Below are 72089 nucleotides of genomic sequence, written 5' to 3' on the forward strand. Positions count from 1 at the left end.
GGGAGTGGTATTTGTTTGAGAATCAATAAGAAAATACAAAAATCTCTAAGTCAGCCATAGGAATAGACATTTGTCAATAAAAACATAAATCAAATTAAGGGGTTGACACGATTGTCAAATAATAGGGAGTTTTGGTTTTAACTATTCACTAAAACAATAGATAATTACACAAAAATGACAATAGTGAGACAAGTTCTTAGAATTTTAACAAGACATCATCAAAAGATATAAATCATTACTAATTGTGTTTCCATCAACTGGATTAAATTATTTCGTCTTAACAAAGGTCCAAACTGAAGAATTCCAAAGACTCACTTTATATTTCTCAAAAATGGAAAAACTTCAATTCTTCCGAGTTAACGAAGACTTAGTCTCACTACTCATGGTTCAAACTATAAAATTACTCTAATGAATTTTAGAAAATGAAATTCCTTTTAATTATGTTGTTTGAATACATTTATAGTCTCCATAATTATGGTGAGAAGGGACATTCGGTGCACTATGTAAGAATCAACGATCGACTCGGGCGATCCGCCCTTTGAACCATTTCAACGCCTTCATGCTTTGGCCTTCAACCTTCTCAGGTTTTGTTACTTAAGGCAATCCAACAATGGATCATGGAACCACTCGGTGATACGGCAACTTCTCTTTTTTCTCGCCAACTTAATTTTCTAGTTCAGGGCTTGGCACACTGGAAATTTAGGTGAGATAATAGCCATTTGGCGACTCGCCTAATGGATTAATCGATCATCACGACCTTCTTTTCTTTGTTCTTTCAGCTGCCTTGTTCATTTTTGCCCATAGTGTCCATGCTTTGTTCCTCAATCCAATACCTGGAAATCGAGAGTTTGCATCAGTTTTTGGTACAAAACATGCATTTAAAGACACTAAATATATCCAAATAAATCCCTAAATGAGTCCAAATCGTGGACCCAACACTGGTCAACCATAAAAAGACTACTGGAAACCAACTTCTAGATCAAATTCCAATAACTAGGATCTATGACCCATTGTATGACCAATGACTTAGGTATCTACCGTGCAACTCATGATAAAAAATCCCTTAAGTCCATATGCCTTTATATGAGCCCTGGGACACCGACCACCGTAAGTTGTACGGTCTGTAGTCCTAATCGTATATCCAAGGATCATCAAATATGTTACCATTAGTTTAAGTCAACATATGTAACTATGAAAACATGATTACGTCCGTTCGATTCTTAGTAAGATTTTTCATCGGATTAGGGCGGAAAATTCTAGATTTGTGGATAGGTTTATAGAAAACTCTAGAAGCCCCTTGATATTTCAAGAAGACTCTAGAAGAACTTAGAAGCCTTTTTGGAAAGATTTGGAAAGTCCTAAAATGTATAAAGAGTTCTAGAAGAGGACTAGCTATTTCTAGGAAAGCCTTAGAATTCGCTAGTCTAGTAGATAATTCTAGAACATGGACCAAAGTGTAAATATTTAAGGACTTGTGTCGTAAATTTTATTTACACTATAGCCCCCTAGGAGGTAGTATAAATAGAGGGGTTCTCATTTGTAAAGCATCCAACAACTTGTAAGCAATATAAAGCCTTCTTCCAAATTTTTCCAAGTCTTTCCTTCCATTCTCTTAGCGATCTTAGTTTTAAAAACTTTCTTGAGATTACAACATCTTGAAAGATTAATGAGTACGTTTCCAAGTGTTGCACAGAACGTTAGTAAGACTCTAAGTTTGTGACAATGTAGTATAAGAGCAAAGTTTTTCCCTAAGGGAGTGGATAACGAAAGAGACATATATGCTGCTAGAACCACCAACGTCAGGTTAGAGGGTTGACAGAAGAACCACAATGGAAAGAAGCACCAACTATTAATGAGAAAATGTTTCTCTACCCAACAACAAATTAGGGGCTAACATCTTATCCGCATTCGACCGCCAAAGCGAGTGATAATGATCGTGGCGAGGAGCCCATTGATGTCAGACTTAGAGATGAGTGGATTGGAAGGGTTGAAACGGCGAAGAAGGTGGTGGAGATATTAGGCCGGTGTTTGATCGTGAACGATGGCAAGTTCAAGACTCTCGAGGAGTTCATCCTTCAGTAGACCGAAAACATCCACAAGGAGTTGGAGGGACGCTAGCGTGCTAAGTTTGAGATGAAGGAGGTTATCACTTCCTTGGAGTGTCAGCTCATGGAGGTGTTGAGCACGATTGAGACTATGAAGTCAGAGATAAAAGTACTCAAGGAAGCCATGGAAATTGGAGGATGATCGTCACTTGACCAAGATAGCGAGGCCAAGGTCGAGGCTCCAAAGCAACCTATATTCAAAGGCTCCCGTGACGCGCAAGAGGTGGAGAATTTCCTGTGGCACTTGGAGAATTACTTCAAGTATAACCGATTGAAGAGCGATGAAAACAAGATCAACACCGTCGTGTTGTATCTTTCAAAAATGGTCATGTTGTGGTTGAGATGTAAAGAGTCGTAAATAGGGAAGGGGCGTTGCACCATCAACACTTGGGAGAAATTCCAAGAGGAGTTCAAGAAGGCGTTCTTCCCTAATAACATCATCTATGAGGCTAAGCGCAAGTTAAAGGAGATGAAGAAAACAGGCAGTATATGTGCGTATGTGCAGGAGTTCACCACCCTCACGCTTCAAATTCCTAACCTCACAATAAAGATATGTTGTTCCAGTTCATGAATGGTTTGTAAAATTGGGTCAGGATGGAGTTGGAAAGCCGACAGGTCAGGACTATTCATGAAGTCATCATGCAAGCCAAAGCTTTGATAGACTTCAGGAATGAAAATCCCAACAAAGCCAGAGGAGACAAAGTGAGAGGTAGTCATGACCATGGTGGGGGAGATCGTGGCAAAGGCAAGGAGAAACAACCATATCCTAAAAAGAATTATACCTACAAGTCTGATGGCAAGAAGTTTACACACATGGAAACACGGAGAGAAAGACAGAGGTCGCCCAAAGATGTAGTTGCTACATATGTGGTAGGCCGCATGGCTATGAGAAGTTTCATGAACTGAAGAGTCGTGGTGCTATGTGAGTGAGAAAGGAGAACGATGTAGAGGATCAAGGACAAGGCATAAAGACGAAGCAGTTGGGCTTGATAGAGCGATGCATATCTATCGCCAAGCAACCAGAAAAGTTGAAAGAATATGGCGCAGAGTATGTCTACATCACAACAAATGAAAATTCGCTCGGGCTATGGTCTACAAAGACTTAGAAGACAACACAATGACCAAGACGACAACGACAAGGTTGAAGATATGTTACAGTCCAAGTAAAGGCCAACTCAGGATGGTCAATACATCACCAACTCCTGCGAGCGAGTCGCACATGGAGTAAGAACCACACTAGGCGAGTTGCAAGGTAAGACCAATTTCACTATCGCTCCTTTCGATCTCTTTGATATAATTCATGTTAAAAAGTTCTTCCAGCAGTGCCACGCTTTGAATGATACTTACCTACAACCATTTATGGTCATGGATCAAGGAGGAACATACATGATTCCCATGGTTATGGCACCGCAGACAAAATTCAGATTTTGTAACCACCATTACAAGTTTGAAATAAGACAATAGTGATATGAAGTCTTTGACACCGTGCACAAAGAAGGTTCAAAGAGGGAACAATGTTGTGATGCCAAAGAAGTAGTCGAGGCACTTGCCTCCTAGGAAGGAGGTAGATCGTTATGCCGAGTCAGAAGAGATAAAAAATCAATCGAATGAGTTGTGTGAGGGCATTGCTTGAGTTAATGGACTGTTGGTTGCATATATGTTAAGACAAGACTTATTTGCCAATGCAGCGATGATGTGATGTTGTCGTCGCATCAATAAGTAGGGGAGAGTGTCACCTCCCACCAATTCTTAGTAAGGTTTTGCATCCGGATAGGGGTGGAAGAATCTAGAGTTGTGGAGAGGTTTATAGAAAACTTTAGAAGCCCCTAGATATTTCAAGAAGTCTCTGGAAGAACTTAGAAGCTTTCTCAGAAAGCTTTAGAGAGTCCTAGAATGTATAAAGAGTTCTAGAAGAGAACTAAATGTTTTCTAGGAACTCCTTAGATTTATCTAGGCTAGTAGAGAATTCTAGAAAATGGACCAAAGTGTAAATATTTAGGACTGGTTTACTAATTTTTATTTACACTTTAGCCACCTAGGAAGTAGTATAAATAGAAGGTCTCTCATTTATAAGGCATCCAATAACTTGTAAGAAATCTTCCAAGCAATATAAATCCTTCTTACAAATCTTTTTGAGTCATTCCTTTTATTATCTTAGAAATCTTTGTTTCAAAGGCTTACTTGAGCTTATAAGATCTTGAAAGATTAGTGAGTAAGTTGTGAAGTGCCTCAGAGCTATAGTAAGACTCTAGTCACGGACTTAGAGTCTTACTAAAGTTTTGTGCGGCACTTGACAACTTACTCATGAATTTTTCACGATTTTGTAAGCTCAAGTTATCCCTTTGAAACTAATATTGCTAAGAGAATGTAAAGAAAGACTTGAGAAGTTTGAAGAAGGATTTTATATTACTTGGAAGACTGCTTACAACTTGATCGATGATTTAAAAATGAGTGTCCCATCTATTTGTACTACAACCTAGAGGCTGAAGTATAAATAATATTTACTTTATAAGTCCATCTAATAATTTCACTTTGGTCCCTCTGTTGAACTTTTTACATGTTCTAGGATATTCCAAAGCTTTCTAAGACATATTCTAAGCTATTGTAGAGTCTTCCAAGGAAAATCCTAAGGAATTCTAGAGTCTTCTTGGAATATCTAGGGGCTTCTAGAGTTTTCTATAAGCTTCTCCAAAACTCTAGACTACAATAAGTTTAATCCAACACATGTTATAGTGACAACATGATGAATATCTCCAAAAAAAACTAATAAAATGAATATCAAAACCTAAGAAGCAACTAAAAGTTAGCTCTTTTAAATTACCGAATCGCTAAAGCATAAGGTCAACGGATAAAGTGAGACCATACATACTCGCTAACAATACATTGTTTAAATTTAGTGTTAAATTCAAGAAATGGTATTACGAGAATGGAGAAATGTTTCTCCAGCAACAAAAAGAAATATCACGGAGCAGTAACCAATAATCACATAATGATGGAAAGAAAGCAAGAACATTTACTACAGTCTGATAAAGAATTAAATCATTTTAATTGACGAATACAAAATAGAAAGGAAAGAAAATATTCTTTGCACCAAAACAACACATAGTGATAGAGATAGATGTAGATTCACATATTACAATGAACCATACAGTGCTCGGTGTTATCACTCACACACACACACACACACACACAAACACACACACACACACGCACACGCACACGCACACGCACACACACACACACAATGTCATATGGACAAAAATACCATAAATGAAAAAAATGTAAGTGTTTTCTAAGGGATTCGAAATTGGGTTCCCTTTACCAAATTCCCTATAGATGCATAAGTCGTACGTGAATTAAATCTTCAAGAATAATATTGCCTACTTCGATCGTAATCGATATCTTGGCATACATACAAGATGCATAAGTCTAATAATCTTAGGAAGATATGAATAAGTTAAATGAACTACGAATGAAGCCTCATGGCTTATATGGATAGACCCACAAGTCTAGCATACGTTTAAAAAAGTGAACCTAAGATGTATGTAATGAAATAATGTAACCCTAGAAGGGTTAAGTACGAGTGTAAAACAAACTAAATGGCCAAGTGCATTGGCATACGATGAAGTGATTATTATGTAATGAAATGATGAAACCCTAGAAGGTTAAGTAAGAGTGTAAAAAAGACAAATGACCAAGTGCATTGGCATATGATGAAATGAACATTCACGTAAAAAGGGGTGAGTAATTATGAAGAGCAAATCTGCTAATGTTGATGAATTTGGTGACAACATGATATGAGGCTAATGTAAAAGATGAGATTAATCTCAAATGTGCCTAAGTAAATGTTACCAAAACGTACTCACCTATGAGAGTGTAAAGTTAATGAAGAGACCAATCTCTATGAACACTCTAATGAAAGTATTGAGATTAACACACTTAATACTAATGATGATATCAGAAATCATCTATTGAGCTATGATGTCCTCATACTAGAAGCCAACTTCCATGATGTATGAGTTGAATGTAATGGAACTTCATACTGAGCACCGATAGACTATCTATGAGCGGTGATGCCTTCTTCTGGGAAGGGCGGATGTTAACGTATATCTCATGAGATGAGATTGTCCGGTATGTTGGGTATGAGTCTCCTTATATCTTCTAATCTTTGAACCTATACTTCCAATATAGGGATCTGGCAAGGTTCAATTCCCATTTACGCTAGCATGTTTTGGGTCACTTTGTCCGGTATTCTACCTCTTTTCCATGTGGGATTTCATGACACTAGATTTCATGATGCTCACATGATCAATGTCAGTTAAAGTTAAAGTTTCCAATGAATGAATAAGGCCAGCCTCAAATGATGCACATAATGAAACAAATAATACCAAAGGTGTTAGGATAGGATAATAAAGAGGTGAGTTAGACTCAAGTGATGACATTAGGTCATTCTTGGTCATTGCACAATGAACCCAACAAATGTCTTAAACTATATCCTAGGTATAGCTGGTGTTTACACTGGCCCATGAATAAAATGAAATGAAGTATGTATGAATGAAAGAAGCAGACTCTGTGTTAGCTAAAGTAGACTCCCTAGATGAGGTCCCATATATTGAGCCCTCATTTTGGGAAGTCTTAATGTTAAGTCCATGATTCCAAGGTCTCATGACATATGAATAATTGATATAAACAACATTATGTGTTACATGAATTATGATATGTTCTGTGTGTACGTTGTTGTGTGTTGTGTGCAAAATGATTGGCATGATGATAAATGTTACTCTCATGGCATGACTTTCCTAATCCAAATTTGGGATGTTCACTCACTTTCTTAATCCAAATTTGGATAGCTCACTAACTTTCCTAATCCCAATTTGGCAAGTCCACTGACTTGACTTTCCATAATCATGTTTTTAGGAAAGAGTTGTTCTTAATCATGCATGTCCTTGGTGTGTGCTTTCATATACCCATACTTAGTACAAGTGTATAGTAACCCTATACAACTCTAAACTTTTAGGTTCAAGGACAGGTGGACGCTAGAGCTATAGGATCAACACTGCGGTTATCTGGACGTCGAGCATTCATCCAGACTTGGTAGGCCCTCATGCTTTTGAGGATGCTTGAATATTTACATTCTAGATTATTTGTAGGATTGAGCTAGTGGAGTATGTTCCACTAGCGTTTCTTTCCCATTTTTGTTCAGACATTGTATTGGTGTTATTTTGGCAAGTACATCATTATCGTTATAATAAAATGTTTCTTTTATTTTATGATCTTATTGTTAGATGGTTTATGGTGAAAAATTAAGTATTTAGTTTAATGTTTAGTAAGCATGTCACCAATAAAAAGTTTCAAATTTTCCACTAAAATTAACCTATATGAAGTAAGAATAACGTATGTAGGCTTGTCTGCAACCTCTGAGAGGTCGACGACACCGGTCTCATCTTGGGTCTAGATTCTGCTTGTGACAGCTTAGGTTCCTCGTATTATTTCCCAGGCTACCCTACTTATTTAATATCAGAACTTGTTTGTCGATTGTCCTAATCAATTGGTCGAGAATAGCAATAATGATGATCTGGAGATATTGACTTAGAGCTTAGGGTTTAGATCTTAAGAAACTGTAGTTTGTTATTTTTTTTATTGTCATGGTATGTTTGTTGGTTTGCTTTGTCTTGTTGTCATGGTATGTTTGTTGTTTTGTTTTGTTTTCATTTTATGTCTGTTGAAACATTTATCTTAAAATACATTGAAAGTATAAGACGTATTCTAGAGTCTAACATGGGTGTCAAAAGGTTAATACACTATTTTAAGGTCATATATAATGAATATAGATCATCTACGAAGTTTAGGAATCAAAACGTAAAGGAACGTCAATGATATCCGGGCACGACTCCCCAAGGATCAACCAAGGGCCCTTGAGGATGACCCTTGCATTTTGGGGTCAAAGGATACCCAAGGCAGTGTCCACAAACGGATTCAACCAACAATTCGTTGTCCAACCGATAGGGCGTGGACTGCTTCCGTTGATGGGTACTTAGCCAAATTCATGGGAGGCTTCATTTGACAAGTCTCTGAACTAAACGACGGACCACCAGGACGGTTGGTACCTTGGTCCGTCGATTGACACACGAGGCATCGACGTGGTCTCGTAGCTCTTGTTGAGCAGGTCTATGTACTTTTTTTATGGGTAAGGTTTTGACATCCTCCACCTTAACCCGCCGGTGGGTGGCATATGGAGTATTAAAGAAGATTCTTAAGACAGAACACATCCCCCCTTACTTAGTAGGGAGATATAATGCTCTGCGTGGAACACTAACCGAATCATGGGCCATGTCCATACCCGGCGATAGGGTAAAAGCCGAGCCATTTATTCCCACTTCTTGGGAGTGACAACCACTTGACTGTAATGAGAGGAGCTGTTTGTCTCTAAGACCACTTGTTTTGCTGCATGATTTAAGTTAGATAAGTCAAATAATTAATTGGTTTGTTAAATAATTAGGTGTTAAGGGTCGTCTAATTTAGTTAGTTGACAACCTATATAAATAACATAAGATAATTAACTAAACTAAGCCCTCATAATTCCCAAACCCAAATTCTCTTCCTTCTTTCTCTCTCCCAAGTTGAAGAACCATAGAAGGTCAATTCAAGGGGTTTATATGGATGAAATCACCAATGTTTCTTCATAAATCTTCATCAAACATTAAGGTATGGGATTCCTTTCACCTTTGGGACTTCTTCTTAGAGGGTTCCTTAAAATTGATCTCAAAAGATGAGTTTTCATGTGGGTCCTTTCCAATCTCGAAATTGATCTTTCAATTAGATTTGTTTATGATTTACTTTGTATAACATGAATAGGTTAACATGTATTCTAACTCAACTATGTTATTTCCTTATGGATTGGTCTAGTTTGTTGAAGATGACCTATTCCCCTTAACCCTAGGTTTTGATTGTGAATTGAACTATCTAGTGTTGATGCATTTGTTTTGGTCAATGTGTGAATTACTGTCCTATGATGTTATTGTGACAATTTATGAATAGATTGAGATGAATTGTAAGTCTTACCATGCCAGTTCTTGAGTAATTGATCTAGATTGTGAAGTGGGTTATGAACTTGACCTAAGTCTGTTATCTTAAGCTATAAACTAGTGATGGATTGTGATGTAGTGATTCAATTGTCTTTGTTATTATGTTGATTATTGTGGTGTGATTATATTACACCATTTTTGGGTTGAGTTGATGGTTAATATTAAGACCTTAATGATGGCATGGTGAAGGAAATTGAGTAAGTTTTATGCTCTCTATTACTTACTTCGATTATTGTTACTTGTGCTTAAGTAATGATGTTATATTGAAGTAGACATTATATTAAGATTCATAGGGTTGGTAGGATGTTTAATTGAAATGTATTGATTATGTGATTGTGAGATTATGCTTAAAATGTATTGATATAAGGTTGCTGATGAAGTACTTATGTTCCTTACTATGTTATTATGATGTTAATGTGCTAATCTCACATGTGAGGGGTGTAATGAAGGGTTTTCTCATGCAATTCTTATTGAGCTATGATGATGATGAATATATAAGGGATATAACTTATGACCTACATTATGTTATGATTAATAAAGGTATTAAAGACATTTCCAAAGGGACTATAGCTTAGCACCAAGTGAACTAGAGTGAGAAATGTCCCTTTCCACATAGGGAAGGTAGGATCACTAATATACTTTTGAGATTTGAGACTACAATGCATGTTGCATAAATAGGGTCCCAACAATATTTCCCAATTCTTGAACTATGTTGCACCCATAGGAATACTAGGTAGTGAATCCACGTAGGTTCTACGTTCATGTTTTTGTACACCCTTGGCAAGTAGTCTTCCTTCCTTCGGTGTAGGGTTCCATGACATCGGATTCCACATTATCTCATATGGTATATGTAGGTTAAGGCAATATGTTCCCAAAAGGTAAAATGGACTAAACGAATAAACTCTAACAAGGATGACTTACATTGTTTAACTTAGTCTAGGTAGGGGTATAGGACTCTACCTAAACATTGCACTAGTTATCCTTGAGAGAAGTCATAGAAGGATGTTCTTATATATGGATATGCTTATAATTGTGGATATGTATGTGATGATTTTTCACATTGATGATACCACATGAAGATTGGTTTCACTTATGAATATGTGTTTGATCTCTAATTCTAAACTATGATGATGTATACTCCTAAATGATATGCTATGTGAAGTTGGATATTGGTGATGGTTCTTGTTGTATTTACTTGATTGATTAAGGTTATGGGGCTTTTCTTGGCCATTGCACTAGTTGTCTTAATGAGGGTTCATGGGTAATTGTCTTGCTTTGGTTATATTGTAATGAACTCTTATTCATGCTTGTTGTTATTATAACCTGAAGATAGAGTTGCCTTGACTATGTGTTCAATTATGTGATATGTATGTGGACTTGACTAGGTTTAGTATTGTTGGTCTTGTAATGTACGTATTTTTGACTTAATAAATATGTCTTATTTATTTGTATGGTCTTCTTGAATGTGCATATGGTTTTTCCAAGTAAATTGCATACTTCAATAAATTTTCCTTTTTAGCATTATTTCATGTTATGTGTGGATATGGTCTCATACTTGGTACAAGTAGTGCACTAACCCCATTTTCTCCCTTTTTCCCAAACAATTTAGGTTTCGGTCGTTGAAGGGATTTTGAGAGGACTTTGAAGGAAGTCTTGGAATTCTCACTCATCTAAGTTGGGTAGGTCCTCACTTTTCGATGGCAATGCCACTATCAAGCTTATGATGTTGTTTTAGTTTTAAGACTTCTATGTTCTTTTCTTTTCATTTGAGTAATAAAGATTGCATAGCCTATATATGGCTCTTATTATATTAATGTATAGGCTATGCCCAAATTTGATATTCTCGTTTAGATTGTTATGAAATGAGACATCCGGTTATACACACACACACACACAAACACACACAGAATATATATATATATATATATATATATATATGTATTTATATATATATATAAATAATATGCAATAAAAGTAGAAGAATAAGTACTCCTTATATACTAAGGGTCTATGTATACTCGATATGTCTATATTGTGTTTATAGTACAGGTTGATGTAAAACTCATCATAGATATAATTTTTTTTAAAAACATTTCTGCATTTTAAACATATGAATGTAATGATGTAATCTAAGATGCTAGTCTTTGACTTCAAAAAGGACGACGATGCCAGTTACGTCTAGGGGGTGCTCCTCGAATGTGACAAACTTGGTATCAAAGCATGAGGTTGATTACATTTAGAGTTGATGTCTGACTTAACCACTTCTGTGTAGATTCTTATTCATAATTGTGAAGTGCGCCATATTTATGAATAGGAAACTATAAGATTCTTAGAAAACTCTCACTTTCTTTGAAATCCAATATCATGCCTTTTGAGTCTTGACTCCATGTGCTCTTACAATCTAATCCTTTACTGTGATTATTGATAATAAATAATCGAAGTAACAGGGCACAAAGACTTGAATAAGAGATTTCAAATGCGGGAGCTCCTCCCCGAGAAAATCAAGTCTCGCCTCTTGAAGAGGATGTTAATGATGACCAAGCTCCGGTCAATCCTCCTCCTTCATGAATGGTGACAAAAGGGCTTCCATTATCCAAATGGCACAAGCCATTACTAATCAAGATTAAATCATCACTAATCAAGATGAATCCCCTACCTTTTATGGGTCCAAGGTTGAAGAAGACCCCCACGAGTTCATTGATGAAATCGACAAGATCCTCTATTCTATGGGGTTAACTACTCATGAGAAGGTCGAGTTAGCCACTTATCAACTCAAAAGACATGGCTCAAACTTGGTACGCCCAATGGAGAGACAATAGTCCTTTAAGAGGTAGACCGGTGACTTGGGAGGTTTTCAAGAAGACTATTCTTGATAGATTCTTTCCTAGCGAGAAGAGGGAAGCAAAGTGGTGGAGTTCATCAACCTTCATCAAGGATGTACGAGTGTACTTGAATACTCTTTAAAATTCACTAAATTTTCAAAGTATGCTCCTTCTTTGGTTCATGATCCTAGAGATGAAATGAACTTCTTTGTGACGGGGGTGTTGGATGACATGCAAGAGGAATGTCACTTGGCTATGGTACATGACAATGTTAAAATTTCTTGTCTCATGGTTCATCTCAACAAGTGGAATAGACAAGGTCTAAGAGAAAGAGTAGCGATGCCAAGAGGGCAAAGTCTTTTGATGGCAGTTCTTCAAAGGGTACACTTGACATCCAAGATAGGTCTAGGTTCAAAAAGAGTTTTTATAGTCAAGTTACTTACATGTTACCTAAGGCTCATGATTATAAGGTGTCTAACCCTAAGCCTCAAAAGGGAAGGATTACTAGTTCACCAACCAAGAAACCAACTTGTGGAAAGTGTGGCAAGAAGCATTATGGTGATTGACTTAAGGGAAAGAATAATTGTCTTGGTTCTGGTAGAACTGGACACAAAGTTTGAGATTGCCCAAATGTGAAGGGCAAAGACAAGAAGAGTCTGCAAGCAAGTGATTCTAATGATGCTCCGAAGAAGAACCGCTTTTATGATCTGCGCTCTAGACGTGAGCAAGAGACTTCCCCGGCTGGTAACCGGTATGTTGAAAGTCTTTTCCATTGAAGTATATGCTTTACTTGATCCCGGTGCTACCTTAGCATTTTTTACTCCTCTAGTAGCTAAAAAATTTGACATTTTGTCCGATTTCTTTAAAGAACCTTTTATGATGTCTACTTCGATAGGTGAGTCGGTGGTTGCAAAAAGGGTGTATAGAAATTATCCTACAATGTTGTCCAATAGAGTTACTCATGTTGAACTAGTAGAACTTGATATGTTTTATTTTGATGTTATATTGGGTATGGATTTGTTGCATGCTTGCTTTGCCTCCATATATTGTAGATTAAGGGTAGTGAAGTTTAACTTTACAAATGAGCTTGTTTTAGAGTGGAATTCCTAAAAGTCGTATAATTTATTGTTTGAAAGATTGTAGGATGATCTCAAAAGGGTGTTTATACCATATACTAAGAGTCAAGATTTAGACTCCGAAATTCCTCCCATTGAGCCGATCCCCTTAGTGAAGGAATTTCCAAAGCTCTTTCCTAATGATCTCCCCGGTATTCCTCTAGAACAGGAAACTAATTTTGGTATCGACTTGTTATGGGATCCAAATCCCATTTCAATTCCTCCTTATCGCATGGATCCGACCGAATTGAAAGAGTTAAAGGCTCAAGTCAAATATTTACTAGACAAAAGATTCATTAGATCTAGTATTTCTCCATTGGGTGCTCCGATTTTGTTTGTGAAGAAGAAGGATGGGTCCCTTAGAATGAGCATTGATTATCGCCAACTCAATAAAGTCACTATTAAGAACAATTATCCTCTCCCTAGGAAGTGACTACTTGTTTGATAGACTCTAAGGGGCAAGCTACTTTTCTAAGATTGACTTGAGATTGGGATATCAGCAACTTAGGGTGAGAGGTGAGGATATACCAAAAATGGCTTTTCGGACTAGATATGGTCACTATGAGTACTTAGTAATATCATTTGGTATCACTAATTCCCTGGAGATATTTATGGATCTCATGAATAGAGTTTTTCAAAGTTACTTAAATTTATGTGCCATTGTCTTCATATCGATATCTTGGCATATTCGAAAAATGAGGGTGAACACATGGACCATTTAAGGGTGGCGTTACAGGTGTTTAAGGAGAACCAATTATTTTCCAAGTATAGCAAATGTGAGTTTTGGTTGAGGTCGGTGGAATTTCTTGGTCATATCATCTCTAGTGAGGGAGTTGAGGTTAATCCAAGGAAAATCGAGGCAGTCAAGAATTGGCCTAAACCGTTGACTCCAATATTAGTAGTTTCATAGGTCTAGCGGGCTATTATCAGATGTTTGTGGATGGTTTTGTGTCCATTGAATCTCCCTTGACTACTTTGACCCCGAAAAAGGATAAGAAATTTGAGTGGCCGTAGGCATGTGAGAGAATCTTCCAAATCTTAAAAGATATGCTTACTTCTGCTATAGTGTTGACTTTACCGAAGGGTACAAAGGTCTTCGTTGTGTATTGTGATGCATCCCGAGTGGGTTTAGGGTGTGTGCTTATGCAACATGGTAAAGTAATAGCCTACGCCTCTAGACAAGTTAAGGTGCGTTAGAGAAACTATCCAACTCATGATCTTGAATTAGCGGCCATTGCATTTGCCTTGAAAATATAGAGGCATTACTTGTATGGTGTTCATGTGGATGTGTATACCAACCACAAGAGTCTACAAAATGTGTTTACTCAAAAGGCGTTGAATCTCCGACAAAGAAGGTGGTTGAATTGTTGAAATATTACAACATGAGTGTTCTCTATCACCCCGACAAAGCCAATGTGGTTACGGATGCTCTAAGTCGTATGACCATGGTTAGTGTGTCTCATGTATAGGAAGCCAAGAAAGACCTAGTGAAAGATGTTCATAGGTTGGACTGATTGGGCATTAGATTAAGATTCTCCGAATGGTGGTTTTATGATCCATCATAACTCTGAGTCATCTTTTGTGGTTGAGGTGAATTCCATACAACACCTTGATCAATCATTGATGGAGTTGATGGAATTGATTCTTGGCAAGATTTTTAATGAGTTATTCTCCTTAGGGGGGATGGTGTCTTGCGGTATCTAGGAAGGTTGTGTGTTCCCAATGTAGATGGTTTGAGGAACCAGATTCTTGAGGATGCTCATGGGTCCATTCAATCCATTCATCCGGGTTCGACAAAGATATACCACGACCTTAGAAAACTATTTTGGTGGGAAGGCTTGAAGTAGGACATAGCAGAATTTGTTGGAATGTTTCCAAATTACCAACAAGTGAAAGTTGAACACCAAAAGCCTGGTGGGGTTTTCTTTAGGAAATCCAAATTTCTACTTGGAAGTGGGTTGATATCCATATGGATTTTGTGGTAAGTTTGCGTCGGACACAAAAGCAATATGACTCTATATGGGTGGTTGTGCAGAGGTTGACCAAATCCTCTCATTTTATTCCCGTCAAGTTTACTTACTTAGAGGAATATTATGCAAGGATCTTCATAGATGAGATTGTGTATCGCCATGGTATTCTGTTATCCATCATATTTGATAGGGGGGACACCATTCACATCTAGATTTTTGAGGTCATTCCAAGAAGGGTTGGGTATCAAGGTGAAGTTAAGCACCGCTTTTCATCCTCAAACTAATGGTCAAACGGAGCGTACTATTCAAACCCTTGAGGATATGCTTAGAGCTTGTATCACTCATTTAAGGGAAATTGAGTTAAGCACTTGCCTTTGGTTGAGTTTGCTTACAAAAATAGCTATCATTCATATACAGTTATGGCTTCCTATGAGGCCTTGTATGGTAGGAGATGAAGATCTCCAATTGAATGGTTTGAAGTAGGCGAGTCTTCACTTTTGGGTCCCAATTTTATTTTTAAGACTTTGGAGAAGGTTGATCTTATAAAGAATCACTTGTAAACAGCCTATAGACGGAAAAAGTCTTATGTCGATCATAGGAGAAGGGAGTTAGAGTTTGAAGTGGGTGATAAGGTGTATTTAAAAATTCGCCTATGAAAGGGGTGGTGAGATTTGGCAAGAAAGGGAAGTTGAGTCCTCGTTATGTGGGTCCCTATGAAATCTTTAAAAATATTTGCAAGGTGGCATATGATTTGAAATTTCCTAGAGAATTGGCTTCGGTTCATCCGATGTTCCATGTTTCAATGCTTAAGAAGCGTATTAGTGATCCCGGGTCTATTCTTTCTATTGAGGTTCTTGGTGTGAATGATAATCTCTCCTATGAGTAGGTTCTAGTTGAAATCCTTGATCGTCAAGTGAAGAGGTTGAGGAACAAAGAAGTGGCCTCCGTAAAAGTTTTATGAAGAAACTACCTAGTTGAGGGAGCTACATGGGACGCCAAGGGCGACATGAAGTTCCGTTGTCCTCATATCTTTTCTTATGAAGATAATTTATTTTTTCTAATAATGTAAACAATGACTAAATTTGAAATTTCTCTGATTTTTTGTAAAGTTTTGCAAAAATGTTCATTATATGGTGACATCATAGTGAAGTGTGCTTTTGACTTGAACATTTTGCAATTCTTCTTGTTTTGAGTTATGTTGTGAATTTTGATATGGTGAGTTATAAGAAATCATATTGATAATATTTGTAAGTTGATTTTTCACATAATTGAATCATATATGGTATGTTGAGCTCTTGTTGTTGTGAGAAAGAAATTCCTCATAATGTGATGTTGAGCCTTATTCGTGGAAATTGAAGTTTTGAATTGCTAGGTGTAAAAATACCATGATTTGATTTGTAACCCATGTTTTGATATGTTGTTGTTGGTTAATATTCTAGTCTTGCGTCTATTTCTTCCTTTCAAATGATTTTAGTGTCATTCGAGGACGAGAATTCCTAGGGGGGGGGGATAATGTAACACTTCGAAAGTCTAAGATGTATTCTAGAATCTAACATGGGTGTCAAAAGATTTAGATATTGTTTTAATGATAAATAATGAATATAGGTCATTTAGGAAGTTTTAGAATCAAAACGTCAAGGAACGCCTCATGACGTCCGGGCACGACTCCCTAAGAACCAACTATGGGCTCTTGAGGAGGACCCTTGCATTTTGGGGTCAAAGACTGCCCAAGGCAATGACCACCAACGGATGCAACAAACAATCCGTTTTCCAATCGTCGGGGCGTGGACTGCTTCCGTCAATGGATACTAAGACGTATCCATGGGATCCTCATTTTACAAGTCTTTGAACTAAACGAAGAACCAGCTAGACGGTTGGTCCCTTCGTGCTGTCGATTGACACACTAGGCGTCGACGTGGTCTCGCCTCTGAGACCACTGGTTTTGCTTCACTATTTAAGTTAGATAAGTTAATTAATTAAGTGGTTGGTCAATTAATTATGGGTTAAGGGTCGTCTAATTAAGTTAGTTGATTAAACTAACCTTAGCCCTCATAATTCCGATACCCAAATTCTCTTCCTTCTCCCTTCTTTCTCTCTCCAACGTCGAAGAACACTCTAGAAGGTCAAATTAAATGGGGTTATATGTCAGAAATCACCAAGGTTTATCCATCAATATTCATCAAACATTAAGGTATGGGATTCTTTTCACCTTTGGGACTTCTTTCCTCAAAGGGTTCTTTCAAATTCATCTCAAAAGATGAGTTTTCATGTGTGTCTTTTCCAATCTCGAAATTGATCTTTCAATTTAATTTGTTTATGATTTACTTTGGATAAAATGAACAGGTTAACATGTATTATAACTCAATTATGTTATTTCTTGATGGATTGGTCTACTTTATAGAACATCACCTATTCCCCTTAACCGTAGGTTATGATCTTGAATTAAACTATCTAGTAAGAATGTATTTGTTTTTTTTAATGTGTGAATTAATGTCGTATAATTTTATTGTGCAAATTTATGAATAGATCGTGATGAATTGTAAGTCCTACAACGCTAGTTCTTTAGTAATTGATCTAGATTGTGAAGTGGGTTATTAACTTGACCAAAGTCTGTAATCTTAAGCTATGAACTGGTGATGGATTGTGATGTAGAGATTCAATTGTCTTTGTTATTATGTTGATTATTGAGGTGTGATGATATTACACCTATTGCTGGGTTGAGTTAAGGGTTGATGGTAAGACCTTGATGATGGCATAGTGAAGGAGATTGAGTAAGATTTGTGATCTTTATTCTTTACTTCAATTATGGTTACTTGTGCTTAAGTAATGATGTTATATTAAAGTAGACGTTGTATTAAGATTGATAGGGTTGGTATGATGTTGAATTTAAATATCTTGATTATGTGATTGTGAAAAATGCATAAGATGTATTGATATAAGGTTGGTGATGAAGTTCCTGTGTATCTTACTATGATATAATGATGTTAATGTGCTAATCTCACATGTGAGGGTTGTAATGAAAGGTGTTCTCATGCGATTCTTTTTGGGATATGATGATGATGAATATATAATGGATAGACCCTATGATGTATATTAAGCTACGATGATTAATAAAGGTATTAAAAATTTTTCAAAAGGGACTCTAGCTTAGCACCGAGTGCACTAAATGAGGAGTGTCCCATACCACATAGGGAAGGTAGGATCACTAATGTACTCTTGAGATTGGAGACTACAATACATGTAACATAAAGAGGTTCCCAAATATATCTCCTAATTCTTGAACTATGTTACCCCCATATGAATACTAGCTAATGGATCCACATAATTTCTATGTTCATGTTTTGGTACTACCTTGGCAAGTAGTCCGCTTCCTTCGATGTAGGGTTCCATGACACCAGATTCCACATTAGCTCATGTGGTATATGTTGGTTAAGGCAAGATGTTCCCAAAGGTAAAATAAACTAAAGGAATAAACTCTAACTACTATGACCTAAGGAGTTTAGCTTAGTCTAAATAGGGGTATGGGACTCTACCTAAACATTGAACTAGTTACCATTGAGGGAAATTGTCATATCCGGGGATCCCCACCAAGACATAACCAGCGTCGTTGTCCTCTTTCAGGACTAAGACTAAGCTCTTAGCTTACATCATTACATTCATAGGTTAAAATGCAGAAATTTTATAAACTTTTCATTACTTATGCATTGAGGTTTTTACAGATCTCTACATACACAAAATATTTATATCGAGTATACATAGACTCTTCTTATAGGAAGATGACTTAGTCTTCTACTTTTATTGTGCACGCACACACACACACACACACACACACCCACACAAAAACACACACACAGATATATATAATACGAGTATAATAATTATGGGCCTAGACCATACATCAATTCAATAAGGCGTCATATAGGCTATACAATGTTTCTTATTCAAAGGAAAAGGAAAGAACATAAGATTCATAAAACTAAAGCAACTTCGTAAGCTTGATAGTCGCATTTCCCTAGGAAAGTGAGGACATACTCAACTTGGATGATTGAGAATTCCAAGTCTTTTTCAAAGTCGTCTCAAAAGCCCTTCAAAGACCAGAACCTAAAATATTGGGGAAAAGGAAGAAATGTGGTTAGTACACCACTTTTACTAAGTATGTGACCATATGCAGACATATCATAAAATCATGCTAAAAAGGGACATTTCATTAAAGTATGCAATTTCCTATGAAAAATATTTATGCACATATAAGAAAACCATACTAGTCAATAAGGCATATTTCTTAAGTCATAGGCATATATATCACAAGACGAACAATACAAAGTCTAGTCAAGTCAAAATGCATATCATAGAATTGAAACTCATAGCCAAGCAACTCTATCATCAAGTTATAAGCATGAAGAAGAGTACATTTCAACATAACCAAAGCAAGATCATTACTCATGACTCTCTTTTAAGTCCACTTGTGCAATGACTAAGCAAAGGCCCATAACCTTACTTAATCAAGTAAACCTAGCAAGAACAATAACGAATGCCCTACTTCACATAATATAACATTAAGGTTTCATAATATTATACTTTAGCAATAGAGATCAAGTACATGTTCATAAGAGTAATCAACATCACGTAGTATCATTAACATGTAAGATCATCATATACATATCATTTATATTTATAAGCATATACATACATAAGAACATCCTCCTAAGGTTTCCCTCAAGGCAAACTAGTGTAAGGCATAGGTAGAGTCCCATACCCCTACCTAAGCTAAGTCAAACCTCTCAAGTCACCCTAGTTAGTTTGTACCTAATTTACTTCATTTTAGTTTAGGAACACTTGCCTTAACCGACATAGACCACAAGAGCTAAGTGTGGAATCCGGTTTTATAAAAGCTTACACCGATTGAAAGTGGTATACCGGCGAAAGTAAGACCCAATATAAATGTAGCTTTCTAGGTGGATCCACTAGCTAGTCTCCCATGGGGGCAACATAGTTCAAGAACTAAGATTTATGTATGAACCCTCTATAATTGGAGCCTCAGCTTATGGGAATCCATAAAGTGAGTATCCCTCATACGGGTTTCAACACCTCATGTGGAACTATATGGTGAATCTTCCTCTATGCAAAGTCAACACCTGCCATTGTCAAGTTCACTCGGTGCTAAGGTAAGTCCCTTTAGAAATTCCTTTAATACCTTTATTAACTGTCATAGCTTAATGTACATCATAGGGTCTACCCCTTGTATAATCATTATCATCATAGCTCAATAAGAATTGCATAAATATAATCCTTTCATTACAATCCATATGAGTAAGGTTAGCACATTAACATATCACTTCACAATAAGGCACATTGGTAAATCATCTCCATCCTTATAACATTTATATCTTAGACAACACCTCACAATCCATTGTTAAGATAGTTCAATTCAACATTATACCAACCCTATCAATCCTAATACAAGGCATACTTCAATACAAGATCATCACTTAACCACAAGTAACCATAATTGAAGTAAAGATCAGGGATCACAAGACTTACCAAGTCTTCTTCATAATCCATCATCAAGGTATTACCATCAACCCTTAACTCAACCGAAAAATAGGTGTTATAACATCATTCAATAGTAATTAACTGAAGAACTAAATCCATTATATCATCATTATCCAAATTAACTTCAATTCATAACCTAGGGTTAAGGGAAAAGGGTTTATCATAGATTCTTACAAAATTAGGTCTAATCCCATCAATGCAGGTCCCTAGGCATCCAATAGGTTGAATAAGATGACTACAATAATCAACATATTCACAATTCCTCTTCAATTCACAAGTAAGAACCAAGACTTGGGGAAATTAGGGATAGGATATGATCCATGCAAATTTCCCACAATTAACATCAATTACTTTATAATCTATACTACATTAGTTATAGGAAATCATAATTCAACATAATCAATCATCAATTTTGACTTTAGAAGAAAATCCATTTGTAGAGAAACCCCTAAGAATTTGAGTAATTGGAATTCAAATGTGAGAGGATCTCTTGGGGAAAGGAATCTCAAGAGTGAAGAAACCATACCTTAATGAAGCTTTATCCCCAAAATTGGGGGAAATTTTGGGGACTTTGTCTTCTTCCTCAAACTTCTTGTTATTCAATGATGTATGAATAAAGAGAGAGAAAATAAAGAGAAGTGAGAGCAATTTGGGTTTCAATTTGAGTTCGTATTTGAAGTGGGAAAATTAATGAAAATTGACCTAAAGTCAATATATAGTCCACCCCCAAAATACCCAAACTACCCCTCATTAAAGTGGACTTCCAAAAGTGAAGTCCAACTTAAGTTCACTATGAGACCCCGTCCCACTTCATGGCTCGTGAAGGGCTTGATGGGTCATGGTGGGGGTCGTGAAGAGTGGAGGCAGTAGCTACTCCAAAGGGGCCTCCATTTCTCCCACCAAGGAAGGTCCACGAAGGACCTTGCTCCTTCCGTGAAGATGCACCACGACCCTTCAAATGGCTCGTGGTGCTCTTGGACAGTAGCCCCCCCCCTTCGCTGACCATCTCACCTCCTTTTTGCTAAGGCCTTATCACGGAAGCCCCTTTCCCTCCGTCAAGTTCACCACGAGCCATTCCATGGCTCGTGGTATCTTTGGAACTTTCCCCATGAGCAAGGCCTCCTCACGAGCTTCCCACCTTGGTCGTGGTTGAACCTCGAACTGTGATATTTCTATGAAGGGTGAGGCAATAGCCTCTCTTTTTGGGCAGCCTTGGACTGTTGGCTTTGTCTTGCCCTTGAAGGTTGGCACTCCCCACTTGCTTGCTTCCTCAAGCCTCTCTTTGACACCTAAGGTCTTGCTTATAATATCACTAAGATAAAACCATCAACTCTTCTTTCAAACCATCAAGGCACCACACTAGCCCATGTGACTAGTTCACTAGACATCATGTGCGTTCCTTGACATTTTGATTTCTAAATATTTCCTAAATGACGTATAATTTTTATTTATAACTTTTAAACGATGTTTAAACCTTTTGAGATTCAATTTAGGCTCTAAAACACGTCTTAGATATTCAAAGTATTACAGATGTCTTAGGAGGATGTTCTTATATATCTACATGCTTATAATTATACATGATATATATGTATATGATGACCTTGTACATTGATGATACTACACGATGATTGGTTTTACTTATAAATATTTCTTTGATCTCTATTTCTAAAGTATGATGATATGTACTCGTAAATGATATGCTATGTGAAGTTGGATATTGGTCATGGTTCTTGTTGGGATTACTTGATTGAGTAAGGTTATGGGGTTTTTATTGGTTATTGCACTAGTTAAATTCATAAGAGTTTATGTGTAATTCTCTTTCTTTGGTTATGTTGTAATGAACTTTTATTAATGATTGTTGCGATTATAACTTTATGATAGAGTTACCTTGACTATGTGTTCAATTATGTGACATGCATGTTGACTTGACTAGACTTAGTATTGTTGGTCTTGTAATGTACATTCATTTGACTTAATGAATATGTCTTATTGATTTGTATGGTCTTCTTGAATGTGCATAAGGCTTTTCAAAGTAAATTGCATACTTTAATGAATTGTCCCTTTTTAGCATGATTTGATGATATGTGTGCATATGGTCTCAACTTAGTACAAGTGTTGTACTAACCCCATTTTCTCCCTTTTTCCCAAACAATTTAGGTTACCTTCATTGAAGGGATTTTGAGACGACTTCGAAGGAAACCTTGGAATTCTCACTCATCCAAGTTTGGTAGGTCCTCACTTTCTGAGGACAATACCACTATCAAGCTAATGAAGTTGTTTTAGTTTTAAGACTTCTATGTTCTTTCCTTTTCATTTGAGTACTAAAGATTGTACAGCCTATAAATGGCTCTCATTGTATTGATGTATGGGATATGCCCAATTGTGATATTCTCGTTTAGATGGATATGAGATGAGATATCCGGTTTTATAACTATGTCATATCTTGTATATATGTGTGTGCAATAAAAGTAGAAGACTAAGTAATCTTCATATATGAAGGGTCTATGTATACTCAATATGATTATATTATGTGTATGGTGGAGGTCAATGTAAACCTCATGATAGATATAGAAAAAGTTTAACATTTTCCACATTTTAAACCTATGAATGTAATGATGTAAGCTAAGAGGCTAGTCTTAGTCCTCAAAGAGTACGACGACGCCCGTTACGTCTAGGGATGCTCCCTGGATGTGACATATTTTTTTAATTTAAATTTATGTTTTCATTTAATTTTAAGTTCTTGTGTTCTTAAAAGTAGTAAAATTTCACCTCAAGATAATGATTGAAGTAGATTCACTAATTACTAATAATCATAAAGGCTTAATTGGACTCATTGTTATCACCAAAAACTTACTGATAAATAAGGTAAGTAACTTGTTAGGATGATATCTTACTTGTCCATAGAAAGTAAAATGAAGAATTGATATTCAAATGACCATATATAGTCATCACAATAATCATAATCTACGAGTAGTGAAGACAACAAATTAATCACAGAGCATATAAAATGTGGTGATTATGTACAAGAGAAAGTTAAATATAATAGGGAGCAAAAGAGGTAAAAAAAATTAGAGTCGAAATAAATTTTTTTATCTAAAAAAAGATCAATCAATTAATAAAGAGATCTTTTGGTATCTATCAATAACCAGAGGAAGTCTAAGGAAACACACAAGTACACAACTTTCTATTAATTAAATAAATCTTTTGATAATTTCTCATATATCAAAAACACATATTTTGTTTCTTCTTTGATTATATACTAAACTCATCAGTTACCATCCTCATACTAATTACATGCCCTCAAGTAGGTCTTTCCCTTTCCAGACAATCAAATTAGTCATGAAAGGTAATTGTGATAATAAAAATTATGGTAAATGGTGAAATAAGACACACACATCAATATAGAGCAACGATTTAATTTTGCAACAATCTGACCATTTTCACACTCACTATTATGTGTTCTTGATATTTAGCTAAAAGTGGATATTTCTAGTGAATTATTACTTCATATATCTTCATTATAATTGTATTGTTAAATCGTTATCCCATATGTATATTTTGAGATTATTTTGAATTTATATGTATATGAAGTATGTCGGATGAACACAATGAAATATAGATAATATTAGTTTGATTTAAAGTAAAGGAATGATGATTGGAGCAAGTCCAAATTCACTCACTATCCTCGCCTCATGATACATCCAAGTGAATCTAGAAGCAAGAGATAATTTACACCTCACTTGTCATCCTCGTGAAGCGAGAGTTCAGATGACCAAGAAAATCATCCTAGCAAGATTGGATTATGTTATTTAATTCCTTATAAATCTAGGTCCTTTAAATACCCAAGCAAATGACTTCAAAATATCGTATCTCACGTATCCAAACTCTGAACTTAGCAAACTGGGTTGGGTTATAAAGATAATTTCAAAGACCTTTCTTGATATCTTATAGGATACCTTACTCATCATGTGCTAAAAGCCATGATCGTTTGAAGTTGACCTAAAACTTAGAAGAACTTAGGAATGACTTGAATGAAATTTCTTTAGTTCTTTTTTGAACACAAGGTGTTACAACTAGTGACCTTAGTGCTCAAGAAATTTAATTTTTTCGCTAAAATCCTACTCACGATGAGGGATGGTTCGAGTCTTAGTTTAAAAAAGTTTATAGGATGTTACATAATTAACAACAAGTCATATCAAATATAATGGTAGTCCACTTCGATGTGCTTAATGTTCACATGATGGACTAAATTTTGTTGTTATTTTGTATTGCACTGGTATTGTTAGCATGTGATATAGTGGAACCGTGAGATGTGAATTTTTTCACCAATCGACTTACCCACACAATTTCAGAGAAATTAATTGACATTATTTTGTATTCTACCTCCGTTGATGATTTTGAAATTTTTGGTTTCTTCTTGCACTTTCACGAGACAAGTGATGATTCGATTAGCATACACCATCTTGTCATATACTTTTGAGAGTGGTGTACATCCTGACTTATTTGTATATTCATACTTATCGAGATTTAATGATAATGGTAAATGAAATAATATGCATCGATTTATTGTACTCCAAACATTATATATATTTAATTTCCAAAACTAGACTTCCCCTTTCATGAAAATTTGTGGCTTTTATAAAAATGAATTGTGACTTTTATGGAAATTTGTGACTTTAATAAAGAGTTGCAACTTTTATGAAAATTTGTATCTTATGAAAAGTTGCGACATTAATGAAGAGTTGCGACTTTTATGAAAAGTTATAACATTTATGAAAGGTTTTGACCTTTCTGAAGAGTTGCAACTTTTACAAATAGTTGTAAACTTTCCGATAAGGCACAATAAATATTTGTTTACACTACCATTTGTTGTCTATAAATGGAGAGATTTTTTCTTATTTTAAAACAATGAAAATTCTTAACCTTTGTTCCTCGTCTTCTTTTTCTGGTTCTTCACAATTAATTATTTGTGTACTTTACTCCTGTTGAGTGATTTAGTGGCACCATTGCTTATACTACAGATCTTGGTATGTATTTTTATACTTACTACTTTATGCTTATGTTATTAAGGATAATTGATAAGATGCTATAATTTTCATTTTCCTTTACATTATAATCATTTATGTGGGATAATATAGTGTTTTAGTTTTAGTGACTCAAGGTTTTCACTATTAGTTTATATGTTTCGTGATATTAAATTTATGCTTGAAGCACGAATAATATTACTAGTGTCGAATAATTTTAGGAAGGGTAAAAAATGATGTCGGCTTGACTTGGTAAAAAATTGGCTCAAGACTTCGATGGAATAAGAGAAGTCAGGTCTTGTTATTGTCAAATAAATTAAACAACAAATGATCCTTCGGTACAATGTTAGTTCTGCAATAAGGTCTTCATCATCACTTTTATACTTCACTTTGATCTTTATGGGTGTGTGTGCTACTTTTTGGTCACTTAGACATGCTTGTGTGACATGTTTTGCCACATACTTATTTTATTTGATATAATACCATCCTGCAAATACTCATCCTCCAACACCAAAATTTTGTTAACATGCTATGGTCCTTTGTTTTAAAGGTCACATTAAGAAAATTATTGAGTTGTTCAATTTTATTCTTGTTATTATCGGTTATAATTATATCATCCATATATAGCAGTAAAATTATCGTATCAACATTGGAGTATCGAATGAATAATGAATAATTCAAAATCGATTGAAACAATCTAGCTTTTATAAAGGTAGATCAAAACTTCTCAAATCATTCACGTAGTGCCTGCTTGAGGTCATACAGAAATTTTTGAAGAAGACAAATCTTATCAGGTTAGGTTTGATTGTATCCTAGAAGAAGCGTCATTTATATAACCTCATGTATTTTACTATGCGGAATGCATTTTTTACATCCATTTGATGAAATTGTCACTATTTGACAAATAAAGTAGTGAGCAGCACATGAATTATCGTCATCTTTGCAATAGGGGCGAAAGTTTCCTCATAGTTCAACCCATATTTTTGTTATATCTTTGAGCTACTAGTCGAGTTTTGTTCGTTTCCAATGTGCCAATGAGACTTCATCTTTATTGCATAAATACATTTACTTTAAATAACAAAAGCTTCACATAGATTAGATATCAAACGTTTTTTCTCCATTTCCTTTTTTCAGTAGTCATGACTTGCTACATGTTGATAAGTAGTTGAGACAAAAATAGAATTCAACGTATCAAGAAAGTCATAACTTCAATTGCATATATCTGGAGAGTATTCATATCGATTTGGGACAGATATTTTACGTTCAGGTGATGAAAACAAGGAATAGAAAGATTTGTTTGGTCACTTGGAATAAATTCACCATAGAAATCATCATTTTTGTCAAATGTGAGTGAAAGAGATATTCAATGAATTAGTTGAGAAAGTACTATTACTTGAATTATCCATGATGAATATATTTAATTGATCAAGATCATGAATAGTATCATTAGGGTCGTCAAATTTTGTACATGCTAACTTTCAAACTTGAACAGAAAGGAGACGGAGTCAGATTTTGTTGAAGAGATAATTATAGTAAGAAAATAGATGCTTAAAGAAAATTACATGTTTGTAAGCTCGTACCTGTCGTCTAGAAGAATTATAACAAAGATAACCCATTTAAATACCACGATATTTTAGAAAGACTCATCTCACAACTTTTGCAAATAACTTATGATGTCCATGTCTATTTTAATGAACCAAGACATAAAAACACACAATAATAAACATTTAGATGAGAATTGAAACAGAGTTTACCAAAAAGAACAGAATATGGACTATCATATAATTTTTTAATAGTGATGATGTGTCTATTTATTAAATAGACAGAAGTTTAGATGGCTTCAACCAAAAATATTTTAAGAACATTTAATATATCAAGAAGAGATAGTGTGGTTTCTGGTACATGTCTATAGTTTTTTCTACAATTTCATTTTCCTCAGGCGTGTATAGACAAGAATGTTGCGAAGTGATACCTCTCTCTTTTAAAATATTTATGAGTTCACTTTTGTTTCTAAGAAAAGAACACTCATTGTATACCACAATACATTATCATTAAGCAAGATAAAAAAATAATATCCTAATCTATATAAAATTGATCCTCGACCTCATAAGTCACTACAAATTTAAAAAAATCAAAAGTAAAGTTATATGAAGTAGTACTACAAAAAGGCAACTTATGACTATTATATTCAACAAATTTTTCACAAGTATCAAAATTTATTTGAGTTAGTGATATCTTCTTTACTGTAGACAATTAACATGCATGGTGAGGTGTTTCAGACATAGACTGCTGAAACATTAACCCAATTTTATGAACCGTTGAAATTACCTTTCCAATATCTGATATCTAAATAACACAACCAAGCATGATAAAACAACAAGGAAATTTGGTTCCATCAATTGTCCAATCGAAATAAATTTCACTGTGAGTTTAGAGACAAAAAATATTATGAAGCATAGATGTATTTTCAAACTTAAAGGAAGGTATCTCTACATTGACTATGACAATAAGATGATTTTCAGGTGGAGTTTATAAAGAGACTAAATTATAGATATCTCCTATCATATAGTTAGAAGCAACAAAATATATATTTTAAACTTTTGAATTTTTTTTTTAATTTCTTATCATGATAGGCAATAGTGTGAGCACTAGAAATAGCCCCGGAAGAGCAGCTGCAACTGAATCTCATATCATCTTTTGAAATGATTTCGAATTTATGAAAGATGGTGGTGTGATCTCTGGTTAACACACATAAGCTTTAGATTCTTCAAAAGGTTTGTGCTTGGCTTAATGCGTATTTGGGCGTCAATTGCACTCCAAAATTATATGGCTAGACTTGTTAAAATGATTTCGTACGTTTTTTTCTTCCAACATGATGTAGTATGGATATCCATTTACACTCAAAGCATTTTGGTACAGAGTTTTGAGACGAACTCTGAGTGTAAGATTATGTGTATCTTTTAATGTATAAGTAGTTGTGTCACTTGTGAGGGAGAAATTCATGACTTCTAGAATAATGTTGTGTGTCTCCTCATAAATGAATTTTATAAAAACTATATCATTGTTTAAGGGTAGAATTTCTCTTTTAGGAATGTTAACACTAATAGGCTCAAATCCAGGCCTCAATTTTCATGAGAAATTGGACAATCTAAATCTTCTTCCTCTTCAACATAACTATTTGAAACTTTTTGAAGAAAGTTTTCCTCCAAAGTTATGGTCTTGTTCTAACAAGATTACCATAAGTCCCAAAAAGTAACTCTTTTTTTTACTCTTCCTTCTTCTATAGAAAAATATTATGTTTTAAATCAAAACAACAAGCATAACTACATCAAGAAATATACATTTTCAAGAAGATGTTGCATCTCTGCTTCAAAGTTAAATGGATGCAGACTAAGTGCAATATCTATATGTATAAAATTGAGGATCCACAAAATAACATGAGCACTGATAGTGTTTCTAACTTATTTTTCTTTGTCTTCATTTGGATCAATTATTGATGTAACATCTCGTAACAAGAATTGACTAAGAATTCACTAAGAATCCAAGAATAATCATTTTTGGAAATAAATAAGGAAATCTAGAAAATTTCAAGCTTTTAAAAGTTAGTTTTGGTCATTTTCAAATGGTCATAATTTCCACCTCAAGAGAATTTCGGGTGAGTTCTTTATAAGGTTTGAAATCCCTTGAGAATATCTTCCCAACGTCGCAGAGTTTAAACAAATATGATGTCGTATGAGGGAGAAAAGAAGAGGAAGACCAAGAATCATCAAAGAACGCCAAGATCGATGCGTGGATTTCGTCGAAGGTGATCCCTATCAAGGTATGTGAGATCATTCCGTGTTAGGTCCTTTAACCCACCCTCCAACTTGATTCAATACAGCAATTTAGAGTTGTTTGAATGATAATCTTGAGGTTCTTGATAAAATGTTGTAAGTTCTTGTTGATTAACTGTAGTTGATCTCTAGTAGTTTTGATTCATATTGCCGAACTGTTTTCGGGTCTAAGTTATTGAAAAGTGAGTTATTTAGTGATCCTAATTGTTTCGGGTAGGATACACGGTAGCTTGGGAGGTTTAGATAAAAACAAAGAAGAAAAGTCGAAGGTCCTGTCAGACACCCCTAAGGGAGCCGCTTCTGCCAGAGCGCCTCAAGGCAAGATATGTCTTACAAGCCCTGGCACAGCGCCAACTAGAGTTCCCCAGACCAGGGTCTGTCCGACAGGACCTGTCACTCCACGCCTCTAAGACCGCAAATAGCTCCTAGAGACCCTGTTCTTTCCCTATATTTTTGTACTAGTTCCTAAGTGATGTACCCTTCATTCCTAATTGAGTCCAACACTCTACAGTACATCTCAACATCATGAAATCATATATAAACATGAGATCATGATCTTTGAATCCATAATACAAATTCAAGGGAAGTTAGGATTAAAGTGAAGAAAGTAAAAAATTCATGTCTAAAACTATGAAGTGAGTAAGAGTAATGTTTTCAAAGTTCTTAGAGTATTCATTAAATGTTTTGAATTTGTTTTAAGGCTCAAGTTCGAGTTAAGGAAAAGATTAAACATTAAGTTCATTTCTCAAAAAGGTATAAGGAATTGAGTATTCCCTAAGAGTTAAAGTTTCAAGTTAAGTAAGAGCAAGAGTTGAGTTCATTGCTCCAAAGTTATGAAGGGGACTAAGTATTCCCTAAAAGTTTGTAATATTTTTACATTTAAGTTAAAATGAAATTAAGAAGTTTCAAAATATTTTTGAACTATAGAGGGGAACATTTTTTCCAAAAGAAGCTTTTTAAGCTAAAGGGTTCACCAAATTATCTCAACCCAAAGGAAGGAAGTTTTATTAAATGTATGAGCTAAAGTACATTATGGGAGTAGTATTGAGCATCGATGTGGGAATGAGAGTTCAAATAACTAAACTCCTCAAGTGAACGATGTATTCATCATGGGTATTTACATGTCATACTTTTTATATGATAATGTAAGGTTAGCCAGTGGATCCACTAAGTAGAGGATGTTCTATGCGACGACAAAGTATAGAATAGTTCTGGTTGCGTGAGCAAGACGTTGTATCACCACTTAGGCTCATAAGGGTGGTTGTTGGTTATAAAATCATTCACAGAAGCTATATTACTTTCATACATAAGTAAAGTTGGGTTTATTATTGTTATATCTTAAATGAACTAAGAGCTACACTATTTTAATCAGTTTTACACACACACACACACACACACACACACACACACATATATATATATATATATATTGCATATCTCCTTAATTCTTTAGATTGGGTTGTTATCTTATGAGTTGAGCAGAGCCAAGGTAAGTTCATCCTTACTCCATTTCAAGTTTTTAGTTTTACGTATCATTTAAAGTCGCATACTCGTACATTCAATATACTGATGTCAGTTGTCTTGAATCATTTTATTATGCAGACACAAGTAACCAGGATTACCACGTAGCGCTTCATTAATCCAAATTGAGTTCCAGAGTTTGTAGTGAGCCTCCTTACATTTCGTAGAACATTTTTTTTATTGTTTTACTAGTTTAACTTTTAGGATGTTGTGGGGTTTGTCCCAACATTAATCTCAATTAGTTTAGAGGCTTCATCGACATTTAATAGTTTAGTTGGAGTCCATTTTATTTGTTGAGACATAAGTGTCATTTTGGATAGATTATTATATGAAATACTTCCTTTAAATATGTTTTATTCTTTTTTATGTTGAGTTTAATCCTCCACTCTGTCTATTAAATTAGGACAAGGGTTCGCTTGGGGTCCCTAAATGATCTTCGAGTGTCGGCCACGTCCAGGGTGTAGGCTCCGGACGTGACAAACTTTCTATTAGAGCACAAAGTTCAAAAGTCCTTGGGAGTCTATGAAGTCGTGTCAGTAGAGTCTTAGTCATCGGTGTGAGCGCACCACATCTATGATTAGGAGGCTACAAAATTTTGGAATGTTTCCCTTATTTGATATTTTTTGTGCGAAGAGCTTATCTCTAAATTTTTCACTCTCTAATTCGTGCTTACGCGTATTTTTAGATCATCATGTATCCACAAAGAGCAGTCAGAGGACACTAGCTCGAAGAAATATTGAGGAACAAGAGGTTCCGAATGCACCAGATGTGCAACCCCAAGGAGAGGTTACCAATGCCAAATTCTGGGAAGCTATCCGCATGTTAAGTCAAGTTGTGACCAACCAGGTCTGGCAAATGAGAGGATCTCAAAAAGACGGGGAGGACACCTAAAGAGGTCACGAGTTTCTAATAATGAATCCTCCTAGTTTCACTGAATAAAGCACTACTGAGGATTCGAAAAACTTTTTGGAAGAGTTAAAGAAGGTATTTGAGGTGATGCATGTGCTAAATGCTGAGAGGGTCAAATTTTTTGCATATCAATTAAAGGGTGTGGTTAGAACTTGGTTTGATAATTGGAAGGATGGTAGAGTTGAGGGTTTACCATACCTGAGTTAGGCTTGTTTTGAAGAAACCTTCTTGGGGAGGTTCTTTCCTCGATAGATAAAGGAAGCAAGAATAAAGGAGTTCCTCACCTTGAAACAGGACACCATAAGTGTACATGAGTACGGGTTGAATTTCACCCAACTATCTTGCTATGCTTCGGAGATGGTGAAGGGCATGAGGAGAAGAATGAGTTTGTTTGTTGCCGGGTTAGGTCATGCTTCAAGTAAGGAAAGTAGGGCTGCCATGGTGATAGGTGACATGGACATATCAAGGCTGATGGTATTATGTGCAACAAGTAGAAGAGGAGAAATGGAAGGAATGAGAAGATTACTGAAACAAAAAATCAAAGACTAGAAAATGAGTCTGTCCAACAAAAAGGTGGTTAAAGTCTACCACAGTTCAAGAAACCAAAGGGGAATACATCATCATCTGCTAGTGCACTTGCACCAAAAAATTGAGGTGAGTATAGTGGCCATAATTTGCAGAACTTCAAGGCTAGAATGACTCAGTCTGAAGGTAGTGTGGCGCAAGGAGGAAGCAAGGCTCCTGTATGTACTAAGTCTGGTAGATACCACCCAGTAAATTGTCGTGATGGACAGAAAGGTTGTTACAAGTGTAGTCAAGAGGGTCACTTCATGAGAGAGTGCCCCAAGAATAAGCTAGGGGTGGAAATAGAGCTCAATCTTCATCAGTTGCTCCACCAAATTGGGCTGCACCCAGGGGAGCCACTTCTGGTACAGGCGGAGGGGTAAACCACCTCTATACAATGACTAGCCATCAAGAACAAGAGAACTCTCCAAATGTTGTCACGGGTATGATCAAACTCTTTACTTTTGATGTTTATACCTTATTAGACCCAGGAGCAAGTTTATCCTTTATAACTCCTTATGTTGCAAATCAGTTTGAAATTCTCGTTGAAAAGCTTTGTGAATCCTTCTGTGTTTCGCAACTATTGTGGAGTCTATTCTAGTGGAAAGAGTCTATCGTAATTGTCTCGTTTCCATCAATCACAAGAAAACAATGGATGATCTAGTAGAATTGGACATGGTAGATTTGGATGTCATTCTATGTATGGATTGACTCCATGCCTATTTTGCGTCAATAGATTGCAGATTTTGAGTTTTCAAGTTCCAAATTAAAAATAAGTAAGTCATAGAGTGTGTTAGTAGTTCAGCAGTGCCTAAGGGTCATTTCATTTCTTTCCTTAAGGGGAGGAAGTTAGTTTCTAAGGGATGTATCTATCACTTAGTCTGAGTTAATGACTCAAGTGTTGAGGTACCTTGACTTCAGTCAGTTCCTATTGTAAGTAAGTTTCCAGAAGTCTTTCCTGATGATCTACCCAAATTCCTTCCCGAAAGAGAGATGAGTTTTGACATAGATTTCATCCCAGATACTCGTCCTATCTCTATTCCTCCATATAAGAGCTAAAAGAGAAATTGAATGATCTCTTAGATAAAGGCTTAATTCGACCAAGTGTCTCACTTTGGGGCGCTCCGGTCATGTTTATTAGAAAGAAGGATGGGCCCCTTAAAATGTGTATGGACTATCGTCAGCTGAATAAGGTGACCATCAAGAATAAATATCCTCTTCCGAGGATAGATTGTAACGACCTGTTTAGTCGTTTTAAGCAGTAGAATTACTTTTGATAATAACTGACTGTGTCGACGGATCACACGATGGACTTTCATGGTCACGACGGACCGTCGAGTGTCTTCGTGCCAAAACACTTAAACTCTCAAAATTTGGGTACGGGGAATCAACTCTCTAAACTTCGCGATGAAATTGCAGCAGGGACCGTCGTAGATATGACGGGACGTCACAAACCTTTTTACTGAGGTTGAGTCTCTGAACTCTGTGACGACCCTGCAGGATGGACCGTCGTAGGCACGACGGGCCGTCACGAGCGGCGTAACCTCGACTGGGTCGGATTTCTGCTAAAAGTTTTTAGGGGTGTTTTGGACTATTTATGACAAACTGTATGAAATTAGTGGGTACGTTTAATAACTTATTTACTTGGGGGTTAAAGGAGATAACCTTAAAATAAACAATGGGTTACTTTTATCATAATGAATTATATGATAAATAGGGTAAAAAGATAAAGAGAAAGAAGAGAGGGAAGAACAAGCGAGAGAGGGAGAAGCGCAGAGGAAAGCAAAGACTTTGAGAAGTATCTTGCTTGATCACGATTCTTCGGTGGAGGTAGGTAATGGTTTATGCTATTTCATAGTAAACTCTAAATAGCGATTGATATGTATTGGGTGTTGTTGTAAAGTCTTCTATATGCTTAATTGTGTTGTTGCATGGTATGATTATGTAAATGGTGATGGATTATAATGATGATACTGTGGAATCTTAAAAACCTTAAATCCACTCTATTAATGATGATGCCTTGATATAAAAGAAGGCTTGATGAACTAACAGAATGAGGTTAATGGATCGGGTGTCACGAACCGGCACGTAGTATTAGGGGATCGGGTGTCACGAACTGACACGTAGTATTAGGGGATCGGGTGTCACGAACCGACACATAGTATTAGGGGATCGGGTTTCACGAATCGACACGTAGTATTAGGGGATCGGATTGTCACGTTCCGACACAAGAGGAATAAAGAGAATGAATCTTGAATTATGGTAATATTCTCAAACTTAAAGAACCTTTTTCCCAAATGAGTATGGTGTGGAGGCTTGAGTCCTCATGGGTGTGCTTGGTGTTGTTGTCAATGATTCTTGTACTTTTTGTTGTCACCAGTTAAGTGTTGTAGTGGATTTTATATTATTATTCAATATATATTGCTTTCTATTTTGAGTTGGACGATGATACCTACTCAGTACTTGTGCCTTGTACTAACCCCTACTTGTATTTTCTTCTCTTTGTTATTTGTGGAGTGAAGCAAACGTGCCATCGACTTCGACTCGTCCACAACTCTAGCCAGACTCCAGCATAGCAGAATTCAGGGTGAGCTAATGTTCCTAGCTCGTGCTAGATTCTCTCCTTCACATCTTGATGTCTTGAAGTTCGGATATGGACCATCTCTTTTACTTATTTTAGTTTCTTGAATACTCTTAGACTTAGAAATTTTAGGATAGATGTTCTTGGTGTGATGACTTCCAGATTATGGGGATGATAGTTGATAAACTTTTAGAAGATTGTTTATTGATTTCGTTAATGAGTTTTAAGTCTCCCGCATTATATTTTGTTTCATTATGGTTGAACTGTTGGGGTTTAGATTTGTTGGTTCGCTCACATAGGAGGATAAGTCTGGGTGCCACTCGCAGCTCATTTTGGGTCGTGACATAGATGATATTTTTGATCAACTTCAGGGTGTTTCTTGTTTTTCCAAGATTGACCTCAGATTAGGCTACCATCAGTTTTAAGTAAGGCAATGTGATATTCCAAAGACAACTTTTAGAATAAGGTATGAGCATTACGAATTTTTTGTTATGTCCTTTGGTTTGACAAAATGCACCAGCAGCATTCTTGGATCTTATGAACAGAGTCTTCAAACCTTATTTAGATTTGTTTGTCATTGTCTTCATTGATGACATGTTGATTTATTCAAGAAATGAAGAAGATCATGATAGTCACCTTAGGATTGTTCTTCAGACTTTTAGAGAAAATGAGTTGTATGCCAAGTTCTCCAAGTGTGAGTTTTCGCCTAAGTCTGTGGCATTCTGGGGCCACATATTTCGGGTGAAGGGATTAAAGTTGACACTTAGAAGATTGAAGCAGTTCAGAGTTGGCCTAGATCCACATCTCCAATAGGAGATTTGTTGAAGGGTTTTCGTCTATCTCTTCTTTTTTGACCAAGTTAACTCAGAAGACACTCAAGTTTCAATAGTCTGAAGCTTGTGAGAAAGCTTTCATGAGTTGAAAAAGAGATTGACTACCGCTCTGTTTTTTACCTTACCTGAGGTAAATCAAGGTTTTGTGATGTATTGCGATGCTTCAAGAGTTGGCTTGGGATGTGCGTTAATGTAGAATGACAAGGTTATAACTTATGCCTCCAGACATTTGAAGGTTTATGAGAAGAATTACCCAGCTCATGACTTAGAATAGGTTGCACTAGCATTTGATTTAAAAATATGACGTCACTATTTGTATGGTGTTCATGTGGATATATTCACTGACCATAAGAGCCTCCAATATGTGATCACTCAGAAAGAGCTCAACCTAAGATAGAGAAGGTTCTGAATTTTAACATGTGATCACTAACTATTTATATATGTATGTGTGTGTGTATATATATATATATATATATATATATATATTTCATTTTTAATATATGACTCCTCCATTTCAGGGTCTAGGCCAACTCTGAACTGCTTCAATCTTCTGAGTGTCAACTCTAATCATTTCACCAGAAACAATGTGGCCCAAGAATGCCACGAACTTAAGCCAAAACTCACACTTGGAGAACTTGGCATACAACTCCTTTTATCTAAAAGCCTGAAGAACAATCATAAGGTGACTATCATGATCTTCTTCATTCCTTGAATGAATAAGCATGTCATCAATTAAAACAATGACAAATAGATCTAAATAAGGTTTGAAGACTCTGTTCATATGATCCATGAATGCTGTTGGTGCATTTTGTCAAACCAAAGGACATAACCAAAAATTCGTAATGCTCATACCTTGTTCTAAAAAAAAGTCTTTGGAATATCACATTTCCTTACTTACAATTGATGGTAGCCTGATATGAGGTCAATCTTGGAAAAGCAAGAAACACCCTGAAGTTTATCGAAAATATCATCTATCCTTGGAAGTGGATATTTATTCTTGATGGTCACCTTATTCAGCTGACGATAGTCCATACAAATTCTAAGGGACCCATCCTTCTTTCTAACAAACAAGACTAAAGCGCCCCAATATATTAATTGATCTTTTTCTCTTTTCCGATTTGTGAGTTGACTAGCTTCTTACTTGTTTTTATATGACTCTTCATTATTTAAGGAAAAAATATATTACTCTCTCTTAATTTATTCTTACTTGCTTATATTTGATTAAAAATAATTTAAATATTTTCTGATTTTGGCTTCTCTTTATTTAAGGAAAATATATATTACACTTCCTAATTGTTCTTACTTGCTTATATTTTGTGATGATATTTTTAATTTGGCTGATTTGAATCTTCTTTTGAATTAGGAAAATATGATAATTAATTGATTTCCTTTAAATATTTCCTTATTTCTTCCTCCCTCTTCTACTATATAAAGAGAACTATTCATTTTTTTAATCAAAAAACACACATTCACATGTATTAGAAGAACACACATTCTTCCAACTCACACTAACTCTTGCTACAATTTCTCTTCTTCTCTCATTGCTTATACACACATTCATTCTGTCAACACATCACTCATTCTTATAATACAAGTTGATAATCTTTTCTGCAGAATTGGTTAGTCCTCTTTATTAATTTCCATTTGATTTTTTTGCATAATTATGATATTTGTGTGTTTAGAAACGAAACAACAAGGAAGCATCCAAGTTAGTTTCATTACATTTTTAAGTTTGATAATATAAATAAGGTTATTCTTTATCTCTTTTTGTGTGTTATTTACATATATATGACAGTAATTTGCTATTATAAGTCTACTATATTACAATTATTTCCTCATCGTATATGTGTTACATTAACTCTTCTTCCAGGTTTTGAACTTAAAGTTCAAGATGTTGAAGACTTTCTTAGAAGAAATTGTGGACGAAGCCTCGTTCATTTTTATTGTTATATATATATATGATTATCCATTTTTTATTTTTACTTGTAATATTTGTACAACTCTTTCACTCTCTCTATATAAAATAAGATATTTTTGGGGAGGGATCACCTAAGGAAAGGGGATTTACATGCTACTTGACGCTTTGTTTGTTAATGAGTTTTAAAATAACTAGATTCCAATAATTTTTGAATGTTAAAATCATCTTAATAATTTAGTAGGCTCATCGGTTAGATGTTAAAAACTATGTAATAATTTTTTTACCATTGTCTTGTAACATAGAAACCATGTGTAAGGATGAAAAATGTTCATATCATTTAGACTTACAAAATCATGCCTATATGTGTTACTCCGTTCTGAACACCTAGAAATCATGTTTATAGGTTTGTAAATAAACTTTTAGCATATCCATTATTAAAATAAAATTTTTTGTGCATATTTTTGTTCTTTTTCAATTAGCTAATATTATTAATTAGTAATCTTTTTTGTCCTCTTGACGATTTTCGCATTTATGATGCAATATGTTATTTTATAAAATAATAATAAAAAAAAAAAGTTTTGATGCATTTAACAAATTTCTTGACCTTTAAATATATTTCATATTAAAATCTTTGCATATAATTTATTGACTACATTAATGCTCTACTAGTTTTTTTTCTTTTCTATAAAAGATTTCCAACATGCTTTTCTAAGTCATTGTTCAATCCTCCTTTCAAACTATAGATTGATTATGACATTTTTCTGAAATATATATATATATATATATATATAGAAATCATAAGTACTGTCTCCTAACCTATCGTTAGTGGGAAAGTTGAAGGAATTACGAGGTCTAATTCCAATGTCTTTTTAAAATTAAGACGACGCATCCAAGGGAGTACCACCTACCCATGATTTTCAAAAGGAATTATGTGTATTTATATGTAAATATTTATGTGCCCATATGCAAACTGAATATCTTAAATCATTTTCAAAAATATAAACTATTGTTATTTTTCTAAGACCAACCTCAAATCAAAATTATTTCTATGGTGGAGGAGCGCGATTAACAATATCGTGGTATAACCCCTATAAAGAAACAAACTTTTTTTAAATAAAAATTTTTATTCAAAACTTGATCAATTTTTCAAAACCTTACTTTCGCACATATTATTCTTTTTTTGGTGTAGCATAATAAATTATATCGAGCTATTTTCTATATCTTTTGTGCATATTATGTCTTCTTATTTATCTCTTTATTAATTGCTTAATATTTGCAATATTTGTTTATCACATAGATCGTATGCTCAAATAATAAATAATTGAAGTAATTTTAATCATTTAGTAATATATTTCGGGTAGATTATAATTATGGGAAGGAACCAATTCATAGCATTATAAATTCCTTAAACGAAGGAAGTAAAGTCAGCCCATGAATTAAACAATACAAGATATCAATTTAAACAATAATTATTTAAGATAAGAAAATAATTCATCCTCCAAATCAGTTATCATAATATAAACAAGAGCTTTATTTATTTATTAAGGGGCAAATTTTGAGTAGAAACTAAATCATCCTGATAAAAGATAATTCTTTCGACATTAATCAAGGAAAAATGATTAAAATTAAGGATATTCATATCACTCCCGAACAATCAAAATAACCAAGAGTATACTAATAAGCAAAGAGATCTTCTGACAATTCAAATTAAACGATGATATTTTTCTAATACACATAATCAAGTAGAGAAAAAAAAATCAGAGAAGACATGATAAAAAAAAACAACTCACATAGATGAAGATTATAGCACTTGTTAATCTCCTTAACACATAGAAAAATAATAATTCATAGAAATCATGAGATGATCAAGGACCCCAATTAATCAATGCTAGGATATGAATAATAATAATCTGAAAAACGATATAGAATCAACCTGGAAAGATCTGTTGAGATCAATCATCCACATTTTCGAATGGTTTGAAGCTCTTGACCGAACCGTTGCCAGTTGCTGGAGTTCATGGACGATGGGAGTTGTCGGAGCTGCAAGTTCTTGTGGCTTAAGATGCACCTCATCTTGCAAAAAAAGAGAGAACGTGAAAAAAGGGGAAGAAGAGGGAAAGATGCAGCGCTAGGGATGCTGGTCGCAGCTGTTGCGAGAAGGGAGGAGGAGAAGAGATCGAAGAAGAGGGAGTCGGAGAGAGGGAGACGGGTAGAAGGACGGGAAGGGGGAGGAGGCGGAAGAGAGAGGGGAAAGGAGAAGAAGAGGGAAAGAGAGGAAGAGAGGAGATGGGGCGTCTACGGTCCATTGTTGATGCTGCCGGTCGGAGTTGTGTGGCAGCTCGTTGGAGTGTAGAAGAGGAAGAGAAGAGCGAAGGGGAGTCAAGGAGGACGAGTGAGAATGAGAGAAGGGGGAGATGGGAAAAGAGAGAAGGGTCGCTGCCATCGCTTGGTGGTGGAGATTCTCGCCGGAAAGAATGGATGGAGATAAAAGGGGGCGGTCTAGAGACTGGAGAGAGGGGTGAAGAGGAAGACGAGAGGGAAAAGAGGGGAGAAGAAGAGAGGGTGGAGGAAGCGACGGGAAGGGGATGAAGGGAGAGAGAAGAGCAGCTGCACTGCTTGGTATTCCCGCCCGGCTGTCTCCCTTGCCGGAAAAAATGGAGGAGAGGGAGAGGGAGCTGGAGAGGAAGGGGGAGAAGAAGATGGGTAGTCGGGGAGAGAGAAGGGAGAGGGAGGCGGCTGCCAAGGAGGGGGATGTAGAAGAATGAGTTAAATATTAGGAATTAGGTTCTTTTAGTTAGAATAGGTAGATTAAATCTGAGCCATAGGATTAGTTTAGATGGATGGCTAGGATTTGATCTAAGATTTATTTTAAAGATGGACGGATGAGATCAAAAGATGAAGTCTTGAAATTAGATAGGGAAAGATATGGAATGGCTAAAATTGTAATTAAAATTGGCTAGAATTGAGATGAAAGAGTGGCTATGATTGGAATAATTTTTGAAGTGGAGTGGCTAAAATTGGCAGAAATTATGATAGAATAGGCTAAAATTTAAATGATTTTAAGGGAAAGTGTAAGAATAGCTATTTAATTAAAATACTACATTAAAATATTTTATGGAATTGAAAATCATTTAAATCTTTAAACATTTGAAATTCATTAATAATTGTAAAATATTTTAATAATATTTACGATAATTTTATAAAGTAAAACATACTAAAATATATTATTTTCAAGCAAAGTCGACTAAAAATTCTAAAATTTAAAATACGTATTTAATCAAATAGTATTCCTAAGGTCGGTCAAAATTGGTTGTAAACAGCTGCCCCTTGGTTGATTGAGAATAAAGAATGAATTGTCAAGCAACCAATGTTGACTAAGTAGCCGATTTTGTCTGACCGACGAAACACGTCAGTTGGATAAATTGAAACAATATAGAGTTGAAAATGGGTATGACCGATACATCGGTATTAAGTCGCCTACATATCTGGTTATACATGAATCATGTCATGTGTAGTTCTAGATTCAAGAGCAAATGAAACTCTTAAAAGTTGAAAGAGCGCTAAGGTATTTGAAAGGCACGATATCGACTTGAATGGATGAGATTAGTGCAGCGAGAAGAGAGAGATGGAGAGGCTAAAAGAGCAATGACAGAGAAGCAGGAAGAGCATGATGGAGTGAGACTATCAGCTTTTGAGCAAGGTTTGGAGTACGAGTTGTAAAGAATTGATAGGGTCTTTGTTGTGATAGATGATAGCATGATAATTGTAATCAAAGGGCGATCGGTCATATCTGCAAATTCTAGTATGACTAAATAAAATGTTAGCTTATAAATAGATAAAGTATGACCAATATTGATAAAATATGAGTTCTAAATAAATGATAATAGGTGCTAAGAAGTGCATCTGTTTGGAGACGTAGTGCAAGCCTTGGTAGTCTTTGGCTTAACTTGTTGAAGAATTGCAATCCATCTCCGAAGGTTAAAGTCAACCTCCAATAGATCTTATAGTAAAGAGATATAATAATATAAGGAAAATGTATGGTTGTAAGGTGGATGCACGTCATTTTAAGGCGGATGATCCTAAGAGTCAATTTAAGGCGAACAGCCTAAATATCTTATAAAGCGGACAAACATAAATGTCCTATAAGGAGGACGAGCCTAAATGTCTTTTCAAGGCAAACGACCTAAATATCCTTTTAAGGCGGACGATCCTAATTGTCCAATGAGGCGGACGACCTAAATTTCCTTTAAGATGGACAAGCCTAACTATTTTTTTAAGGCAGACGAGCCTAAATATCCTATAAGGAGGGCGAGCTTAAATGTTGCATTGTAAGGCGGACGAATTTAGATGTCGCATTGTAAGGTAGACGAGCCTAAATGTCACGTTGTAAGGTGGACGAGCCTAGATGTCGCATTTTAAGGTTGACGAGCCTAAATATCGCATTGTAAGGCGGAGGAGCCTAGATTTCGCATTATAAGAAAGATTAGCCTATATTTCATATTGTTAGGCAGACAAGCTTAGATGAAGAGACAGTTGGTCACAGTAGCGAGTTGAGTCTGACAATATCTCTATGGTAGTCTGAACGGTAGCCGAGTAGCCAAATGATAATGTGAGTGGCCAAGAATTTGACAGCCTTTGTTATATGGCGCCCTTGGGGCTTTCTATTTGATTGTATCGAAAGGCCCAATGAATTGGGATTTCCCTATTGGTCCAGGTCATTTCGGGGCAAGCGGATCATTTATGATGAAGAGGATGAGCTTCAAGAGAATGATTCGGGGTTCTTGCAGAGTGGAACCATGCAGTACCAGACACGAGATAGATCTCAAGGCCTTTTTCGAATAAGCCAATTCATTTGGGACCCTGCAGATCCACTCTTTTTCCTATTCAAAGATCAGCCCCCTGGCTCTGTGTTTTCACATCGAGAATTATTTGCAGATGAAGAGATGTCAAAGGGGCTTCTTACTTCCCAAACAGATCCTCCTACATCTCTATATAAACGTGGGCTATCTGATCCGATCAACTACGTAAGCCGTAGCGCGCTAGCGCGCGTACTCTTCCTCTATGAGCGAGACTCCATCCAAATCTGCCACTCCTTGGGCGAGGCCTTCTGTTCTATGAACACCCCACCACTGAATGATTCACTTTCAAGTTCTCGCCTCCCAAGCGTGAAAACGGTCGTTCAGAGAGCGATTGATTTACCTATAATCTGCACATCTGTAACTTGTAATATGACTTAAATAGAGTGATAAGAGCAAATATATCAAAATAAGAGGTTTATGTAAGCATGATGCAATTCCCATGTTGACCATGAACGTTTGCCTTAAGACCATGAAAAATGACGTCTTAGGCTATGATGTCTAGAGCCATAATATGCAAAGTGTATCCTCAAGACACGGAAATGTTGTCTGTAGGCCATGAAAATAACGCCTTTAGACTATGACACCTTGGGATCATGATAGATAGAAATTAAACCCTTAGGCCATGATATGATGTCTGCAGGAAATAACGATGATGCCTTTAGACTATGATGTCTTAGGAACATGCTAAGCATAAAATAAGTCCTCAGGACAAGACATGAAGTCCGCAGGTCATGAAAGATGATGCCTTTGGAGGGTGACGCATTTGGAATATAAGTAATGAGTAAAGAGAGCGTATCAGTTTTTCGCATCTGTTGATACTTGTGACTTGATTTTATTCGGGCACATACAAACTTCGAGCACGATGCAATCTCGGGTTTATGCAAACTTCGGGCATAATGCAATCTCGGGCACAATGCAATGATGCATTTTTTCGGGCACATGTATTATCGGGCACATGCAATGATGCATTTCTTCGGGCGCATGCAATATCAGGCACATGCAATGATGCATTTGTTCGGGCACATGCATTATCGAGCACATGCAATGATGCATTTCTTCAGGCACATGCAATATCGAGCACATGCAATGATGTGTTTCTACGATCTCGAGCATAATATAATGATATAGTTCTTCGAGTATAATGCAATATCGGTCATAGGTGAAAATGAAGCAATATCAGGATGATGTAATTTGTCAGCATGACAGTTGCTTGAGGGCATACAGTAGCTTGGCGTCCGCCTTATTGGAAGGGTCAAGTGTCATTTGTCGATCTCAAAAGTGGTATGTTGATTGTTGAAGTTTCCATTGTATATGTACCTGTGTTTTCAATTCAAAGAAAAAAATAGTTAGTTTAAAGAGGGGAGGTTGATCTGTATCGATTATTTGGCACAACGTGCTCCTTTGGTGTTTAATAAAATGTTCTTCGGAGTGTTGTCAAAAATTTTGAGATCCCCTCAAAATTTCTGATCCAGGGTAGAACTTCTGTAATTTTGATCTGTTGTAGTTGTAGCTTGACCTTTGACCTTTTTTTTTTTTTGAGATTCTCCAAAAATTTCTACCTAGTCTTGATTTTCAGCAATTTTGAGATACTCTAAAAATTCTGCCCCAGTTGTTGAGAAGAAATGCTTTTGAGAAACTCAATAATTCTGCCTCAGTATCGAGATATGCGAGGAGAAATCTTGATGGAATTTTTGAGACCCTCTAAAAAAATTCTACCCCAGTTATTAATAGAAGGGGAAAATGAAAGTTTTATTTATGGTAAGACCGAAACCCTATAAGAGCGCCTACGTATCCCCTCTTAAACGGGAATCAGGTCTGACGTAGTTCCAAATTACAAAGAGCGAGATATTGAGAACATTTTTGAGCAGCAATTGAATGGTAGATTTTGACCAACTTTATTTGCCCATATGTTATCATGGGTGTCTAAAGTGTGGAAAATATGAAATTAAATGGCTCAAGCCTTATTTGGGAAACTGGATCAAGTAGACGTTAGTGTGTTTACATCTGAACTTTCTTTGTTGCAAAGTCCTCCAAGCATATGGCCTTAGTATCAATCAATTGTTGAATCTTGTCTTTCAGATCACGACATTCTTCTATTGTATGTCCTTCCATTCCTTAATGATAAGCAAAAATCTTGGAGGGTTCAATCCACAATGCACGCGTAGTCATCTTTATTTCATTGATAGGAGCTTTGTGATCAGAGATCCTCAACTTTTCATAAAGCTGGCCTATAGGCTCAGTTAGAGGAGTATAAGTTTTTTAAATCTCCTCTCAACCTTGAAGAGGTTTTTGCAGATATGCGGTCTAGTGACGACTTTGACATTGTGGCCGGGATATCTTGCTTGTCAATATGGCAGAGGAGGTCTTCGGTACAGAGATATTTGATATGGAGGGATTGGAAGTGGTATGAGAGGCGCATGATGCTAGGGAATTTGGTGCAGAGGTGTTTTGTATTGAGGATCTTGCATAGTAGGATGATGCAGGTGTGAAGTAAGATGTTGAGGTTTAGGAGCATATACATATTCTGCAGAGAATATGGGTTATTTGGAAAGTAGATGTTCTTTGGAGGAATTTGAATGGAGCTTGGTTGACTTTGAGAAGTAGAGTAATCTGGAGGAATATTTGAGTGAGTTACTTGACTTGCGAAAGGTGCCATATCCATGTTTGTTTCTAAAGTGGGATTGGCGGAGAGTAACAACTTTGCCCATTTGCGCATGTCCAACAACTCTTCTTCTAACTTCTTTATTTTTTGATCAAGGTTTGATAACAACTCGTTTGAAAGACACTTCTTTTCAATAGTCTTGCACATAACCTTAGCATTAGTTGCTTTCACTTTTTCTTTGCATTTCTTAATCGGAAGAGAACAAAGTGAGCTCTTTGATCACGTATGGTAAACCATGGTCTACAGATCACCCATTGGGAAAGGAGAAGAAGAGGAAAAGAGAGGAAGAAAGGAGATGGGGAGGCTGATGTCCGTTGCTGATGCTTCTGGTCGAAGCTGCGTGTAGCTCGTTGGACTGGATAAGAGGAAGAGAAGAGCGAACTGGAGGCAAGGAGGAGTATCGAGAAGGAGAGAAGGGGGAGAGGGTAAAAGAGAGAAGGGTCGCTGCCATCGCTCGGAGGTAGCGATTCTCGCTGAAAAGAATCAATGGAGAGAAAAGAGGGTGGTATGGCGGCTGGAGAGAGGGGCTAAGAGGAAGACGAGAGGGAGAAGAGGGGAGAAGAAGAGAGGGGGAAGGAAGCGACGGGAAGGGGAGGAAGGGAGAAATAAGAGCAGCGGCGCTGCTTAATATTCCTGCCCGGCTGTCTCCCTTGCCGGAAAAATGGAGAAGAGGGAGAGGGGCGGCAGCTGGAGAGAAAGGAAGATGAGGAAGACGAGTCGCCAGGGAGAGAGAAGGGAGAGGGGAGGTGGCTGCCAAGGAGGGGGAGGGGGAAGAATGAGTTAAATATTAGGAATTAGGTTCTTTTAGTTAAAATATGTAGATTAAATCTGAGCCATAGGCAAACATTCATGGTCAATATGGGAATTGCATCATGTTTACATTTACCGCTTATTTTGATATATGTGTTCTAATTACTCTATTTAAGTTATATTACAAGTTACAGATGTGCAGATTACACACAAAGCCTCCTTTTGAACGGCTGTTAACTTGCTTAAAAACAAAGGCTCCAAAAAATTCTTGGCTACTCGCACTATCGTTTTGCTACTCAGCAATCGTTCAGGTGACCATGAAGATATTGGCGGACTCAACTCGCTATTGTGACTTACCTTTTCTTCAGTTGGGCTCGTCTGCCTCAAAATGAACTTTAGGCTCGTCCGCCTTATAATGCTACATCTAGGCTTGTCCGCCTTATTATGCGACATTTAGGCTCATTCACCTTACAAAACGACTCCTAGGCTCGTCTGCCTTACAATGCGACATCTAGGCTCGTCCGCCTTATAATGCGACATTTAGGCTCGTTCGCCTTATAATGTGACATCTAGGCTCGTCCGCCTTAAAACGATAGTTAGGCTCGTCTATATTATAGGACATTTAGGTCGTCTGCATTAAAATGACATTTAGGCTCGTCTGCCTTAAAAGGGCATTTAGGCCGTACGCCTTAAAATGACATTTAGGCCGTCCGCCTTAAAATCTTAGGCTCGTCCGCCTTAAAATGACGTTTAGACTCTTCTGCCTCGCAATAGGATGCTTATGAACATCCACCTTACAACCATACATTCCCGCATATATTATTATATCGCTATATTATCATACCTATTGGAGTTTGACGTTATTCTTCGGAGATGGGTTTCAATCCTTCAATAATTTAGGCGAAGACTATAAAGGCTTGCACTACGTCTCAAAATAGATATGCTTCTTATCACCTTTTGTCATTTATTTAGAACTCTTATTTTATCATTGTTGGTCATACTTTATCTATTTATAAGCTAAATTTTATCTAGAATTTGCAGATATGATCGATCGCCCCTTGATTACAATTATCATGCTATCATCTATCGCAATGAAGACCCTATCAATTCTTTTCTACTCATACTCTGAACCTTGCTCAAAGGCTGATAACCTCACTCTATCATTCTCTTCTCGCTTCTCTGTCATGCTCTTTAGCCTCTCAATCTCTCTCTTCTCGTTACTCTATTCTTATCCATTCAAGCGGATATCGTGCCCTCTGAATACCTTAGCGCTCTTTCAACTTTTAAGAGTTTCATTTGCTCTTCAATCTAGAACTACACATGACCTGATTCTCGTATAACCAGAGATATGTAGGCGACTTAATACCAAAGTCTCAGTCGTATTCTTTTTTCAACTCTACATCGTTTCAATTGTTCCAACTCACATCTCTCATCAATCGGACAAAATCGGCTACTAAGTCAACGTAGGCTGCCTGACAATTTATTCTTCATCTCAAACAACCAAGGGGCAGCTGTTGACACCCAATTTTGACTGACCTTTAACCATTTTTAGGAATACTATTCGATGTAATGCGTATTTTAAAATAAATATTTTAAGTTTAGAGTTTTAGTCGATTTTGTATGAAATTATATATCTTAGTATGTTTACTATCTAAAATTATTGTTAAAATATTTTAAAATTATAGATGAATTTAGAATGTTTTAAAATTTAAGCAATTTTTGACTACGTAAAAATATTTATAAAATTTATAGTATTTTAATTGGATGGTATTTCCTCAATTTTTCTCAAAATTTTTAAATTTTAGCCTAATTTATTTAAATTTCTTTCAATTTCAGCATATTCAATTGCAATTTTAATTCAATGATAGTCATCATTCATTTAAATTCTAGCCAATATTTCAATTTTGGCCATACAATCTAATTTTAAAATATTACCTTTCAATCTCACCCATCCATTAAATTCTAATCGAATCCTTACCCTCCATATCTATCTAATCTAACGGTTGAGATTAACTTTTCCTATCTTTCTCTTTAACACCAGAAGACCCAAAACCTTAAATTTTAACTCATTATCTTCCCCTTTCTCTATAGCAGCCGCCACCTCTACTCTCTCCTCTCCATTCGCGCTGGCGAGAGCAGCCACCGGCGACGCCCGTCTACTCTTCTACGCTCCTCTCCCGTTGCTCTTTCTCTCTCCTCCCTCCTTCTCCTCTCTCACCCCTCTCTCCACTCGCGTCTCCTCATCCCTAGCGAGAGCAGCAGCAGCTCCAGCGAGCTGCACCAGGCGGCGCCGCTTTTTTCTCCTCTCCTTTTTTCCCTCCTCTCCTTTCTCTCCTCCCCTCTCCTCCTTTGCTCCATCCTCCCTTCTCTCTTTCTTTGCCGATACAGCAGCGCCAAATGAGCAGCAAGGACCAGCACCTCTAGTGCTCCGACAAACAGCAGCAGCAGACGAGAATAAGCAGTGAACAACAAATGATGGACTGAGGCGAGTCCCTCTCTTCTACGCTTCATTTTTTCGGCAGAGCTATGAGGTTTTTCTAATTTTTGGGATGGCGGATCTTAATGGATCCGTCCAGTTACTTTCTCTTAACTAAACCCGTTTTTTTAAAAATGAATTTTCCTAACTTGATTACGAAAAACTTCATCTTGTATGCTTACCTTAGGTAAATGACAATCACTTGCCATTTATTATATCTTGATTTTTGTGATGATGATCATGCTCTTACTTGTGATGATCGGATTTTTTTGAATGTGCATTATTCTAACCTTGTCGAATTTTTTGTTCAAAGTTCGTGTTAGAATGTCAATATTTCCTTTAGCAATATGTTCACATTATTACTTCCTTAACTTTTGAATATTGGTCTTGATGATTCCTTCTTGTTAAGTGTCTGAGAAAATTGCTATTACTAGACTGCTTTCTTTTACAGTTTAGAGTCGTCTCCTTCTCTGGTAAAAACAAATAAATAAAATAGAATAATGTTGTGCTATTTTAGTATATGAAATCATATTATGGTAGGTGATTCGGATCCAAATTGTACTTTTCCTTTAAATAACCACTCTTTCACTTGGTATTATATATTGTTTAAATTATGAGTTGTCTTGCCTTAGTTAAAAGGTAGACAGATCTTTTATGGTAAACATATTCCATAAAAAGGAGTTAATTTTATATTAATTGATTCATTTACTTAAATGTATTTTATGGATATGTTATTGAAAGAATTATTTGTATAAGGAAATATTTTGTGCAGATTTCACTAATTTGATTAAGGGAGCATATTTTCCATATTTTGCTACTGATTGGTTTTTCCTTTTTGTTGGCCCTCTCCTCCATTACATAAATAGACCCTTGCTAAACTCGTTCGCTCACTTTTAATACAAGTTCTCTCATTACTCTCGACTCTATCTTCCATCTTGCTCATACTTTAAAATACTTTAAATATTCCTCTCCTATTCTTTAAAAAGTAAGAACTCTTGAATCATCCTTTCGACCATTTCTTGTTGTGTTGTTGTTGTGGATCAGAACCTTGTTTAATACTTCATTGCTGATAAAATTTTTTGCGTAATTGGTTAGCCTTCTTTACTATTCTAAAATCTCGTTTTTGCAAAACTATCATTGTTGTTGTTGGAAACAAAGGAAGCATCCAAGATATTTTTCTTATCCTTTCTCCCTATGTGTGGTAACATGTCTTCATCTATGCTTTGTACCTTTTACTTATTATCTATGTTGTTTATATATATACATATGAAAGTAATTTGTTACTATTAGTATATTACAACTATTTACTCATCGTATATGCTTTATTACATCTTCTACTAGGTTTTGAACTTATAGTTCAATATGTTGAAGATTTGCCTTGAAGAAATTGTGGACGAAGCCTCGTTCATTTTATTGTTATATATATATATCTTTATTTGTTCTTTATTTTTACTTGTAATGCTTGTATAACTCGTTAACTCAATATATGTGAAATAAGTTTGGGGGATCGTCTAAGGGAAGGGGTATTATGTGTTACTTATAATTTTGTCGCAAAATCTTATTTGATTAATAAAGCTAGATTTAAAATTAAATATAATAAAAAAATTTTATTGATTGATCACTTATTTAATCTTGTGTATTTTAGTACTTGAAACTAATTTGGTATTACTATTAATCAATTTTCGTTCCGCATATCCTTTAGGTGGTAATACTAATAAATAAAATAACATCTTGTCATTAATTTGTTTTAAATGTTATTCATACATTTAGAATCCATGCCTATTGGATTTAACTAAATATTTGCATAAATGCGCGTAAGTGTTCATCAATTTGGTTTGTCATTAGAAGTCATGCCATAGGATTTAACTAATAAAATCAAGGTCATTTAATTTGTCGAAATAAATTTTTAGTATGTTAAGTAATTGAAATCAATGTGCTACACTTTTTTTTTAATGTTAAATAATTTCTGCATTTATAATTTTCTTCTACCCATATTAAAATTAATTCATAAACTATTCTTTGTATGCTAAATCTACTCAAATCATCTGTTTGCATTAAATATTGCTCAAAGGTTATTTTCTGCATTTGAACATTCCCTTGTTACATAAATCAGTTGGTAATTTTCTGCACGTTCACTTAAATTTTAAAACTTTAAATGCTTGTTGCCCCAATTAACTTTATTAGTTTCTTCATTGTTTGGCTACTTAAAAAATAAATGGATGAATTTTCGGCATATTACAATATTAATTGTCGAATTTAATTTGTCCTTCACTGATCTCCATGATAAAAATGTTTTTGCATGTGATCAATTTGCTATTGTCCGTAAAAAATATTTTTGCATCAGTAATAAATTTATTGTCGTTCTTAAAATAATTTTCCGCCTTAAACAAAATAAAATCCTTTTGCCTTGAATAAAATTTTTCTGCCTTAATAATTAAACCGACTAGTATTTTAAAATATATATGCATGTGGGATCACTTCTTTGCTACTTAGAATTAAGAGAAAAAACCTTTTTATTAATTTTTGCTCACCTTAAATCGATTGAATATTGAAATCTGTATACATGTCATTATGTGTTGTTTGCAAGCATGTCTAATTAAAATTTAGAAGGCCAAATTGAAACCTACCATGCTAAAATGACCGTCTTGTTTGTCTTGTTTATTTGACTTGGTGTCTAGGAGGAACTTATATTCTATTTTGTCTAAACTCACCCTTAAGACTCCAATGTCTCTTGGACAATCAAGTTGGGTCGATTAGGTACCTTTTAGGTACGAAATGCATGTGGTGGTAGGGTAGGGGTAGTTGGCCCTACGGAGATGATGACATAGACTCAGGCTTGAAAGACAAACCTTGATTTTGTCAGTCCCTATACGGCAGCCTATCGAAAAAAATAAAAAGAAAGTCAAGTGTTGATCCAAAAAGTCTCTTAGAGTCTCCCTTCCGTTTATACCTTTATTTGTTTTTTTTATTATATTTATTTTTTGGGGTTGAAATAAGTTTGTTTTCTTATTTATTTGTCTCCTTTCTATCCCCTCGCTTATCTTTTTTTTAAATGCTTAGTATATGTACATCTCTTAGTCTCGTATGCGTAATTCTTAATTAAAATAAGAGTGATATCGTAATTGTTTAATATTATATTATCACATAATCTTGCATGTTATCTAATTAATAAAGTATCTTTAATTATTCAATAATTCTTATCACTTAGGCTTCACATGTTTAATTCATAATAAATTAATCTTTCTTGTTTAATATTATGTTGTCACTTAGCGAGCATGCTAATTAATTAACTAATAAATGAAATGACCTTATTTTCTACTTGTAACCGCCACACAGAGGGGAAAGTTTGCAAAGTCGTGATCAAGAAGGAGGAGAAACGGGGCCCTAGTGGAAGCAAGGAGGCAAAGATCAGCGTTAGCAACTGGACCTCGAATCCATCCCGACCTCGTCAAGAATCTGGAGAGTAAAGCAACCTACGCAAAAACAGCTCCAATATCGCTCTAAGTACAACAAATCGCAACTTGAAGGCAAGTTTTCCAACAAGAGGAATGCCCAAGCTATCGTTCGCCCTAAAGCAACTGTTGTGGTGGCAAATTATATTCTGCACGATATTGCATCAGTTGAACCTACGCTCGATATCTCATTATGCTCAAAGAAATGCATCATTATATTATCCTCCAGACCACATAAATGCATCATTTCATGTGCTCGATATTGCATGTGCCCAATATTGCATGTGCCCGATAAAATGCATCATTGCATGTGCTCAAAGAAATGCATCATTGCATTGTTCCCGATAATGCATGTGCCCGAAGAAACGCATCATTTCATGTGCCCGATATTACATGTGCGTGAAGAAATGCATCATTGCATGTGCTCGATATTGCATACGTATGAAGAATCGCGTTAGTTCATGTTCCCAAAGAAATGCATCATTGCATTGTGCCCGAGACTGCATTATGCCCGAAGTTTACATAAGCCCAAGATTACATCGTGCTCAAAGTTTGCATGTGCCTGAATCAAATGAAGTCACAAGTATCAACAGATGCCAAAAACAGATAGGCTCTCTTTACTCATTACTTATATTCCAAACGCGTCATACTCCAAAGGTATCATCTTTCATGGCCTACGGACTTCATGTCATGGCCTGAGGACTTATTTTATGCATAGAATGTTCCTAAGGCATCATCCTCATGGACTGCAGACATAATATGATGGCCTAAGGGTTTAGTTTCTGTCTATCATGATCCGAAGGTGTCATAGTTTAAAGGCGTCATTTTCATGTCCTACAGACAACATTTACATGACTTGAGGATACACTTTGCATATCATGGCTCTAGAAATCATAGCCTAAGACGTCATTTTTCGTGGTCTTATGGCAAACATTCATGATCAACATGGGAATTGCATCATGCTTACATATACCTCTTAATTTTGATATATTTGCTCTAATCGCTTTAGTTAAGTCATATTACAAGTTACAGATGTGCAGATTACAGGTAAAATCAATCGCTCTCTGAACGACCGTTTTCACGCTTGCAAACAAAGGCTATCAAATTCTCGGCCACTCACATTATCATTCGGCTACTCGGCTACCGTTCAGACTACCATAGAGATATTGTCAGACTCAACTCGCTACTGTGACCAACTGTCTCTTCATGTAAGCTTGTCTGCCTAACAATAAGACATATAGGCTCGTCTTCCTTACAATGTGAAATCTAGGCTCGTCCGCCTTACAACGTGATATTTTCGCTCGTCTGTCTTACAATGTGACATCTAGACTCGTTCGCCTTACAACGCAATATTTATGCTCACCCTCCTTATAGGATATTTAGGCCCGTCCGCCTTAAAACGACAGTTAGGCTTGTCCATCTTAAAGTAAATTTAGGTCGTCTGCCTTAAAAGGATATTTAGGCCGTTCTCCTTAAAATGACATTGAGGCTCGTCCGCCTCATAGGACATTTATGTTCGTCCGCTTTATAAGATATTTAGGTCGTCCGCCTTTAAATGAAACTTAGGCTCGTCCACCTTAAAATGAAGTACATCCACCTTACAACCATATATTTTCCTGATATTATTATATCTCTATACTATTAGAGGTTGACTTTAACCTTCGGAGATGGGTTGCAATTCTTCAACAGGTTAAGCTAAAGACTACCAAGGCTTGCACTACGTCTCAAAACGGATACGCTTCTTAGCACCTCTTGTCATTTATTTAGAACTCATATTTTATCAATATTGATCATACTTCATCTATTTATAAGCTAAAATTGTACCTAGTCATAATAGAATTTGCAGATATGATAGATCGCCCTTTGATTAAAATTATTATGTTATCATATATCACAACAAAGACGCTATTAATTATTTACTACTCATACTCCAAACCTTGCTCAAAAGATGATAATTTCACTCTATCATACTCTTCCTGCTTCTCTGTCATATCTCTTTTAGCCTCTCCATCTCTCTCTTCTCGCTGCACTAATCTTATCCATTCAAGCCAATATGGTGCCTTTCAAATACCTTAGGGCTCTTTCAAATTTTAAGAGTTTCATTTTCTCTTGAATCTAGAACTACACACGGCCTGATTCTCGTATAATCAGGATATGTAGGCGACCTAATACCAAAATCTCGGTCCTACACTTTTTCAACTCTATATCGTTTCAATTGATCCAACTGACATCTCTCGTCGGTCGGACGAAATTGGCTACTTAGTCAACGTTGGTTGTCTGACAATTCATTCTTCATTCTCAATCAAACAAGTGTTATAAACTTCATAAAGATGAGTTGATTATTTTTTATCATGGCATCACTGATTTTTTTTCTCTACTTGATTATGTGTATTGGCAAAATATCATCGGGTAATTTGAATTATCAGAAGATCTCTTTGCTTATTAGTATAATCTTGGTTATTTGGATTGTTCGGGTGTGATATGAATATTCTTAATTTAATCATTTCTTCTTGATTAATCTCGAAAGAATTATCTTTTATCAGGCTGACTTAGTTTACTATTAAAAATTTTCCCCTTAATCAATAAATAAAGCTCTTGTTAATATTATGATAACTGATTTGGAGGATGAATTATTTTCTTATCTTAAATAATTATTGTTTAAACTGATATCTTGTATTGTTTAATTCATGGGCTAACTTTACTTCCTTCATTTAAGGAATTTATAATGTTGTGAATTGGTTTCGTCCCTTATTTATAATATAGATTGATTCTTACATTTTTATTTTAGGAAAATCTTTATTAGTTTAGTAAAAAGAATAATATCAATTTTCTTGTTTGGTTCTTTTAAAGTTAAAATATATTAATTCATCTTTTTCTCTTTTTCGATTTGTGAGTTGACTAGCTTCTTACTTGTTTTTATATGGTTCTTCATTATTTAAGGAGAAAATATATTTACTCTCTTTTAATTTATTCTTACTTGCTTATATTTTGTAAAAAATAATTTAAATATTTTCTGATCTGCCTTCTCTATATTTAAGGAAAATACATATTACCCTTACTTATTGTTCTTACTTGCTTATATTTGGTGATAATATATTAAATTTGACTGATTTGAATCTTCTTTTGAATAAGGAAAATATGATAGTTAATTGATTTTCTTTAAATATTTTCTTATTTGTTCCTCCCTCTTCTACTATATAAAGAGAACTGTTCATTCTTTATCAAAAAACACACATTCACATTTTTGAGAAGAACGCACATTCTCCCAACTCACACTAACTCTTGCTACAATTTCTCTCCTTCTCTCATTGATTATACACACATTCATTCTCTCAACTCATCACTCATTCTTATAATACAAGTTGATAATCTTTTCTGTAGAATTGGTTAATCCTCTTTATTAATTTCAATTTGATTTTTTTGCATAACTATAATATTTGTGTGCTGAGAAACGAAACAACAAGGAAACATCCAAGTTAGTTTCATTACTTTTTTAATTTTGATAATATAAATATGGTTATTCTTTATCTCTTTTTGTGTGTTATTTACATATATATGAGAGTCATTTGCTATTATAAATCTACTATATTACAATTATTTCCTCATCGTATATGTGTTACATTACCTCTTCTTCCAGGTTTTGAACTTAGAGTTCAAGATGTTGAAGACTTACTTAGAATAAATTGTGGACGAAGCCTCGTTCATTTTTATTGTTATATATACATATGATTAGCTTTTTATTTTTACTTGTAATATTTTTACAACTCTTTAACTCTCTCTATATAAAATAAGATATTTTTTTTGGGGGGGGGGGGGAGGGAGGGGGATCACTTAAGGAAAGGGGATTTACATGCTACTTGTTTATCGTAATTTTCAAAGTTAGAAATCATGCCTATAAGTTTACTCTATTTTAAATCTTTTAACCACCTAGAATTCTTGTTTGTAGGTGTTGTAATCTAACAAATGTTCGACATGCTTGACGCTTTGTTTGTTAATGAGTTTTAAAAAAAATTTCAATAATTTTTGAATGTTAAAATCATCTTAATAATTTAGTAGGATCATCGGTTAGATGTTAAAAACTATGTTATAATTTTTTTAGAATTGTCTTATCACATAGAAACCATGCCTAAGGATTAAAATGTTCATATCATTTGGAGTTACAAAATCATGCCTATATGTGTTTCTCCGTTCTGAACACCTAGAAATCATGTTTTTAGGTTTGTAAATAAACTTTTAGCATATTCATAATTAAAATAAAATTTTTTGTGCATATTTTTGCCCTTCTTAAATTAGCTAATATTATTAACTAGTAATCTTATTTGTCCTCTTGAAGATTTTCGCATTTATGATGCATTATGTTATTTTAAAAAAATATTAATAATAAAAAGAAAAGTTTTGATGCATTTAACAAATTTCTTGACCTTTAAATACATTTCATATTATAATCTTTGGATATAATTTATTGACTACATTAATGCTCTACTAGTTTTTTTTTCTTTTCGACAAAAAATTTACAACATGCTTTTCTTAGTCATTCTTAAATCCTCCTTTCAAACTATGGATTGATTATGACATTTGTTTTAAATATATATATATATATATATATATATATATATATATATATATATATATATATATATATATTTAAAAAAAATTATAAGTACTGTCTCCTAACCTATCGTTAGTGGGAAAGTCGAAGGAATTATGAGATCTAATTCTAATATTTTTTTTAAATTAAGCCGACGCATCTCCGGGAGTACCACCTACCCATGATTTTCAAAAGGGATTATGTGTGTTTATATGTAAATATATATGTGCCTATAAAGAAACAAACATTTTTAAACAGTTTTATTAATCTTCAAAATATAAACTTTTTATTATTTTTCTAAGACCGACCTCAAAACAAAATTGTTTCTATGGTGGAGGAGCGCGATTAACAATATCGGGGCATCATCCCTATAAAGAAAAAAACATTTATTTTAATAAATATTCCATCCAAATTTTACTCAAATTTTCAAAAAAAATTATTTTTTGCACATCTTATTCTTGTTTGGTGCGGTATAATAAATCAACTTGAATTTTTTTTGTGCATATTATGCCTTTTTATTTATCTCTCTATAAGTGCTTAATATTTGGTCAATTTTTTAATCAAATAGTTCGTATGCTCAAAAAATAAATAATTGAAATAGTCTTAATCGTTTAGCAATTTATTTGGGGTCTATCCCCTCTCTTATCTTTAAATTTTTATTCAATGTTTATTTATTGTTATCACTTAGTTTTCCATGCTTAAATAATTCATTATTATAATAATAATAAATTTATTTCTCAATTGTTTATTATTTTATCACTTAGACTTGCATATTTAATATTAATTAAAATAATAATATGAGCTATTTGTTCGATTTGTTTAGCACATAGTCTCGTATGTTAAAATAAATAAAAATAAACTTGATTTTTGGTTTATTGCTATCACCTAGACTTGCATGTTTAAATTAATAAAAATAATAAAATAGTCTTAATTTTTTTATATCACTTAGCAAGCTTAAATAAACTAATAAATGATCTTATTTGCTACTTGTAACCCCCAAATAGATTGCATGAGATACGGTCGAGACCCACATTTGTGGCCCTCGAGGGATGCCTAACACCTTCCCCTCGAGGTTATTTGAACCCTTACCCTGATCTTTGATTCGTTGACCTTAGCTAGACTTAGTTATTTTAGATAGGTGCCCTAACGCACCTTAATTTGTTAGGTAGTGAGTCCAAACTCAAAATCCCAAAAGAGTTGTTAGGTCGTGCACAAAATCCGTTTTTGCGAAAAATGGGGCGCGACATGAACTGACTGAAGGGAAGAAACTTCAACAATTGAGTCATTAACTTGGACTAAGTGATAGATACATCCCTTAGAAACTAACTTCCTCGCCTTAAGGAACGAAATGAAATGACCCTTAGGCACCACTGAACTACTAGCCCACTCTATGACTGACTCATTTGGAATTTGGAACTTGACAACTCGAGTTACGCAATCTATTGATGCATAATAGGCATGGAGCCAATCCATACCTAAAATGACATCCAAATCTACCATGTCCAATTCTACTATATCAGTCATGGTTTCTTGTGATTGATGTAAACAGGACAATCACGATAGACTCTTTCCACTAGAATAGACTCCCCAAAAGTTGTAGAAACACAGAAGGGTTCACAAAGCTTTTAGGGAGAATTTCAAACTGATTTGCAACATAAGGAGTTACAAAGGATAAACTTACTCCTGGGTCTAATAAATCATAAACATAAAAATTAAAGACTTTGATCATACCCGTGACAATATTTGGAGAGTTCTCTTGTTCTTGACGGCTAGTGATTGCATAGAGGGGTTTACCCCTCTGCCTGTACCAAAAGTGGCTCCAGTAGGTGCAGCCCGGTCTGGTGCAGAAACTGATGAATATTGAGCTCTATTTCTTGGATTTCCACCCCCTAGCTTATTCTTGGGGCACTTTCTCATGAAGTGACCCTCTTGACTACACTTGTAACAACCTTTCTGTCCATCACAAAAATTTACTGGTTCATATCTTCCACACTTAGTACATGCAGGAGCCCTGCTTCCTCTTTGCGCCACACTACCTTGAGACTGAGACATTCTAGCCTTGAAGTTTTGCAAATTATGGCCACTATATTAATCTCAATTTTTGGGTGCAGGTGCACTAATAGATGATGGTGTATTCCCCTTTGGTTTCTGAAATTGTGTCGACATGAACCACCTTTTTGTTGGCCAGACTCATTCCCAAGTCTTTGAGTTTTTGTTTCAGTAATCTTCTCTGTCCTTTAGATTCTCCTCTTCTACTTGTTGCACATATACCATCAACCTGGATATGTCTATGTCACCTATCACATATAAAAAATTTAGTTCATTTTTTTCAAATTTCGATTCTGTCACGTCAATTGAAAGAAAGAAATTTAACATACATTGGGTCTGCGCAGACAATGACACCTGATATCTAGTATTTATAGAAATAACTAGTGGATACTTTTTAATGAGAAAATAGTAATTTTCAGTTGTGAATAATCTCATCATTATATAGTTCATATTATAAAATATTAATATATTATAAGAAAAATAAAAAGAGTTATAAAAGAACATAAAGAGGAAAGGGAGAGTAACACGCACTAGGAAAGTAATAAAGTAATACACTTTCTTTCACTTTGTATTAATTCCTCTACATTGTAGGGGTATTACTCATTTTATAGGAGAAACACTTCCTTGGAGAAGTGAGCCTTCTATAGTAGTGGTCCATGGACATACATACATATACATTTATTTATAACATTTCCCCTTAAATGTCTATGTACAAACGAAAGAGAGGAACATAAACTTATTTATAATATACATTATTTTTTGTCTCATTAAAAATCTTGTCAAGAAAATCAAGTGGGACAAAACTTGATTAAGGAAAAAAGAGTGCAACGCATATTTATTTCCCCTAATGAAAACATCACCTAATATCTCTAACATGACGCATTCCAGTCTTATATCTCAGTTTCTCAAAGGTTGAAGTTGGCAATGTCTTAGTAAACATATCTACTAAATTATCACTAGAACGAACTTGCTGCACAACTATTTCACCCTTACTTTGAAGATCATCAGTAAAGAAGAATTTTGGTTAAATATGTTTTTTTCTATCTCATTTGATGTATCCTTCTCTTAGTGTAACTATATATGCAACATTGTCTTCATATAATGTTGTTGGGGCATCTTCTTTTAAAGAAAGACCACATGTTTTCAAGATGTGTTGGGTTATTGATCTTAAGCACACACATCGACTTGCTTCTTGGATGACTATTATCTCTGCATTCTTTGAAGAAGTATCAACCATTTTTTGTTTTGTGCAACGCCATGATATAGTTATATCATAGATGACTTATTATCCATGATACAACTATATCATGCATGATTATTATTTTTGCATGATTTTAAGAAGTAGCAACCATAGTTGTTTTTTTGAACGTCGTGATAGGGGTATACCCCCATAGGTAAATAAATAACGTAAGATCAACCTTTATATGGGTAAAACAAATATTATGCATCTGCATAGACAATTAATTGTAATCAGATTCGATTGAATAAAATGGTCTCATATAAATGGACTCTTGAAGGTATCTTAATATTTGTTTAATACAATTCTAGTGTCTTCGTTTTAAGGAAAACCTAAATCTAGCTAACAAATTTACATAAAAAGACAAATCTGATCGAGAATTACTATCAAGATACATTAATGCACCAATTGCACTAAAATATGGTACTTCAGAACACAACAAGTTCTTCGTTATTTTCATGAGGTTAATGAATCTTTATTAATATCAAGTGATCTCACAAAATAGATGTGTTTTATCCATGTAAAATTTCTTTTAAATATTCTTACTATATACGATGAATAAATAATTCATATTTAAAATGTTCAATTTATAGTCCCAGACAAAAAATTGACTTTCCAAGGTCTTTCATTTCAAATTCCTTTTTCAAACATTCTATTGTCATTGAAAGATATTTGCGAGTTCCAATGATATTCAAGTAATAAACATATACAACTATGATGAAAAGTTCAGATCCAAAACTTTTTCATAAATATACAATAACAAATTGGGTTATTCTTATATCTTTCCATTAATAGATATTTGCTAAAGCCATTATACCACATGAGTCCTGATTATTTCAATCCGTATAAAGCTTTTTGAAGATTTAGTGAACAGATTTCCAAAAAAATTATATATTTCAAACATTTTTACTACATTAGGAATCTTCATAAAAATGTTGTTGTAGTAGTGAGCTATATAAATAGGTTGTAACGACATTTATCACATGCATGTCATGTTAAAGTGATATCGGGTCTTTGTGAAAATCCTTGTGCCACAAGTCCATTTTTACATGTTACAACTTTATTTTTCTCATTTATTATCACTCAAAAACTCATTTGTACCCCCACTAATTTATACCTTTTGGTGTTCGGACTATCCGTCTGAAAACTTTGTGTTTTTCAAGAAAAGCTAATTCAACTTGAATTACATCTTTTCATTTTGGCCAATCATTTCTCTGTCTACATTCCTTAGTAGATTTTGGTTCAAGATCCTCATATTGTTGCATTATTCTATAACAACTTTATAAGCAAAAATATTGTCGACAATTATGTTAGTTCGATGCCAAATTTTTCTTGATGATACGTAGTTTATTGATATTTCTTCATTATTTTCAAGAGCCTGAACCTCTTCCAAGGCTTCATCAATTATTATGTCTCCTTGCTCTTCATGAGCAGGTTCTTTCATATTATGATAATCTTGATCTTTAACTCATTTTTTTTCCGAGGACTTTTATCTTTGAAACCGATTGATATACCATGTCTTAAGTGTGGTTTAAACTCATTTGCATCAATTAATTGCTCAATCGGGATGCTAACTCGAACTGGAGAATGCATCTGGCAATTAATTTGCAATATTTTGCAAACGGATTTTTTTTGAATCTCTACTTTACACTTATTTGTATGAGGATCTAACTGAGATAGTGAGAATGGATTCCAATCTATTTCCTTTTTCAACTATTTATTTTCTCCCTCTAGTGTTCCATATTTTTATTCGTCAAACTGGCAATCATCAAATATTGTCGTAAATAAATTTTCCGTCTTAGGTTCTAAATATTTTATAATAGGAGATTCATACCCAACATATGTCACAAACCTTTTTTAGGGACTCATGTTTGTACATTGTGGTGGATTAGTTGAAACATATACGGCACATTCGAATATTCTAAGATGAGAAATGTTCGGCTCCTGACCAAAAGTCAATTGTAATGGCAAGACTTTATTATTACTTATGGTTCTAATAATGTCACGACCAAAGGGTACCCCTAGATGTAAAATGACAAATAATACCCCTAAAGTCACTATTTAAGTCACTTATCTTATCATCACATAAGTAAAGAGTAATAAGGAGTAAAAACACATTTTTCATGTCTGAAGAAATTTTCATCAAAGTAAGGCGGAAGTATAAACATAGTTTCATTTAGCTATCTATTATAATCAAAGTCTAAAAATTAGGGTCACAACCCTTATAGTAGGAATTTGAAAGTCTACTACAATTATTGAAATGAAATAGCAATATAACGTTTGTGTTCTGATCCATGAGAACATACCATAAGCTTTAGAGAATAGTCAATCCATACTTTGTACTAGAAGGAATCTCCTCAAATGTCGGAACCTACACTTTGTAGAAAAATGTAGGAGAAATGTGGTTTAGTACAAAAATGCACTAAGTATGATAGCTATGCATGAAAACCTTTAAACATGCTAAAAAGGAACATTTTGATTGAAAACTATGAATTTTATCAAGTTTAGAGTTCATCACAAAAGTTAGTGCAAAATCGTAAGATACAAGCATATTCAACATATTGATCATCTCATCATAGTGGAAAGAAACCCCTAAGAACCATGAAAGCATCCTTGTGCAATATAATGAATAAGATCACTTACTCCTAAACACACTAAGGAAAGCTTATTAAGTGATTATAGTTGATAACTCCAATTCTAGTTCATTCTATCATAGTAGGATTATCTTTATACAACATAAATCGTAAGATCTTAATCATACAATTTGGTGTCTACCCCACACCGAAAATGAGTGTTCTACTTTCCTAAGGTAGAACTCAACTCTTAGCTTAGGTGAATCCACTGGCTAAAACACCTACGAGGGCACACAATTTATGGAATAAGGGGATTGTCACTAGAAATTCGACCTTTGCTAACATAAGGGATCCATCCCAAGAGATTGTTCCTAGAAATCCTGCCTCTACTATCATAAGGGCTTCCTATATCTTATCACCATCCACTCGGTGCGAAGCATAATTCCTATTGTATTTATATTAAGTTTTGATTTAAAGTAATAATTATGGAAAGGTATCTTGACACTCAATCCAACAAACTCATTCTAAAGATCCTAGATTTATTAAGGGAGACTAGTATTTAACCCTTAGAATCACTAAATGTGACAAAAGATAAAGGTAAAAAGGAGTCAAAAGATTGACGTCATGGTATTTTAGGCCTGATAGGTAGATGAACGATAATTTAAACCAATTCATATAGTTAAGGAGCATTTTAGATCTTTTTTTTAATTAATAAATAGATTGATAAACAAATATAAATTTGACAAAGAAGGATATGATAGTCTAAGAAAATCAGTTTATAATGTGAATCTGTATTTGGGCCATTGTGGTCAAATTATTTTAGCCAAAAAAAAATTCCTCATTCAAATTTTTTTTTAGTAGTGATGGAGTTGGTTCAGTTTCCAACAAAATATTAGTTCAAAATCTTTATTTTTATTTATTGAAAGCTGAAAAGACCTTCAAAATAATTATTAGGCATTAAGAAAGGTTGCAATAATCATTGAAATATGAAACCAAAATAGTGGTCTACTTATCATTATTTTATTTCATGAAAAAATATTGATAATTAAAATGTAAGTTATATTTCAGTACCAAGAATTACATGAGTAGTATTGTTTGACCGGATAGCAAAACAAACACTCCGCTATTTATGGTCATTTTAATAATTTACTCCAACTTTTAACGTTGTGGATTCTCATTTTAAAACTAAAATAGTATAAATAAATAGAGAAATATCATAAACATATTTCTAGTGAATGTCTAATTATGTGGAGTCATTTAAGAATATGATTAGGAATCGTGTTAGGGGACCAAGTTAGGTTTCCCTATAAATAAAGGTTTTTCTTCATTGTAAATAAGATCCATAAATCATGAATATACATCAAGATAAAAAAGAAGTCTTTTTACTTCTCCCTACTTTATTCTTCTTCTTGTTTATATAATTTCATAATACGTTATTAGTATGAAGCTCCATTTTGATGCGAAGAAGGAAGAATTGCAAGTAGTATTATTAGTATAATAAAAAGTTATGGGAAGTTATAATTTACTTTTGATTTTAAAATTCGAATCACCTCTAGTTAGAGGTGAGAATTTGAAAAGTGTATGTGCAGTTAGTATGTTTATTATTATATTTGTTGATTATATTTTCTACATCTTATTGTGACGGCATTTTATTAAATAATGGTCATGTTTATCTGTTGGCTTTCTTTCACATGAAAGGCATAATGCATCAAAATTTAATTTTGAAATTTAATTTTTGAGAGCTTATCACTGTTAGTAATTTCTCATATTATTTTTCTTTTGTTGTTAAGCGTATAATTACGTTAGATTTATTAGATCCGAGGGTATCTAATTAATTCTGTACCATTTATGCCTCAAAATTTGTTTTCAAATAATATGAATCCATTTTTATTAAGTATGACACTTAAATCTGATCATTAGAATAAGTTTATTAGAATAACATGGTGAAAGGGTGAGTAAATTATTACTTCAGGTACTTTAATTTTGCTAAATTAATAGTTTTATTTATGTTTATAATCACTAAAAGCACATGTGTTATTAAAGGATCTAGAGGGAGTCTCAACTGAAGATAAGACGATGGATTCATGTATAATCGCATCAAAAGGGTAAGATGATGGATTCATATTCGATTGCATCATGAAGGAAATACATCAGTTCAATTCTTGGTACAACATGATGAGAAGATATTGAGTTTAACTTTCATCGATTTATGGACTAAGATATTTTTACATGGGTACGACATTAGGTTTAAGTGCTTATGCACCATATTTATGATATGTTGACTATAAAAGCAAATAGTGTGCTTTCGATTAAAATTATGAAACTCATCCCATTGAAATTGCTCCATTCCCGAAATTTAATGTGGTAGCAATGCATAATATGTCTAAAAGAAGACAAGTGATTGAATAATACACATCAATATGGTATGAGCTACTAAAACTATCATGATTTGATATGTTCACAGATTTGTGTTCATTCGTGAAAAATGAAAACTTTTGATAAATGCTAAAAATATAGATTCATTCTCTAAAGGAATTAGGTGTAAGCCACCATGCTAGGAATGGAAAAGATTGTAACCTTTGGTCAATGATGTGGTATCACCAAGAATGTCTCTAAGAAAATATGTATCATAGAAAAGTTTCATACTTCATCTTTGGGCTTGTATTGGACAAGAATTAGTCCAATTGAGGTACATTCTATGATAAATAAGAAGTTTACTAATTCCAATACTTTATTAATTTGGCATGATTATCTGGGACATCATAATTCTAAAATGTTTAGACGATTTATGAAAAATTTAAAATGGACATCCATGGAAGAAACTAAAAATTGAATTTACTTAGTAATGCTTGTTAGCAAGACAAGTTAATTGTGAGACCATCATAAACGAAATTTGAGATTGAATCCCCTATATTCTAGGAATGTATACATGAGGATGTTTGTGAACCTATTCATCCACCTAGTGGATTGTATAAATATTTAATGGTCCTAATAGATGTTTCTTCAAGATGGTCTCATACGTGTCTATTTCTATCTCGCAACTTGATATTTGTAAAAATGTCAGCACAAATAATACGATTACGTGCACAGTTTTCTAATAATCAGATTAGTCTGTTCAGTGATGAGATCACAACTTAACTCTAGAAGGGGTAGAATAATTAATAAGAAATAAATCTGAAAATTACTCTCGGAATAATAAAATTGAAATTTATTCATATAATAGTAAATTAGAAATTTAATAAAATAAAAAAAAATGTGGCATAGTAAATTTGGAGATTACAAGTACTAATAATTTTATTAGTTGACATGAATAATTTAGTCACCTCAAAAATGTGCATACTGAGTAATAGACATACATTGAAGAACTAGAAGATTATTTAAGAATTTTTTATGTTGCTTGTTCTCATAATAAGTTGATTGGATCAACTAAAGTTGAGACTAAATCCCTAAATTTTTAAAAAGTATAAAAGGACAATATGGGATCGTTCACCTATCATGTGATATGATAAACAGATGCATCTATAACGTAATCACATGTGCGTTTGTTGTCAACCTATAGTTTGACATTTGCAAAATTGTTTGTGCAAGATAATTAAGTTAAGAGTACAACTTTCAAAATATGAAATCAAAATAATACATCTTGATAATATTGATAAATTTTAAAGATGATATGACATTAAATGTCTCAAATATTAAAATCATTGCCTATGAATGTCTTAATCTGAAATACGATATTGCATACAAAAGTAATTGTACGTATTCGAACAATAACTAATAATTAAATTTTCTTTCAATTGATTATGGTCAGGGACCAATATATTTTATCTGATTATTTTGATATGTAGTATATAATCAATGAATATACAATGATGTATAAATATAGATTCTCCAAAAATTGAGATATATATTACTTTGTCTAACATAAGAGAGAGATCAGAAGCAACAGAAGAGTTGTAAATATTCTTATTAAATGTCCATTAAGGATAGAGTCTATGACATGCATGAAACATGATTTACTAATCAATTCTAATTAAATTTATTTTGAAAAAAGGGAGACAATCAAAGAATTAAAATGATCACAATAACGAGACAATGTGCTCTTGGAGAGCATATGACATAACACTTGTGAAACCTCATGAAGGGGTAGTGAAAGAGGGTCGATTTATTTTTCTCGCACACCAGTCTAGGCAGTCTTACAGCGTCTGTAATACTTCAGCCTACTTACACCCACAGAATTGACTAAGTATAGAAATACTTAAACAGCAATGTCAAACAATAAACAGGCAGCGTTTACAGGACCAAGTCTCAACCTTTATTAATCGATAATTAATACAAAGGAAAGCTTCACAAATCAGTCTAAGGCTAGAAAACTCTCTGTCCCCTGCCTTAGACGAATTTCCACCTTAAATCAAAATTCTGCACAATGGCAGTTACAAGCGGTTACATGCGGCGGTTACACATGACACCTGTCCGACACATGTCAGCCCAGGGTTCAAAACTAACTTTCCAACAGCTATATTTCCAACACATAGAATCTAATTCAAATTACATTCTTATCTACACGAAATACTAATATTCTAACACTTAGAATATTTCAGGCTTCATTCCAACACTTAGAATAATCCTGCCAGCTTCCAACACTTAGAATATTTTAGCTGTCTTCCACACTTAGTTTTATTTCAGCAATTTCGGGTGAACTGCCTTTGTCTTTGACCTTGCCAAGTCTTCACAGCCTTGCTTCATCAAGTCAACATGTTGTCTTGCCAAAGCCCTTAGCCCGCACGTAAGACATGCAAGTTCAAGCTGCCTTGCCAACACCCAAGCATCTTGAACTTGTGTTGTACTGTTTTGCCATCATCCATGCCAAGACCAATGCCCAAGTCCTTGGCATGTCTGAACTTAGTTAGATCAAGTAGATTGCGGGTCTAACAGACCACCCGCACCACTTGAACTCGATGTCCTCATCGAGACTGTTTTGAGATAGTTATCGATTTGATTATCAAACGGCCATAGGTCTTTTGCTTTCTCCCAAACAGCATCTGCTGCACTCTTGCCTTTCTAATGGACCAAGAACTCAGTCTTAGTATTCTTCTTACTCGTGCCCAAAACCCGGTGATCAAGGATTTTCTCAATTTCAGCATCATACTGTGTAGGTACTGATGGAGGAGCCCTCTTTGATCTGTTCCTGTCCGGATCATCTTCATCTGCAAAGTAAGGTTTCAAGAAACTCACATGGAAGGTGGGGTGAATTTTCAACCTTTCTGGCAGCTTCAACCTATAAGAAACTTTGCCCACTCGTTTTACCACTTCGAATGGACCATCATACTTAGGTATCAAACCCCGATGTCTGGTCTTACTTACAATCTGTTTCCAGATTTGTGGGGTAAGTTTTAGCAACACCTTGTCACCCACATTGAACTCGACTGAGCGACGATGTTGGTCAGCATACTTCTTCATGCGCTGCTGAGTCTTTCGCAAACTATCTTGTGCCTCGGATAACATTTCAAGTCTGTCCCTTGCAACTCTGTATGCTGCTGGACACTTTCCCTGATTCTTAGATTTAGCAACATCTAATGGCGTCATAGGCTGTTTGCCTAAGACGATTTCAAAAGGACTCATTTCTGTTGCAGACGACTTGTGCAGATTATAGCAAAACTGCGCAGTGTCTAACAATGTCACCCAATTCCGTTGACTTGCAGTCACATAATGCCTCAAGTACTCTTCCAACAAATGATTAATTCTTTCCGTCTGTCCATCTGTTTGTGGGTGATTTGCAGTAGAAAATTTTAATTCAGTTCCCATCATATTGAACAATGCTGTCCAAAATCTACCCGTGAACCTTGTGACTCTATCACTCACAATGTCAGCCGGAACACCAAAGTATTTAACCACATGTTTATAGAATAACTCAGCAGCAACTTCAGATGAGCATAACTCAGGAGAAGCAATAAAAACAGAATATTTTGAAAACCTGTCAACTACCACCATGATAGATGCTTTCCCATCTACTTTAGGGAATCCAGAAATGAAATCCATGCTTAACGATAGCCATGGCCTTTCAGGAATAGGCAGAGGTTGTAGCAAACCTGCTTCGTTCTTACGTTCCGTCTTGTCGACTTGACAAACATGACAAGTCTTAACGTACGCCTCTATATCGTCTTCCATTTTCGGCCAAAAATACACACGAGACAGTAAGGCTAACATCCTTTCAACACCTGGATGTCCAGCCCAAGCAGAGTCATGCGCTTCTTTCATCAAGTCTTTGCGCAACCCGCCCTGATTTGGCACAACGATTCTCCCCCCTTTAAAATAGAGCAGATCGTCCTCGATCCAATACCGTCTCATTGTGCCCTCCTGCACCTAACCCATCCATTTAACATATAACGAATCATTTGCAGCACACAATTTGATTCTATCATAGAAATCAGTTTCCAGTTTTGAAATTGAATATACTGCAACAAACACTTCTTTCCTACTCAGCGCATCAGCAACCTGGTTGTGTTTTCCTGGTTTATGTTCCCACATGAAATCATATTCTGCCAGGAATTCTTGCCACCGTGCTTGTTTAGGACTCAACTTTTTCTGTGTTTTGAAGAATGTATTTGCTATATTATCAATTCTTATCACAAATCGAGTGCCTAAGAGATAGACTCTCCAAACCTGCAAACAGTGTACCACCGCAACCATTTCTTTCTCATGTGTTGAGTATCTTTGTTCAGCATCATTCAACTTTTTACTTTCGAAGGCTACTGGATGACCTTCCTGCACTAATACGCCACCAATCGCCTTGTCTGACGCATCAGTGTGTACTTCAAACGGTAACTAAAAATCAGGCAATTTGAGTATAGGTTCTGATGCAATAGCATTCTTTAAATTTTGAAATGCTTCTTCACACTGTTTGGACCAAACCCATTTTGCATCTTTCTTCAACAGATCTGTCAAAGACGCTGCCTTCTTTGAGTAACCAGCAATAAACTTTCGATAATAGTTAGCCAAGCCAAGAAACGACCTCAAGTCCTTCACATGACGAGGTGCCTGCCAATCAACAATGGCCTGCACTTTCTTAGGATCCATTCGAACTTGGTTTTTACTAACAAGATGCCCCAAGAACTTTATCTCTTGTTGAGCAAATTCACACTTTTCCATCTTGACATAAAGTGTGTATTTTCTAAATTGAGACAGAACCAGACTTAGGTGATTAACATGTTCTTCCAACGTTCGACTATATATAACAATATCATCTAAATAAACAACAACGAAGTCATCAAGATAGTCAAACAGTACATTGTTCATTAAATTGCAGAATGTTGCCGGGGCATTAGTCAGCCCAAACGGCTTTACAAGGAATTCATAGGAACCATATCTAGTTACACATGTTGTTTTTGGTTCATCACCCTCTGCTATCTTAACCTGCCAATAGCCTGCCCTAAAATCAAGTTTTGTGAACCAGCATGCCTTGCTTAACCTGTCCATTAAATCTTGCACCAACAGAACCGGATATTTGTTCTTTATAGTTGCCTTATTCAGCGCCCGATAGTCCACACACATTCTCATTGTTCCATCCTGTTTCTTTTGGAATAGAACAGGAGCACCATATGGAGCCTTAGACGGCTGAATCAATCCAGCATCTAGCAATTCATTCAATTGTTTGTGTAGTTCAACCAATTCTTTAGGAGCCATACGATAAGGAGCTTGTGCAGGGGCAACCGTACCAGGCAGCAACTCAATCTTGTGATCAATATCCCTCCTTGGTGGTAATTTCTTTGGTAATTCAGGAGGCATAACATCAGCATACTGTTTAAGTAATTCAGCAACACAATCGGGCACTTCCATCTTCACATCAGGTTTAATTTCGACCAAGGCAGCAAGTATGGTTTCATCACCCTTCTTCAGCCCTTTGTCGATCGACATAGCAGACAACAACATTTCCTTGTCTTTCTTCTTCTCAACTTTATTAATGTTTCCAAACGGATGAACACCCTTCAGAAAACCAGCATCACTTCCACTCATTACCATCACTCCATCTAAGTGAGGAAACGGAACAAACTGGTATTTTCTTAGGAAATCAATCCCAAGTATAATTTCAAAGTCTCCAAGCGGCATCACCATCAAATTATGTTTTCCCACCCTACTTCCAGTTGACATAGACACACCATAAGCCACGCCCACAATGGCTTGTGCCTTTGCATTGACTGTCTTGACGTAGGAAGGGCTTTTAGACAACTTCAACCCCAATTTTGTAGCAATCTTCACATCTACAAACGTGTGTGTGGCCCCTGTATCAACCATTGCCATCACACCTTGTTCCTTCACTTTCATTTCTATATGAATTAAGGAAGCATGAGGATTCGAAGTGCTAGAGATCTCTCCAACATTATTGATCCCCATAATGTGGTTGAAGGATAATCCCAATGGGTTTGCCATTGCAGCCACGATTTCTTCATCCTCCTCCCTTTGATTCACATTACCAGCAAGCAAAGCATTCACTTTTTCCCGGTTTGGACAAGATTTGGCCAAATGAGGACCACCACAAGTCCAACAGCCTTTAGAGTTTCCATCTTTACTCTTGGGTCTGTCTTTCCCATCCTTCATTTGTGCCTTTCCTTTATCGTTTGCATTCTCTTTACGACTATCCTTTTTCCGTTCCCCTTTGTTTTCATTCTTTTTCTTATTTTTCGAAGTAGAAGGGACATCTATCGAAGGACGAGTCGTCCGGAAATCTACCAACGAATCAGCAGCAGCAATTGCCCCAGGCAGATCTTTAACATTTTGCCTTCGTAGTTCGTTTTGAGCCCAGCCTTGCATGCCCAAAATGAAATTGTGAAGTTTATCCTCATCAGACATATTTTGTATGTCTAACATCACAGAGGTAAATTCTTTTATATATTCCCTCACTGAACCCGTCTGCCTTAACCTTTTCAATTTATCCCTTGCAAGCCAAGATGCATTGCTAGGAAGAAATTGATCACGCATTTCTTTGATTAGCTTATCCCATGTATCAATTCTAGGACGACCAGCACTTACGTCGTCTGCATTATGAGTCCTCCACCAAAGTTTCGCATCACCCGACAAGTACATTGTGGTAATGTTTAACTTATCAGCGTCCGGCACCCTTGCAGCGGTAAAGTACTGTTCCATGTTCCATATGAAATTTTTAAGTTCTTTAGCACTCCTTGCGCCACTGAAGGCTTTAGGGTCTGGAATCTTAACCTTAGACGATTCAACACGAGTTGAACTCAACGTGGCTACAGCCCGACACAAAACGACGAGTTCTGCACGAAGGTTCTCATTTTCCTTCTGCAGTCCCTCCAGTTTCTGTGTAGTTGTAGCACGAAAGTCCAAGATTTCAGTGATGTGGTTATCAACATTTTGTCGATATCCACCAATTTCTCCCTGAACTTTCTCAGCGTCCACTCTCAACTCAATGATTTGTGTGAATAAATCCACAAACGTAGGGTTTGCCAGGACATCTTCAGTAAACCCGACGAAGGATTCAATTTTTCGTGCCAACTCCCATAGTTCTGCGTTTTTCACCATTGTTTAACCTGGCTCTGATACCAATTGAAAGAGGGTCGATTTATTTCTCTCGCACACCACTCTAGGCAGTCTT

The 72089-nt window shown here is 35.2% G+C and overlaps 1 protein-coding gene and 1 long non-coding RNA gene across 2 annotated transcripts; both read left to right on the forward strand.

The window, feature by feature from the left end:
* The first annotated feature begins 11971 nt into the window (after positions 1-11971).
* Positions 11972-40422, forward strand: LOC109119074 (uncharacterized). The gene is made up of 7 exons (XM_069292011.1): positions 11972-12127; positions 12175-12270; positions 12651-12756; positions 31714-31874; positions 32190-32411; positions 32618-32866; positions 39937-40422. Exons 1-7 carry the CDS (start codon positions 11972-11974, stop codon positions 40420-40422), a joined length of 1476 nt encoding a protein of 491 aa, XP_069148112.1.
* A 7718-nt stretch (positions 40423-48140) lies between these two features.
* Positions 48141-50205, forward strand: LOC101259723 (uncharacterized). The gene is made up of 2 exons (XR_011213232.1): positions 48141-48589; positions 49922-50205. It is a non-coding gene; the product is annotated as an uncharacterized lncRNA (long non-coding RNA).
* Positions 50206-72089: the final 21884 nt, after the last annotated feature.

The sequence above is a fragment of the Solanum lycopersicum genome, chromosome 12 (assembly GCF_036512215.1).
Source record: "Solanum lycopersicum chromosome 12, SLM_r2.1".
NCBI lineage: Eukaryota > Viridiplantae > Streptophyta > Magnoliopsida > Solanales > Solanaceae > Solanum > Solanum lycopersicum.

Coding starts and splice junctions, on each gene's coding strand:
- LOC109119074 (XM_069292011.1), top strand. CDS start 11,972: ATGGCTCAAACTTGGTACGCCCAATGGAGAGACAATAGTCCTTTAAGA. Junction 12,271..12,650: donor AGGAATGTCACTTGGCTATG/GTACATGACAAT, acceptor CCAAATGTGAAG/GGCAAAGACAAGAAGAGTCT. Junction 12,757..31,713: donor GCAAGAGACTTCCCCGGCTG/GTAACCGGTATG, acceptor GCGTATTTTTAG/ATCATCATGTATCCACAAAG.